Raw genomic sequence first — 72,089 nt, forward strand, 5'->3', positions numbered from 1 at the left:
ATGAACATGGTACCTTCAGGCATTTGGAAATTGCTCCCAAGGATGAACCAGACTTGTGGAGGTCTACAATTTTTTTTCTGAGGTCTTTTCTGATTTCTTTTGGTTTTCCCATGATGTCAAGCAAAGAGGCACTGAGTTTGAAGGTAGGCCTTGAAATACATCCACAGGTACACCTCCAATTTACTCAAATGATGTCAATTAGCCTATGAGCAGTTTCTAAAGCCATGACATAATTTTCTGGAATTTTCCAAGCTGTTAAAAGGCACAGTCAACTTCGTGTATGTAAACTTCTGACCCACTGGAATTGTGATACAGTGAAATAATCTGTAAACAATTGTTGGAAAAATGTATTGTGTCATGCACAAAGTAGATGTCCTAACAGACTTGCCAAAACTATAGTTTGTTAACAAGAAATGTGTGGAGTGGTTGAAAAACAAGTTTTAATGACTCCAACCTAAGTGTATGTAAACTTCCGACTTCACCAGTAGCTGTGGATGAGAGCTAACCACAAGAAACGTTAGCTAGCTAGAATACTACCAAAGATGTTTTAAATAGCCAAACCCTTTTTTTATACTTAAGTTAAAACACAGTTTTCTCTACAATTTGTGATACTGTCAAGTCTCATGTATTGGCTATATTACTAGCTAGTTGGTTATTAGTTACGAAAAGGCCAGCAATGCCCATAACTGTGTGTAACGTTAACATTGCTCAACTGAGTGCACACTGCTATGCCCAGAACTGTCCTCTTGGGTTTCAGGGGCCACAGGCTCCAATCTATTTCTAATTCAATTACATCATTTATTCCACTGCACTGCAGGAGTTTGATAAGGTGCCCATGTTCATGAAGACAGCCTCTGAGGAGATCGACCCCATGAAACACCCGGAGCTGGCTGCTATTCAGTCCATTATACACGACGATGACAGACCACTAGAAGGTATGACAGCCATTACTGTACTTTCTACCCAGTGCTGATGTAGGACCAGCAGTCCAGATCTTAGAATCAAGGGGAATGTTGTTTTTCCTCAGAGCAAGCCGGGAGCTTGAAAGATGAGGGGAACGACTACTACAATGAGAAGAACTACAAGAAGGCTATCGTGTCCTATACGGCTGGGCTGAAGAAGAGCTGCAGTGACTATAATGTTAATGCCATCCTGCACCCTAATCGGGCAGCGGCACTTCCACCTGGGTACTCTTCTTAGAATCTTTCCATCGTTAGATCTCATGATATTTGTCCAGTACAGTGGTTCCCAACCTTTTTCAGTTACTGTACCACCAACTGAGTTTTGCTCTGCCCAGAGTACATGTGCATTTTACCAGTAGGCATATGGTCTCGTGACTCTTCTCAAGTACCCCTTGTGGATAGGACAAGTACCTCCAGGGGTCCTAGTACCCCTTGTTGGGAACCACTGGTCTTATAGTCTGTCTGTGAGTCTTCCAAAGCTTGTTCTGGGATGTTTGTTGCAATCCTGCACTCGCATACTCTTGCCTTGCAGGTAACATGCGTTCTGCACTGAATGATGCTGTCGCTGCAAAGAAGTTTAAACCAGACCACCTCAAAGCATTAATCAGAGGTTTGTCTATAGGATAAACATCACATTTTACTTTTCTACTGGAAGACACATGTAGACACAACACATTTTACTATGAGGCGAGTGTGTGTCAGGGTTGGGGTCAATTACATTTAAATTCCAGTCAATTCAGGAAGTACAGTGAAATTCCAATTCTCTCCAATGCTTTTCAATAAGGACAAATTGGAATTTGGTTTAGTTTCTGAATTGAAATGGGGATTGTCCCCAACCCTGAATTGTATTTAAATATAGTTAGCAGTTCTGCCTTTACTCCTCCTCCTTTCATCCTCCATGTCCTGTCTTGACTGTTCCCAGGTGCCACGTGTTGCACGGAGCTGAAAAAATACAGACGCCCTGCAGTGGTGTGAAGAGACACTCAAGCTGCAGCCGACAGACAAGAAGCTGCTGGAGCTGAGAGCTACAGCAGACATAAGGCATGACAGAAGCTATGATCCAGTGCTCTTTATGACCTTCATTTTTACTCTTCTTTTGTCACCACAGTCTTAAAGGATTATAAGTGGACAAAGCAGTTTGGTGGATCTTTGTAAATGGAGTTCATATTTTATATAAACCTATGCTGAAATTGTTGTATTTGTGGTTTAAGAGAGATGCAAGGAAGGCAAAGGTCAAAGAGAAGGAGGAGCACAGTGAGAGAGAGGCCCTACTGGCTGCCATCAAGGTGAGTAGGATGGTAGAAGGTAAAGGTCAAAGAGAAGAAGGGGCACAGTGAGAGAGAGGCCCTACTGGCTGCCATCAAGGTGAGTAGGATGGTAGAAGGTAAAGGTCAAAGAGAAGAAGGGTCACAGTGAGAGAGAGGCCCTACTGGCTGCCATCAAGGTGAGTAGGATGGTAGAAAGTGAAAATCACAAGACTTGCATCTTATCTCATCATTCCTGTATAAGTTGATGAGGAAACGGCTGCTCATCATTTAACTTGCCTTGTATTTGCTTTACAGGAGCGTGGCATCCAGTTGCTAATGCCTCATCAGCGTCCCAGGCGCAGGTCTGACAGTGAGGATGATGGAGGCTCCTGTAGAGCCATGGCAGGGCTGGACCTGGATGGTCTGTGTTCTACGGAGGCCACAGGTGTGAAGGTGTTCCTGGATGAACCGGGAATCATGCACTGGCCAGTTCTCTTCCTGTACCCCGAATACCAACAAACAGACTTCATCTCAGCCTTCAGCGAGTCCTCCAGGTATGATCCCGCTCTCGCTCTCGCTCTCTCGAAGGTGGGGTTGGAAAGATCTACTTTGATTTATTGGTTTCATTCAACAGTTTTTGGGTTATACTGTCTCTGAAATTGCTTTCCTCAGTTAGTTCCAACTATTTTGCCATTCTGAAACCTCTATTCCTTAGCTGTTCTTTGAAGACCATGAGAAAGAGTCATTACATCAAGTCAACCCCGAGAAGCCTCTCATTACAATTCTTCAGCATAAAAGGTACAAAATGTATTTTCTTCTCACCAAGTTGTTTTAATTCACTTTTATATTGTGACTTGCTGATTGTTTTCTCACGGCTCTTCCCTGCTTATTTGACAGGTGTTTTACGAAGGCAGGAACTCTCAGCTTCGTCATCCTGGTAAAGGGGTCATCGTTCTGCGAGAAGTTCTTATCAGAAAAGGAAAACGCAGCTTTTAACACTTCTCTTCATCAGTCAACCTAGACCTGTCAATCAAAAAGAACAATGAACTCTCTCTTTCACCAGTGAACACACAAATTGAGTTAAATTACATAGAAGAAGAGACCGTGTTGCAAGCAGCATCCCCACGCTCAGGGATTGAGAATGTTGCGGTGCTCACGAGCTGTGCATACTCCACCTAGAGATCAAATAGTATTTTAGAGTGGGCGTAACCTGTCATACAATCTGTTGTAATATTGTCACTATAACTAAAAGGCCTTAATGGAATGTACACATATTCTGGTTGTCATTTTCTTCTCACTGTCACAACAACATGTAGTTGCACGTGCGCTTGTCAAACTTCAGTAGCGGTACGACCCAATAAAGTGAAGATACTGTTGTTGTTTTTTCCCCTTTACGTGATTACACAGAGGGGGGGTAATAATCGAGTTTAATTGTCATGGGAATATTTATTTCTAGGTCTGTAAAAACCCTTGGGACAGATTAAATCAATAAATGATTGAATTGCCCAGCATTATCGTTGAGTCAAAATTAGCTGTGTGATTATCACCATTGTCGGGAAGGTACGGTTCATCACTAAAGTATTAAGTGTGTCCTCGTTGCTTACTGAATGAATCAGATGTAAATGAGTAGTTTGTGTCTTATAACTCCTTGAACGACTGAGGCGTATTCAGTTTGTGGGTTGATTCAAGTAAGACAAAATAGATAGAAACAGGGGTTCCTGAAGAATATGAACATGGCATGTTTAGTGCCAAGTCTTTTGACACAAGCCAAAATCTTCATTGGAACAAGGAAACGGTAAAATGTCTCTCTTTTTGCAAGACTGGGAACACTTTAGAAAAGGAACCTGTCAGTTGGAGCCCATGTCGATGGTTCTCCATCGACATGGGCTCCCACTTCCCAGGGACAGAGGCTAGACTTAGCCAGAGGTCTCTTCCTAGCTGTCCGGTTAGACTGCACTGTCACCTCCGGTGTAGGCCCTGCACAGGCTCTTCGTTCTCTGGGTACCTCTCCTGGACCCTCTGTACCCACACCTCTGACTGATGGCTGGTCCAGGGTTGGGGCCGCTCTGGGTGAACAGTCCCAGCAGGGACTTCAGAAGGCACCGTCAAACCGCGGTGTCCCTGCTCCCAGGCCGCTCCAGCTCTCATGCCCTCTTTAAGCAGTCAGCTGCATTCTGCTCATCGTCCTTCAGAACGAGACAGCACCCCCTGGTGGAGGTTTGGGAGAATGTCCCCCAGGTCACACTACAGGGCCTTGACAGAGACACCAGGGCTCTGTTCAACGCCTCATCCACCATTCGGCTCTCCTGGAGGACATCCACACCCATGTAGTAATACACCTGGTAAGATACACACAGATTTGTTATACTTGTGTGGTGATGCACCTGTAGCAACACCTGCATTCCTGTTTGCCTGTCACAAACAGAAACACAGTGAGACATTGTTTCACTAGACATTCTGTTTTTCCACCCACACACACACCGTATGTCTACACACCCGATCTGACAGCTGTCGTAGTGTTTGCAGTGTGTCGTCAAACGGCAGAACAATCCCCACTCACCTGTCCCATCTCCAGGTGTGTGTGTGTGTGTGGTGGACAGGTGAAAACTAAGCACCTTCTCCAAGTCCGCCTTGGACTCAGTCAGGTTATGTCTGTCGGTGAGCCCTCCCTGACCCTGTTTGGCCCTCTCCAGGTCCCTCACATAGGCCATCATGTTGATCGGAGTATACACATGTCCTTTTATGTACGTACATTTTGTGTGTATCCTGTGATTGTCATGCATCTCTCCCTGAGAGTGTCATGTTCTCTTGGCTTAGATGAACTATTTGGTTTAGTGACATTGACATTAGTGAATAACAATAGTGTCAAGTGTGTTTAAACTAAGTTGAACATTGTGCTTAGACGTGTCAGGGCTACTGCGGTAGGCCTACTGTACCTTGGTGCGGGTTCAGTAGACCTGCCGGTTGAGTTCAGGGTCAGGCAGCAAGTTGGGAGCCATGTTACAGATCCCTGTGGACGTCTTGTGTTTCCTCAGCAGATGGAGAACCTTGGCCAGCCTGTTCAGGATGAACACATTGACCGTGGCTAGTTTTATGCCCTGCAGTCAAGCAGTCAATATTACGTTCTCTTTTACATTAACGTCAATAATGACCGGGGATGCTCTCTTGTAAAACCTGGCAGGTGCATAAAAACCTACGAGACGCCACTAGAGGTTATGAAAAGTTTTCAACCCCACACAAGGGTGACTAGAATATAACCCCTCTCAGGAGCTGGCGCCAAGTCTATAGCCCTTTATATTTGTTCAGGAAGCAGGCAGATAAATGAGCTCTTATTTCAGCTAAGCATTATACAAATGTGTCATAAGGCTTTACTGCTGTGGCTTTACTGCTTGTTCTAGTGCTCGGTAATCACTCACGGCTAGGGCTGTGGGGGAAAGGGGGGGCAGGTAGGAAGATACTGAATGATGAATCCATACACTTAGACACATCACTCATCTTGTGGGTTCATATAAAGAATGAACGAGAAAGCAATAATCATTTATAAATGTTTTCCTTTCCTATACTGAACAAAAAAATATAAACTCAACATGCAACAATTTCAACATTTTTATTGATTTACAATTACATATGAGGAAATCAGGCAATTTAATTTAATTCATTATGCCCTAAATCTATGGATTTCACATGGCTGGGAATAAAGATATGCATCTGTTGGTCACAGATACCTTAAAAAAATAAAATAAAAAGGTCTGCACTGCACAATGGGCCTCAGGATCTCGTCACGGTTTCTGTGCATTCAAATTTCCATTGATAAAATGCAATTGTTTGTTGTCCATCGCTTATTCCTGCCCATACCATAACCCCACCGCCACCATGGGGCACTCTGTTCACATCAGCAAACCACTCGCCCACATGACGCCATACAAGTGGTCTGCTTTTGTGAGGCCAGTTGGACATACTGCCAAATTCTCTAAAACTACATTGGAGGTGGCTTATGGTAGAGAAATTAACATTAAATTCGCTGGCACCTGCTCTGGTGGACATTCCTGCAGTCAGCATGCCAATTGCACACTCCCTTAAAACTTGTGGCATTGTGTTGTGTGACAAAACTACGCATTTTAGAGTGTCCTTTTATTGTCCTCCGCACAAGGTGCACCTGTGAAATTATCTTTTTTAGTCAGCTTCTTGATATGCCACATCTGTCAGGTGGATGGATTATCTTGGCAAATGAGAAATGCTCACTAACAGGGATGTAAACAAATTTGTGCACACCATTTATATGGAAAATGTCTGGGATCTTTTATTTCAGCTCATGTAACATGGGACCAACACCATGACATTTTATATTCCTGTTCAGTGTACAGTATATGCATACCTTTCTGACATGTTTTCTCTGACTTCAGGGTCTCTGTGAGCAGCTTCAGTCCTTTATTGTAGTGAGACTGTCTGGAGTCCTGGTCCTTTTTCAATATCTAGTCTACAAGGAAAGATTGATTTGCTTTACAGTATTCTTACACATTAACTTGGTGATATTATCGACTTTGAAGCATTCAGGACTCAAGACACAATTTCCCTTATAGATTGTTGCTATTTTGAAATATCATCTTCTTTTCTTCTGTGATATATGAATATCATATTATAGGGATGGGCATAGATAGGCCTGCCCTACCAGGCATCAGCCTGGACTCCGCCTGAGTCGCCTCACCATAAGCTGGGACACCTTCTCTACGCACTCCCCTGCATCCAGCTTTCTCTGGTGCTCATGAAGGCCTCCTTGGCCTATTCCAGGTGGTTCAAACGGACACAATAATGGAGGTACCTGTGATGTCGTGTATTAATCATCGTACCAACTGAGGTACTTTATCATTCCAGTTCCACGTTTACTCCAGCACTACTTGAGCTACCGAACAACAACATGTGCGTACGCCTATGTTTTTAGAGAAGTTCAATGAACAATATCAGACATCCCAACCTCCATTCTTAACCATAAGATCTATGTATGTTACAGTACCCAGACTCTGCGCCCAGGGAGTCCACCTTCAACTGGGTATCCCTCCTCCACAGCTCCCCCAGCCCACTGGGCTCACAGTTCAGGTTAAGGTCCAGGTGGATGTGGCCTGGGATGTACTCCCTGCACTCGGTGAGGGACTTGATGTCCTCCTGTGTGTTGGCTTCCTTCATGGCTTCCTCCTAATGATTTATTTCCTATTTAACCAGGTATTTCATTGAGAATGCATCATTTTTATAGTAACGGCCTGAGATTTCTGTCCCCTTTACACTACTTCAAACTGGCAGAGTCAACTGACTGACTGACTGGCTGTTGTCTTCTTCCCCCAGGGACAGACATGTAATACAGATTGGGTTAGGGACTAGGGGAGGGGAAGGAATAAGGAATGGCATGCAGTTCTGTACTGTCTATCTCATTGGAAATAGGACATATTTCAGATGCTTATATATATACACTGCTCAAAAAAATAAAGGGAGCACTAAAATAACACATCCTAGATCTGAATGAATGAAATATTCTTATTAAATACTTTTTTCTTTACATAGTTGAATGTGCGGACAACAAAATCACACAAATTATCAATGGAAATCAAATTTATCAACCCATGGAGGTCTGGATTTGGAGTGACACTCAAAATTAAAGTGGAAAACCACACTACAGGCTGATCCAACTTTGATGTAATGTCCTTAAAACAAGTCAAAATGAGGCTCAGTAGTGTGTGTGGCCTCCACGTGCCTGTATGACCTCCCTACAACGCCTGGGCATGCTCCTGATGAGGTGGCGGATGGTCTCCTGAGGGATCTCCTCCCAGACCTGGACTAAAGCATCCGACAACTCCTGGACAGTCTGTGGTGCAACGTGGCGTTGGTGGATGGAGCGAGACATGATGTAGCTGGCTAACATAATTGCAGAATGGTTTTCTAATGATCAATTAGCCTTTTAAAATGCTAATCTTTTAGATTAGCTAACACAACGTGCCATTGGAACATAGGAGTGATGGTTGCTGATAATGGGCCTCTGTACGCCTATGTAGATATTCCATTTAAAAAAAATTACATTAACAATGTCTTCACTGTATTTATGATCAATTTGATGTTATTTTAATGGACGAAAAATGTGCTTTTCTTTAAAAAAAACAAGGACATTTCTAAGTGACCCCAAACTCTTGAACGGCAGTGTATGTTTGTAAACTCACCGTTTAAAAGTACCATAGTGATTGAGTGTCCATATAGCTATACCATGATATTTGCATTGCTACTAAGTAAAACTCCAATTGGTCCCCACTATTCCACCTCCTCATCCCGAGTTGGGTTGTCATCCCAGTGACCGGCAGACTACCCCCGACTACCCCGGAACCCATGGCCCCCGAGAGCACGGGACCCATTTGAAAAGAGCACACAGCTAGTGCCACCCACAGAATAGAAGCGGATCAGCCGCCAAAAGCATTTCCATCGCCCTCATTTAACAATTAATATGTGTAATAACGTAGGTAGTTTATGCAAAGGATTGTTACCACTTATCAGTATTGCCATTCCAAAAAATTACATTTTGACAAGCAATTATTATTTTAGCAAAAAATTGTTGTGATTCATCCTATACTGTTCTAAACGTCTTTACTCCCTAGCAACAGTTATGGGATGCACACACACACATACATACATACATACATACATACATACATACATACATACATACATACATACATACATACATACATACATACATACATACACACACACACACACACACACACACACACACACACACACACACACACACACACACACACACACACACACACACACACACACACACACACACACATACACACATACATACACACATACATACATACATACATACATACATACATACATACATACATACATACATACACAAACACTCATACACACTCAACCCCTTTCCTCCACAAACAACCATACACTTCAGATGCTCAACAGTTGTTCCATCCCAGAGCCCAACTCAAGAAAGGCCTAGATTTACAACTGCATATACAGTTGCAGCTGTATGAGAAGGCATGAGATTCTTTGCAAAGAAACCCTTTGACTTGGCATGTACACTGAGATGAAGAACAGTGTGCAGATCCTCCAACTGTCAATAGACATGATAATCTCTCAACACTGATAATATTTTTCTTGTATTACGATCTGTCCAGTATAAATTAGGAGTTTTTTCTTCTTCTTATGATATACCACCAGTTGTTTTCTCAACCATTTATGTGAGATTCCTCTTCTCACCACCAGAGGGTGAACATGCATTAACATACTGTGTGACAAACTCAGATTGACTGTGTTCTGTGTTAACACAACACTGTTGACGTGAAACTGAAACATCTGACTATAGCGATGAATTCATGTTAAAAGTGATAAAATAGTTTAGATTATATTTAGGAAGTTCTCTTTTATCCTTTAATTTCTTCAAGAGCAGGAATTGTGATCTTTGCGAACCCTTTGAGACAATAGTACAATTTGTAATAGTACCATTTCTAAGAGGCCAAGGTTGTAAAGTGTGTTAACAGACATCACATCGGAGCCCTTTCTCTCCTGGTCAGACATGTTATCTTTAGTCAGACTCCACCTCTACCGCCAAATGGTTGTGCTCACCTCAGCTGGAAAATCTGAGTCTATTGTGTTTTTTTTCCCATCTTATTCTTGCCTTCCCTTTTCTGTTCTTTTTCCCTCCATAAATGACTTTAACAGGAGGGAATCCACCATTGTGATGCTGCTTGGTGACATCATCAGCCCAGAACAAGGACCATAAATGACTTTAACAGGAGGGAATCCACCATTCTACAGCTGCTTGGTGACGTCATCAGCCCAGAACAAGGACCATAAATGACTTTAACAGGAGGGAATCCACCATTCTACAGCTGCTTGGTGACGTCATCAGCCCAGAACAAGGACCATAAATGACTTTAACAGGAGGGAATCCACCATTCTACAGCTGCTTGGTGACGTCATCAGCCCAGAACAAGGACCATAAATGACTTTAACAGGAGGGAATCCACCATTCTACAGCTGCTTGGTGACGTCATCAGCCCAGAACAAGGACCATAAATGACTTTAACAGGAGGGAATCCACCATTCTACAGCTACTTGGTGACGTCATCAGCCCAGAACAAGGACCATAAATGACTTTAACAGGAGGGAATCCACCATTCTACAGCTGCTTGGTGACGTCATCAGCCCAGAACAAGGACCATAAATGACTTTAACAGGAGGGAATCCACCATTCTACAGCTGCTTGGTGACGTCATCAGCCCAGAACAAGGACCATAAATGACTTTAACAGGAGGGAATCCACCATTGTGATGCTGCTTGGTGACGTCATCAGCCCAGAACAAGGACCATAAATGACTTTAACAGGAGGGAATCCACCATTGTGATGCTGCTTGGTGACGTCATCAGCCCAGAACAAGGACCATAAATGACTTTAACAGGAGGGAAACCACCATTGTGATGCTGCTTGGTGACATCATCAGCCCAGAACAAGGACCATAAATGACTTTAACAGGAGGGAATCCACCATTGTGATGCTGCTTGGTGACGTCATCAGCCCAGAACAAGGACCATAAATGACTTTAACAGGAGGGAATCCACCATTGTGATGCTGCTTGGTGACGTCATCAGCCCAGAACAAGGACCATAAATGACTTTAACAGGAGGGAAACCACCATTGTGATGCTGCTTGGTGACGTCATCAGCCCAGAACAAGGATCATAAATGACTTTAACAGGAGGGAATCCACCATTGTGATGCTGCTTGGTGACGTCATCAGCCCAGAACAAGGATCATAAATGACTTTAACAGGAGGGAATCCACCATTGTGATGCTGCTTGGTGACTTTAACAGGAGGGAATCCACCATTGTGATGCTGCTTGGTGACATCATCAGCCCAGAACAAGGACCATAAATGACTTTAACAGGAGGGAATCCACCATTGTGATGCTGCTTGGTGACGTCATCAGCCCAGAACAAGGACCATAAATGACTTTAACAGGAGGGAATCCACCATTGTGATGCTGCTTGGTGACATCATCAGCCCAGAACAAGGACCAGGGAGAACACCAAGGTGAGTGTTGACAGAGAGAGAGAATCTCGATCGCATGCTCATGTCCTCTCTCTCCTCGGCCTCCATCTCAATACCCTTTGGATGAGAAAGTCAAAGTCCCCTCCGATGGTTTTGACAAGGAGGCGAGGAGAGAGGACGCAAGGAGTTTCAGAGAGGATGAGCGGAAGGAGGAAGAGGAAGGAAGAGGGATAGAAGGGATGGGGAAGGATGGGAACCCACGTCCCACTGGGCACAGAAGTCAATTCAACGTCTATTCCACATTGCTTCAATGTCATTTCTTTGAAATGACGTGGGAAAAACGTTGATTCAACCAGTGTTTGCCCAGAGACATGTGTGCATGAAGTCATTCTGAAGTCAGTTTGATCCTTAGTCTGTCATGTAACTGGATCATTTGTGTACTGTAGCGATCTGCTGTAATTTACCTGTTATTAGTCTGTTGAACAGATGTGCATGAAGTCATTTCTGTTCCTTACTTAGTTGTGTAATCTGACAGAGACAGCGTTTTCCTGGGTTTCTAAATGTATGTCTGTGTTGTACAGTTGTAAAACCTCAAAGGTACAGCTTTTTTGGTGGGCAGATTTGTGACGGTGTGGGGTTGAATTGTACACTTTTACATGTTCTAATTTCTTTGTACTTTCCATCGTATTCACCCGTCCTCGAGTGCCAGTGCAATTGCTAAAATTGCACATTATAGTTTTTGAGTCATCAGTACAGTTTTAACATTAGATTATATACTTCATCAGCCCCAAAGTGGCCTCCTACAAACCGAGACAAATGGGAAGGGCAGAGGATAGGAGAGATGGTAACCCAGAATTGTCCAAACTCGGTCCTCGGTATCCCAAGGGTTGTAAAGTTTTGGTTTTTGCCCTACACAGCTGGTTGAAATGATCAAAGCTTGATGATTTTGATTATTTCAATCAGCTGCGTATTGGAGGATTATGACGTGTGTCCAACATACTGTAAATGTTAATGACCGATGTTGGGAAACTAAGCCCCAGTTATCAATCATATTAATAACTAGGTCTGTCCTGACTACACACACACACACACACACACACACACACACACACACACACACACAGCTCTCCAGAGGCACTGGCAGATTAGAGATATAAAGGTCTCTCTAGTGCCAACTGGCTCGCTGCCTGTTCGTGGACTGGACCTTTAAGTTTTAGTACCTAAACGTGTCCATTAAGAAAGACTCGTTATCACTTTCCATTGCAAAACATTTTGCCATGGTGTGCTCTAATGAATACCACCATGTTGAGGAATAGGCACTGAACTGCCTAAACACCTCACCCACAAAATGTTGGGCAGTGGGTGTTGTAGGAAGATATGTAGCTATAGCTAGTGGCATGAAGTCATCTGGCCAGCAGCTGTGTGTGCTTTGTGTGCGCACAAATACTGCACATTTGTGGGTGTAGCCCATTTGTGTGAGTGCACACATTCTTGTGATTGAGAGATGTGATTTGATGGTCCGATTTAGTGTGGCATTTATGGTCCGATTTTAGTATGGCATATCAGAGGGTGAAGAGAAAGATCCAGATGAATGACTGAGTCAGTCTTAAATTACATTGAAATACTGTATGTCCCACTAGATTACACCCAGTTCACCCTCTCTCCCACACCGTATCAAATTGCTGTACATTTTCAGCAAAACAATTACAGTAAAGCTACTGTAATTTGCTTGTTAACATATTTTGAAGTGTGCCTTGTAAATGGCTAGCCACATTTTTTTGCATCCCGTTAGTGAGAATGCTATACCAATTGAACTAATATGTGATAGTAGTGCCTTAACGGGTTCATTTGTATAGGGGACAGATCACTGTGGCAGCAAGTCTTAAATCTTTACTGGTTGACTATTTTGCCATTTGGTGTGTTTTGCCAGTTTGGAAGCATTTGTTTAGGCCTGTAGCAGTACAATTGATATAAATATGCTGTAATATACACATACCTAGCAGCCAACCTGCTTGCACCAATCCCATGTATTAAAGTAAAATATCAATATTAGGATTACAGTAGCATTTACTTTCTTACAGTATAGTAGGCCAATTTTGCGGTATTGTACTGTATCTTTGCTCTGGTATTACAGTAACAGAAAGCTGGTGGTAAGTTACTGTGAATAGTGCAGTAACATACTTTGCACTAGCCAGAGATGCAACAAAAGGTATCTTGTTACAAACACAAAATGCCTTGAAGACCAATGTTGTCCTTGTCGACGACAACATTCTCTGTTGTTATGTTGCAGATGAAACATAAAAGTCATTTTTCAACTAGTTTGTGACCAGAATAAGAAGTCATGCTGATGTCTTTTCAACCAGGTTTTGCCCACTGGGATGTATTTTGTCATTTGCATTTCATTGGCCTGAAGTTGAATTAATGTATTTTGTAATACTACAATAAAATTGCAAGTAAGCCTGTTTAACTACAACAAAACTCTGTCACTGTTACAGAAATGTTCTAGTTGCTTTGACTGTGATATTTTTCTTTTTTGATCAACCTTAGTTTAATGCACTGACACATACTGGAAACATAAAAAGAGAAGAAAATAAATGATACATTTGCATAATGTGGGCATGCAGGACACGACAGAACAGTAACATATATTTGACGGTCAGAATCTACTTAAAATTTCTCGTTGTCATTGTCTATGTCTCAACTGCTCAGATTTCCTTACCAACTACAACGGAGCACACGAGTGATAGCAAAGGCATGTTCGCGCCTCTGTCCCTTATATTACAGAGGGACATTAACTAATTGGTCATCAATCTCAAACATTTTAAGAGGATATCGAAATTAGACAGTAGTTGGATAATGACATTTTTTTATTTATTCATCTCTAAACGGTAAAGTTTTGCTTAATCCTAATAAATGTGGTAATATTCAAACAACATTTTTATAATCAGCACCGTCCATAATCCTGAGGAGATTGATGCGGACAGAGGTTTTTTTCTTAAAAGAAAAGTAACAGCAATGTAGTATGTGTAAAGAGGCAATAAATAGACAATAAAATTATATATTTTTAAAAGTTGTCTTGTCTTATCATTCCTTCAACAAACATTGTTAGAAAACTGTGTTTTTGTCAAATCTCTTCCTCTTCTTTGCAACTGCACACGTGTTTGAGTGAGGGACATGGAGAATGAGCAAGAGAGAAATGGGAGAAACGTTGCATTGTTCACCAAGGGAGGGAGGTGTCTGTTGAATGGGTTTGAACCTGAAAAGAAAGGAGAGTTAAAAAAGGATTTAATTTGCTGTACAAACGTATATTATTTAAAGTGCTGCTGTTTCAATTGGACATAGTTACACTACACTTAGAAGAAATGGTTCTTCGGCTGTCCCCATAGTTCTACCCGGAACCAAAAGGGTTCTACATGGAACCAAAAAAGGTTCTCCTTTTTAGGTTCTAGATAGCAAGAAAGGGGCTAAGAGTGTAAGATCAGGCAATCATGGGCAGCTGAATATCATGTATCTTGAGGAATCCAGTCTCAGTGAGACCTGATGCAGAGAAAAAACATGAATGATCATCAGCATAGCTGTACAAACCTAGCTCTTACAAAGCTGGTTAGAAGGATTCAATACACATTGAAGATAAGAGGATCAAACGGAGAAAAAAAAACACACTAAACTTTTGCACACTAAACTTAGTCAATGACTATGGATTTAAGGAGGAGTGGTTCTGCTCTCTCCTTTCACTGCGATGCGGAGGAATAGGTCACTGGTAACTTGGCCAAGTACTTGCTATAGAGGTCATTGACATGTTTCAAGAACTGTAAGGAAGGAAACAAATCATGATTAACCATTATCTAAGGTCTTCACTAAGTCAGACTTAGCATAGCAAGGACATTGACTATGTTGTCCCTCAGCAATCTGGCAGTCAGGCTGACATTCGGAGAGATATAGACAGCAAAATACAGACTATTTACATTTCTTAGTCAGCAGGCTGGATAACTACTGTACTCCCGTTTGTTCCCTCCTCCAATCTTCCATCAAAGCTAGAAGATCCCTGAAAAAAAAAGAGAATTGAAATTGAAAAAAGCAGTTGAGAGTTGTAATGTTAGAATTAATGTTGAATGAATGTTGGTGGGGAGCAGACAGGCAAAATGTATTGGATTGCCAAATACAAAATACACAAATATATAAGGATCCAACCACCTCTCTCTCTCGCTTGCTCATTTACGCACAAAACTAATACATCAAAATCAATTAATCAATGTTTTTCTCTCTCTCCATGAAAACGTACTATGTCCATGGAGAATTAGCCAGTGAGCTAACGTTAGCTAGCTAAAATTAGCCCCCCCCAAAATTCCTTAACGTTCTTCTCCCCAACAAAACATCACATTACTTACAAAAGTAAAACATGAATGAAGGTGAACAGGGACTACCACTTAGCAGTAAAATCTTGTCGAAGTTTAGAGTAATTGTCATTTGTTTTCCAGCACTGTTGTTGTGTAGCCTACAGGGCGATCTCTGTCCAAACTGTTGTATGGTATTTTGACCAGTTCACTTGAACAAGCAGGCTGCCTGCACACAGATCTTATTGCTCCATGTGAAGAACAGATTCCAAACCAAGTTTTAGCTGGAACTGATATGCCTACCTCTTTATTTAGCTACTGAAATAAAAATACAATTACGACACACATTATGTTAGTTGCTTAAAAGCTTTAAGGAAAAATATACTGGTAATATTTCCACTGTAAAATTCAGGTGTAATAATTTTTAAATTATTGATGGAAATACATGTAATGAAAAATGGGGTTTTGTAAAAACCTGGTGGACTGTAATAGACTATAATACATTACATACTGAAGGCCTACGTGGTATTTGTCAAATTCTCAAAACAAATTGAGTTCGTCATAATAGAACATCAAACAAGCATTCAGTAGAACAGAAGAAAATGTGCCGCACAATAAACGGTGCAATTTACTAACACAGACGAAGGATTACCATTAGAAGCAAACACACACAGCAAGCTACCAGACACCATTAACTAAACAACCATTATGTCATTGTACTGCAGTTTTATTGTGGATAATATTCTTACATTCTGGTAGCCTAGAACAAATGTTATGGAAGTGAATGTGCACTTTGCAATGGGGTGGACCGCAACAAAGAAAAACACTGCCATAGCCTGTAGTAAAAGCAAAAGCATTTATAGCATCGGAGACTCTCTAAATTAGGGACCATCTCTGATCTCTATAGGACCTCAGAGACTGTCACAGATTTGAGCTTTTATTGACCTAGCAAATTCGATGACTTGGAGGTGAAATATATCAAATGCATTTATTTTTTGAAATTAGTATTTCAACACCTGCCGAATAAAAACCTCAAATGGCCCTACTCCTGAAAAAGTTAAACAGCCAGACAGGGCCGCTACTAGCCTTTAGGGGGCCCTAAGTGAGATTTGGTTGGGGGGGCCATGCCAAATAGTGTCCCCCGGCCAAATAGTGTCCCCCTCTAAGTCACAATGGGATTCAATGAGTTCTAGCTTCTGTTGCTAGAACTTGCAACATTCTGACCGGATTACGTAATGAACCAAACTGTCCGTTGCTATGCTGGTTGCTTGGCTCTATTTTACCACATAGCGGTTGCGAAGGAAGGAGAATGCGGGCAGTTTTAGTTCTATTTCACCCCATAAACGCTTGCTCAGTCCACACAAAATTATTACCTCAGAATTGCTCTCCAGGGACGGTGTTTTTGACAGTGACAACCTGCCTACTACCTGCTGCTTCAGAGGGCCGAAACCACTGAAAAGATAACACTTTCTTTACCATATATTTGTCTTTTATATAAGTCCATATTGTTGAATAGGAATAAATAATTGAACCTCTATGGGATCAGTGACCCCCCAAGGGACGTTTGAGCTAACGTGCGCTAATGTGATTAGCATGATACTGTACTTAACAAGAACATTTCCCAAGACATAGACATATCTGATATGGGCAGAAAGCTTAAATTCTTGTTAATCTCACTGCGCTGTCCAATTTACAGTAGCTATTACAGTGAAAGAATACCATGCTATTGTTTAAGGAGAGTGCACAGTTATGAACTTGAAAATGTATTAATAAACCAATTTGGCACATTTGGGCAGACTTGATACATTTTGAACAGAAATACAATGGTTCATTGGATCAGTCGGAAACTTTGCACATACAATGCTGCCATCTAGTGGCCAAAATATAAATTGTGCCTAAACTGGAATAATACATTGTGGCTTTTCTCTTGCATTTCAAAAGTTGAGTTTGAGAGGGTGAAGACTGGCTGAAGCCCATCAACGTTGTTTCACCATGGCACATGATCGGTAAGTGTCCACATTAAAATGTTGTAATGGTTTCTTTATTTGACCACAGCAGAGTTCAATATTATAGAATGTGTGTGTCAGTATCCTTACACATATGAAAATCTGCATACTGTATGACACAGATACAAGGTTATTCTGTTATTCTGTCACCAATGGTTTGTTTTATTTACATTTACATTTAAGTCATTTAGCAGACGCTCTTATCCAGAGCGACTTATTTTTTACATTTTTTTTTCTCCATGGTACATAATCAGATATATTTCAATATCTTACATTGTTATTGCTTTTCTACCTCCTCCTCCAGATTTGGTGAATGGACCAACAAGGACCCTCAAGACTGCCAATGGCAAGTCCCTTGATTGGTTCCAAGAAGGGTGGGAGAACAACCTGAAGGTAATTATTTTTGCACACAGCAGTAGAATCCATGCCGAGTACGGACGGGAGCCGCAGCTGTTGACTGACGCAAAAAAATGTGATAGTATATACAAGTATTGCATATACTGTAGTCTTTCAAATTTGAGATTGACTTAATGTTGTTGTTTGTCTATTGCCATTTTTGTATAACGTACTTTCAGATCAATGAAACCCCACCTGATGTGATGGAAGTTGTCGAACCAGATCAGAACACGTTCGAGTACTACCTTCAGGCACGGACTGAGGAGGAGGTTTTTGACCAGGTAAAAATGATTGCCCGCTGTTCATTTATTTTCTTGCCCTCCAAGAGAAATGTAAGAAATGTATTTGTAACATGAAATATAATTGCATGTATTCCTGTCATCAATCAAGGTGAGACTGAACATGGACAAGGCGCAGGAGAAACAGAAGGAGAGTTACTGGAGCAGAATCAATAAGGGGACCAAGTGCTACGACATCCGAGCGAATTCATGGTTTGGAAGAAGGACGAAAGGAAGGCCAGACCTGGGAAATCTTGCTGCTTTTTCTCTCCTAGCTGAGGTCCCCATCTGTTAACGTGAATGTAAAAAATCTTGATAATAACTATATGCATTTGCACACAAAATAACCCGAAGCTAGTTTTAGTTTCCCTAACACTGATATTTTTCTCTTTGTCTTCCTAGGGTTACCTCGGTGGAAGCCAACAATCTTCTACAGTTGGACGGTCGACCACTGGAAGCACTGCCGCCCTACACGTCGGTGAAGCCCAATAGACAAAGTATGTTAAGCTTTGGTTGACATTTGAGAAAGCAAGAAATGGTAGTTAAGCTTATAAAAATATACCTCTTCAATTTACTTCTCCAAATGACTTTAGGATCATTGACTGTCCGAGCCCACCAGGAGGTAACCCATCCACCAGAACCAGTGAGTTTGGATCAGTCTGATTTGAAAAAAAAAGAAAAAAAGTCTGATTCTCTGTGATCTGAGTCCGAGGGGGACCAGCTTGAGGTAGGCTATACCTTCCAAATGTGTTGAAAAGTACATATCTCCCATTTATAACACGGCACTAATCCTTACAATTTTCTCGCAGTAAAGTGTAACCTGTGTGCTTGCTTGTTTATGTCTCTGTCTCCTACCCTGTTCCCTTTAACTCTGCTCCTGTTCTCCGGGACCTAGGGGTTCTGCCCAACATCCAGACGTGGATCCACCTGATGTCCTCCGTTACCAACCACCCTCCAACTTTTCATTACATCATGTACAGCTACTGTTGTTGTCATTATCTGCTAAGAAAGAGCAAGAAAACTATCATACTGGGCACATAAAATTTGAGAAACACAGATTATCTAAAAACACTAGCACTGCAAACACTCGGAACAAAGAGAGCAGCCGTGCCTGGACTGTGCAGTCTCCCTCTTTAAGTCCCCCATTCTGAGACTGACTGCCTGCTGAGAACAAGTGACAGGCAGAACCTCCCACCCACACAGCAACCACTGCTATATTCCACACAGCAGAATTCAGTATTTTACTCTATGATTGCCATGTGAGTGCACAACAAATCTGTGAAAAAATATTAATGACACAACTGCACCAAAAACGATCAAAGTTTATGTAATAAAAATCTGAAATATTGTCGGGTTGGTTTCTCAGCTATTTCATAAGGTGTTCATTATTGTAAGTTGTATGGTATCCTTTGATGGTATTTATTTGTTCCACATTATTCATTGTTGTATCCCAGGACCTACAATAGATACATATATATTCAACCACAAGGTTTATACTAATGAGATATGCCAGACAGAAAAAAATGATCATAATAGAGGATGACTGAATTTATATTATTTCAGTGTAGAAAAGGGAAGGACAGGTTAAAATATTAACATGACAGCCAGACAAGCCAATGAATCAAACGGATTTGCATATGAATGGGGCGGAAATTAGCTGACTTCCTGATCTGTAAGGTAAGTACCTTTAATGTGTCAAAAAGATTACCCTTTTTTTTTCGCCATTCCCGAAATGTAGCAATGGTTAAGACATGGATTTCATGCTGTAAGATTAACAAGGTACCCAAAAGTTGTTCGAATTAATGTTTCCATTTTATTAGCTTAACAAAACTTGTTAAACAGCGAAATTGTCGCAGAAATCAGCCTTGTTTGCACAGCGACGATGAAAAGAACGTAATTTAGACTAATGATCTCCAACACTCTAATCATTAGGTCATCCCACAGTTGATATAGCAACGGACGCTAACAGTTTATCGAATCCCATTGTGACGTGGAGGGGGGCATTATTTGGCCGGGGGACATTATTTGGCATGACAGGCCCCCCACATCGCTACAAAACATTTTACTGGCCCCCCTCTTGACAGTGGAGAGAGAATGTTTTAAAATACATTCCCAGCAATTCTCCACATTTTGCCATGGGGCGTAGAGAGTGTTGCAGTTTTAAAGGTCCAGTGCAGTCAAAAACTTGATTTTCTTGCGTTTAAAATTTATTTCCACATTATGAGGTTAGAATAATACTGCGCCACTCAGGAGGCCCCATCTGTAGTACTGCGGTGTGGTGCAGTGTCTTAGACCTCTGCGCCACTCAGGAGGCCCCATCTGTAGTATTGCGGTGTGGTGCAGTGTCTTAGACCTCTGCGCCACTCAGGAGGCCCCATCTGTAGTACTGCGGTGTGGTGCAGTGTCTTAGACCTCTGCGCCACTCAGGAGGCTCCATCCACACAGTTTTTAATGCTTATAAATTGCCTTGCACAAAGTATCAAAATACTAAAATACTACTTAAACAGGACTCTTAAACAATTATTATTATTTTTTTTTTTTTATCACAGAAACAATGAGGAAAATATGGAAAAATAAATAAATAATGAAATGTTAATTATATAAAGCAGCCCTTTTAATCATCTGCCAGAGAGTAGCCACAATCGTCCCGAGCCCCGAGTAATACATCTGGGCCAGATAACTCACACCGGAATCGTCCCGAGCCCCTAGTAATACATCTGGGCCAGATAACTTACACCGGAATCGTCCCGAGCCCCTAGTAATACATCTGGGCCAGATAACTCACACCGGAATCGTCCCGAGCCCCTAGTAATACATCTGGGCCAGATAACTCACACCGGAATCGTCCCGAGCCCCTAGTAATACATCTGGGCCAGATAACTCACACCGGAATCGTCCCGAGCCCCTAGTAATACATCTGGGCCAGATAACTTACACCAGAATCGTCCCGAGCCCCTAGTAATACATCTGGGCCAGATAACTTACACCAGAATCGTCCCGAGCCCCTAGTAATACATCTGGGCCAGATAACTTACACCAGAATCGTCCCGAGCCCCTAGTAATACATCTGGGCCAGATAACTCTCACACCGGAATCGTCCCGAGCCCCTAGTAATACATCTGGGCCAGATAACTTACACCAGAATCGTTCCGAGCTCATTCCCCGCATCCTAGCCGTAAGTAATACTGCCGAGGGTGGACAAGACTCGGGCCACATGCCGTCGGCCGAGTCTGACTCTCAGCCGGAATCGGCCCAGATCCACTGTGCTAGCTGGGTCGACGGAGAGACCTAAGGTTTAGCTAGTTCGCTACAAAGTCCAGATGGTAATTCTAGTAATTCAATGTATTTAAGGTAGCTAGCTAGGTAATTTGAAAAATTCTAAACAAGAATGCACATAAGAAATACAGGATATCAAACTAAAAAAGGCTATAATATCTACTTGACAGGTTACTGCATGGTGAAATATGCTTCGAGGGATGACGCCAAAGCTTGCGACAGGATGTGTAGTTCTGTATGATAGCCACAATAGTGGCTAATTAGTGTTTCATTTTTGTGGGACAATTACAGACAAATATATTGATATAAGTTATCTTGTCCGAGAGAGATTTGCACGGTTATCAATACGTCACTCCAGGGTAAGCCTACACGAAACACAGACCTTATATGAAGTAGTTAAAAATCTCAAACGCAAAAAAAATGAATGGTGAAAAAACGATTGGAACTACTTTCGAGTTTCACCGCTAGGTTTTATGGGTATTATGACTCATACTGTGGTACTCAATAAAGATGTTTTACAGTAGGCTACTTATGGCAGCTAAGTTGTGCGCTCCCTTCTCTCTGCGGCTGTCAATGTCATCAGGCAGGTAGAATCTGGACTCCTGGATTCAGCTCTCTGTTGCATATTTCAAGAATAGCATAACTAATTACTAGCCTTACCCAGAAAGGACTATTCCATGGTGAGAACTGAAGCAAAACCAATCGTCTGGACTACAGATAAGTGCTATTATTTCATAGGTTTAAGCGACTCTTTTTTTCTTAGAAAGCTTCACATTATTATAGATATACCTCCACCGAGAAGCAATGTACTTTTGACCAATTCCAGTGAGAATTTAACATAATACAGCCCAGTGAAAGTGTATTTATTTCAGCTGATGGGCACATCAATTCAACCCACTAAGCAATTGACTTTAGGCAACATCTTTTGGACATATTTTTGGGTGCGATTAGAACCGGCCTTGATTTAGGCCAAATATAGACATCTATGTTTCGCAAGTTTGGACAGTACAGTACAGTAGAGAACAGCAGATTACAGTAAAGTAAAGTTTGGACAGTACAGTACAGTAGAGAACAGCAGATTACAGAAAAGTAAAGTTTGGACAGCACAGTACAGTACAGTAGAGAACAGCAGATTACAGTAAAGTAAAGTTTGGACAGCACGGTACACAGTAAAAATGACGATATTTTGGAGATTTCATTTTCAAATAACCGAAAGTGAGCGATTGTAATCTGAATAATGGCCAAAATAATATTTATAAAGGCCAAAATATTTATTTCCGTTTTTAGAGGGAGAGAAACCAAAAGCCCACCGTGCCTATTTTTTGGAAAAGGACATCCCGTCCGGCCAAACCCTCCCCTAACCCGGACAATTGTGCACTGCCCTATGGGACTCCCAAACATGGGACTCCCAAACACTACAGTGCCTGGATTCAAACCAGGCACTGTAGTGACGCCTCTTGCACGAAGATGCAGTGCCTTAGACCACTGTGCCAATCAGGAGCCATGACTAATATGACCAATATATATTGTCCTACTAACATCACCTCCTAGAAACGTGTTTCTTTCAGAATTCACAGGGTTAATAAGAATACTTTTGCCCTTCCACTTGTTAAAGGTTCACATTTATATATTTTTTAATCAACTTGTATATTTGAGTTTAACCACAATATTTGTTTATTATTTGTTCTGTCTTTTCTAGTGGATTAAACTGAAATTGCAACCAAGTTTCTATGGTTTGTTTAAAAAAAGAACGATATTTTGGAGATGATTTGGTTTTCAAATAACCGAATGTGAGCGAGAAAAAGGTCATTCTTAAACATGAGGTGAGACATTCTTACTAATAGTGTAAATACAGTCAGTTTGTTATTTAGAATGATTTCTGTTTTTAGAGGGAGAGAAACCAAAAGCCCACCATCGCTTCATAAACCTTTTTTGTAAGAACATAGTATGTGGGATTGATTTGAAGAAATGTAGCTTAATTAATTTGATTAATATTATGTTTATATTCCAAGAACAACTAAGAACTAAACCCTCAGATTTCTGTTCGGAAAATATAACGCTGTACAACATGACCTTTAGGCAAGTCAGTTAAGAACAAATTCTTATTTACAATGACGGACTACACTGGCCAAACCTGGACAACGCTAGGCCAATTGTGTGCCGCCCTAAGGGACTCCCAATCATGCCCGGTTGTGATACAGCCAACCTAACTAAGACATACATTTTATGATACAATTCTCCCCATACCCCCCTTCTTGGCAAGAGTCCATTGTCCTGCTAATAGCCCATAATGGCGCTGTACAACGTGACCGGTCGGGAGTAGGCTACAGTACTACAGTAAGACCAAAATAATCATAACATTTCCACACCCTAATTGTAGTCTAACCTATACCCAAACGGAGATTCAGTGAAAATAAAAAAATCTGGTTCATTTATCAAGACCAGTCCCCATGCTCGTCTCAGAACAGCGCTATCTTGACCTCTGAATGCCGTCTTTTCCCCCTTCCACTTGTCTCTTCCAATAATTTTGAAAGAGTATTTTCTAGTAAGCAACAATTTGTTTACCTTCATTAGCCTACTTTGTTCCAATATTTCTGTCATTCAGTGATATTTATTCCCATAGTAATTCGTTATGGATCCATATGGAATATGCGCAAGAGACGGTGGTAATAACCAAAACATTTCCAAAACATTTCTTTATTAAAGAATATCAGAAAGAATCTTTATCCTTATTGATTTTGATCCAAAGCAATGAATGAGTGAGTCACTCAGCTTTATGTAAGTGCCAAGGCACCATCAACTATAAGAATATCATGGAATATAATTGAACATTTTAGTTTCTCTGGGTATAAAAACCTTAGTGTTACTGACGAGTAGAAACAAAAAAACGGTGTATTTTTCCTGGGGTGTGCGTGCAGGACAGAGGAATAGCAATTCTTAAACTATTGTTCTAAATTCAATCACCTTATTCATCCTCATCATTCAGTTCATTGAAATTATTATTTTTATTTTATTTTAATTTTTACCCCTTTTTTCTCCCCAATTTCGTGGTATCCAATTGTTTTAGTTGCTACTATCTTGTCTCTTCGCTACAACTCCCGTACGGGCTCGGGAGAGACTAAGGTTGAAAGTCCTTCGTCCTCCGATACACAACCCAACCAGATCGCTGGCGCTGCATTACAGAGCCCTTAACCACTGCGCCACCCGGGAGGCAAAATTACATTTTGAAGTTGTGCACAATTATCAGTTTCTATTTGGTTTATGTCGCGCATTAATAATAATAATAATATATGCCATTTAGCAGATGCTTTTATCCAAAGCGACTTACAGTCATTCATTGTCAGTTGGTGACATATTAGCGCCTTGGGACCCAGAAGCATAATCAGTGCTCTAACTCCCCCTTGCGCTGGTCTAGAGCAATGAAGCAGTGACGCAGGGTACCGTACTAAACCACAAATTTCCTCTGAATCCCGCAGCATAATCTCAAAACGTTTAGTTGAGCAACCACTGTACCGTATTGTACTGTACACTGTCTTCTGTGTTCTACTATGCTCTACTGTACTAAACTGTGCTGTACTGTACAGTGATGTTCCAACTTGTGAATCATACCCGAGGTCTATGATTAGTTCAAATTTGGATCTGGCCCGCAACAGCCAAATTTGTACTTATTTGGGGGCGGGATACATTAGAATAATACCCAGCATGCTTTGCAAGTAAAACAAATACATGTTCATTTTTGTAATTCAGTAGATGGTCTAATCCAGAGTGCCTTACAGTCAGTGCATTCAACTAAGCTAAATAAACAACAACATATCAGTCATAGCAATAAACCACATCTGTAACCGTTACTCAGAATGTTATTCTATTTGAAATGGTCTGTTGGTTTGGTCTGTTGTATAGACTATTCTGAAAATAATTGCTGCACGTTTCAAAGGTTTTGAAAAAGCTAACATAAGTGCAAATAGATGGAAGCATTCTTCAATTGGGTTCTCTTTGATATTAAGTATAAAAGTGATTTTTGTTATACTTGAGAATGTATAGTAGTTCAAATTTGGACATATGATCAATTATGGAAAAATATTTTTTTCAATATCCTGTAGATTACATAGTTTCAACGTTTGGAAAATAGGTCTTGTAAACCTTTAATTCAGCATCTGAAATGCACTTGATGTCAAAGTTCTGGAACGTCATTTTGCATACTGGGAATAGGCTATAACAGCGCACTAACTTCACCATATCGACGTGTTTCCAATGGTAATAGGTTATGTTCTACATCCATGAGCTCAGCAGCAGTATAGTCTATTAATGTTTCCCAGTGTTCGGCATATTTAAAAAAAACTATAAAAGGACCTGGTGCATTATTTATCCGATTATCTCTCTGGCGCATTGATTGTGGAGGAGTTGTGTAGGTCATAGGATGCCAGACATTACACTTAGAGATTTCTGTTATTGCAGTTTAACAGACAAGGATATCCAAGAAACACAGCTGAGGACGTAGTGTACTTTTGATTTAACAAAGAACGGAAGATTATGGATGAAGGCACAGTTTCCAACGACTCTGTTCCAGATTTAAAAGATTTGGAGGTGAAAATCGGACGGAAGACACCGGAGGGTTTGCTAAAGTGGATGCGGGAAGAGGCGTCAACGCAACGCGGAGATGTCAAGTTGAACTCGCCGGAGACCAAAGACGGAGACATCACAGAGAGGAAGAGCCTAGATGAGAAGATTCGAAAACTAAAAGTCGATATGGTAAGGATTTGTATGGGGGCTATGCCTTTTGTAGGCCTATCTATATAGTTATATACCTGTTGTTTTATTTTGCTGCTTAGAAAGATTATGAGCAGGCTCCAACAGTTGCTCTGCTTTTGGCATGTAATATTAAATATCCCCTAATAACTCAGAAGTATATTGTTCGTGGTCAGTAGGCCTACGGTGAACAGTATATTTATTACTGTTCATCTTAGTCCTAAATCCTCTTCCTGAAAATAAGGCATCCATCCAATCAATAATTCAGCTAGTCTTTAACCTAACGTCACCTGCGTGGAGACCCCAAATACGTTTTCAGGGTAAACGGAAGTTAGGTTGTAAATACTGTATCCCTGAAACCTGGAAACAATCCGTTTTATTACGACTGAGGAGAGTGGCGCTTCACCATGCAAACAGCGGCAGTTGGCTGAAGTTGCAAGGAAATAAAACATAACTTGGCCCTTGGGCTACAGACCTACATACCGCTATGAACCATGAAGTTGTGGTTCTATTCATTCTTGCTGACAGGTCATGATTGTTTGAGACCTGACCTGTTAATAGGTCCAAGGATGGAGTTTTATTCCTGGTGAATTACTATTCTATTAGATAATGGCAAACATCTGTCATTCTATTTAAATTACAATCGAACTGTCGATTACTTAGCCTATTTCTCCCAAGCCTATTTACAGGCCTGGCCAGCCATCTTTCATTGATAGGATACATTTCTGGTTTACCACAACAGATGCCATCACAGCTCTCCCCCCGGTGCAATTACAGGACTCCAGCGGAGAATTTTGGGCTTGCTGTTGTTTTCCCCTGTCTTGCATTCCTATGGTAAGGGGCCAGGGTTCCGGTCCTATAGTTTTGCTTCGGTACTGCAGTTTATCTGACGCCCGGTCCAAAAATACCATTTCCATACAAGGCCACATGGAGAAGGCAGATTTGGAAATTCCTAATAAGACATTTTGGTCATCACTTTTGTGCGTAAAATATCAATTGAACTATTCAAATAATTGTCTCCGAGGCCGATTTGTTTTTCTTCATCACTCACAGCTGAAGATATTTTAAATTCATCCAATGTCTGCCATGTTTTTGGATGACGTCGTCGTTGCTCGCGCTTCTCCCTGTGCGCACTGAGTGCAAGTGCGCATGTGATGTTGGCCTGTATAAACCGGATGCCAGTGGACCAATGATATATAAACCCTGATTGTTGATGCTATGTATTGGCCAATGACAGGCTTTTAAGCTACTGGTCGGCCATATTGGCACTCCTCTGAAAATCAGTCCTCCATAGGAATGAATGGATTTCTACAGTATTTCAATTGAATGTTTCAAAGACAAAATTACATGTAACATTAGTCCTTAGTACTTTCAAAAAAATATATACTTTCATGATTTTTTTATACATGTATATATATATATTTAAAAAAATAAAAATATTTTATCTGTATTTTTTTATTTGTATGTTTAGCTCCCATAATGTAACGTAAAAGTATTCAGTATCTAGATTAAACATGGCAAAAACAAATTTAGAAATTATACTGAACAAAAATATAAACGCTGCATGCAACAATTTCAACATTTTTTCAGTTCATTTCAGGAAATCAGTCAATTTAAATAAATTCAAAAGGCCCTGATCTATGGATTTCACATGTCTAGATAGGGCGCAGCCGTGGGGAGCAAGGCACAACCAATCAGGATGAGTTTTTCACCACAAAGGGGCTTTATTACAGACAGAAATGCTCCTCAGTTTCATCAGCTGTCCGGGTGACTGCCAGGTGAAGAAGCCAGATGTGGAGGTCCTGGTCTGTCTTGGTTACATGTGGTTTGTGGTGGTGAGGCCGGTTGGAAGTACCTCCAAATGATCTAAAATGATGTTGGAGGCTTATGGTAGAGAAATTAAGAGTAAATTCATTGGCAACGGCTCTGGTGGACATTCCTGCAGTCAGCATGCCAATTGCACACTCCCTCAAAACTTGAGACATCTGTGGCATGGTGTTGTGTAACAAAACTACATATTTTAGAGTGGTCTTTTATTGTCCCCAGCACAAGGTGCACTAGCTTCTTGATATGCCAAACCTGTCAGGTAGATGGATTATCTTGGTGAATGAGAAATGCTCACAAACAGGGATTATAAGAACATTTGTGCACAACATTTGAGAGAAAGAATTATTTTGTGCATATGGAACATTTCTGTGATATTTTATTTCAGCTCATGAAACATGGGACCAACACATTACATGTTGCGTTTAGATTTTTGTTGAGTGTGTATTTACAGTACCAGTCAAAAGTTTGGACACACCTACTCATTCAATGGTTTTTATTTATTTTACATTGTAGAGTAATAGTGAAGACATCAAAACTATGAAATAACACATATGGAATCACATAGTAACCAAAAAAGTGTTAAACAAATCAAAATATATTTTATAATTCAGACTCTTCAAAGTAGCCTTGATGACAACTTTGCACACTCTTGGCATTCACTCAACCAGCTTCATGAGGAATGCGTAGTCACTTTAACTCTACCTACATGTACATATTACCTCAATTACCGACTAATTGGTGGCCCCGCACATTGACTCTGTACCGGTACACCCTGTATATAGCCTCCACATTGACTCTGTACCGGTACCCCCTGTATATAGTCTCCACATTGACTCTGTACCGGTACCCTCTGTATATAGTCTTCACATTGACTCTGTACCGGTACCCCCTGTATATAGCCTCCACATTGACTCTGTACTGGTACCCCCTGTATATAGTCTCCACATTGACTCTGTACCGGTACCCTCTGTATATAGTCTCCACATTGACTCTGTACTGGTACCCCCTGTATATAGCCTCCACATTGACTCTGTACTGGTACCCCTGTATATAGCCTCCACATTGACTCTGTACCGGTACCCCCTGTATATAGTCTTCACATTGACTCTGTACCGGTACCCCCTGTATATAGCCTCCACATTGACTCTGTACTGGTACCCCCTGTATATAGCCTCCACATTGACTCTGTACTGGTACCCCCTGTATATAGCCTCCACATTGACTCTGTACTGGTACCCCCTGTATATAGCCTCCACATTGACTCTGTACTGGTACCCCTGTATATAGCCTCCACATTGACTCTGTACCGGTACCCTCTGTATATAGTCTTCACATTGACTCTGTACTGGTACCCCTGTATATAGCCTCCACATTGACTCTGTACTGGTACCCCCTGTATATAGCCTCCACATTGACTCTGTACCGGTACCCCCTGTATATAGCCTCCACATTGACTCTGTACCGGTACCCCCTGTGTATAGCCTCCACATTGACTCTGTACCGGTACCCTCTGTATATAGTCTTCACATTGACTCTGTACCGGTTCCCCCTGTATATAGCCTCCACATTGACTCTGTACTGTGTTCCCCCCTGTATATAGTCTTCACATTGACTCTGTACCGGTACCCCCTGTATATAGCCTCCACATTGACTCTGTACCGGTTCCCCCTGTATATAGCCTCCACATTGACTCTGTACTGTGTTCCCCCCTGTATATAGTCTTCACATTGACTCTGTACCGGTACCCCCTGTATATAGCCTCCACATTGACTCTGTACCAGTACCCCCTGTATATAGCCTCCACATTGACTCTGTACCGGTACCCCCTGTATATAGTCTCCACATTGACTCTGTACCGGTACCCCCTGTATATAGCCTCCACATTGACTCTGTACTGGTACCCCCTGTATATAGCCTCCACATTGACTCTGTACTGGTAGTCTTCCCCTGTATATAGCCTCCACATTGACTCTGTACTGGTACCCTCTGTATATAGCCTCCACATTGACTCTGTACCGGTACCCCCTGTATATAGCCTCCACATTGACTCTGTACTGGTACCCCCTGTATATAGCCTCCACATTGACTCTGTACCGGTACCCCCTGTATATAGCCTCCACATTGACTCTGTACTGGTCCCCCCTGTATATAGTCTTCACATTGACTCTGTACCGGTACCCCCTGTATATAGCCTCCACATTGACTCTGTACCGGTACCCCCTGTATATAGCCTCCACATTGACTCTGTACCGGTACCCCCTGTATATAGTCTTCACATTGACTCTGTACCGGTACCCCCTGTATATAGCCTCCACATTGACTCTGTACCGGTACCCCCTGTATATAGCCTCCACATTGACTCTGTACTGGTACCCCCTGTATATAGCCTCCACATTGACTCTGTACCGGTACCCTCTGTATATAGCCTCCACATTGACTGTACCGGTACCCCCTGTATATAGCCTCCACATTGACTGAACCGGTACACCCTGTATATAGCCTCCACATTGACTGTACCGGTACCCTCTGTATATAGTCTTCACATTGACTGTACCGGTACCCTCTGTATATAGCCTCCACATTGACTCTGTACCGGTACCCCCTGTATATAGCCTCCACATTGACTGTACCGGTACCCTCTGTATATAGCCTCCACATTGACTCTGAACCGGTACCCCCTGTATATAGCCTCCACATTGACTGAACCGGTACACCCTGTATATAGCCTCCACATTGACTGTACCGGTACCCTCTGTATATAGCCTCCACATTGACTCTGTACCGGTACCCCCTGTATATAGCCTCCACATTGACTGAACCGGTACCCCCTGTATATAGCCTCCACATTGACTGAACCGGTACTCCCTGTATATAGCCTCCACATTGACTGAACCGGTACCCCCTGTATATAGCCTCCACATTGACTGTACCGGTACCCTCTGTATATAGCCTCGCTATTGTTATTTTGTTATTTTGTTATTACTGCTGCTCTTTAATTATGTTACTTTTATTTTTTTACTTCACACTTCTTTTCTTAAAACTGCATTGTTGGTTAAAAGGGCTTGTAAGGACAAAGAAATTGATAGCCGTGCCATATAGATTGCAAAATAGTTGGAAAGACATTTTTGACTTACCGATTCCATGGCACATGGTTTATGAACCGATATGCAAAACGACACCTGATTCAAAACTTAGGATTTTTACATTTAAATTATTCTACACAATTTTTGCAACCAACAGAATGTTATCTATATGGGGGATACTATTATGACACAAGGCAAGACCCAGATGCATCCACAGGAGGCAGTTGGTTGGAGTCTTATAATAGTTATTAATCCAATTGGGTAAGGCAAGATAATGATCATGGACAGGCAAAAGGGTCAACACCAGTTCAGAGTCCAACAGGTACCGAAGGGCAGGCAGAATCAAGGTCAGGGCAGGCAGAATCAAGGTCAGGGCAGGCAGAATCAAGGTCAGGGCAGGCAGAATCAAGGTCAGGGCAGACAGAATCAAGGTCAGGGCAGACAGAATCAAGGTCAGGGCAGGCAGAATCAAGGTCAGGGCAGGCAGAATCAAGGTCAGGGCAGGCAGAATCAAGGTCAGGGCAGGCAGAATCAAGGTCAGGGCAGGCAGAATCAAGGTCAGGGCAGGCAGAATCAAGGTCAGGGCAGGCAGAATCAAGGTCAGGGCAGGCAGAATCAAGGTCAGCGCAGGCAGAATCAAGGTCAGCACAGGCAGAATCAAGGTCAGCGCAGGCAGAATCAAGGTCAGCGCAGGCAGAATCAAGGTCAGGGCAGGCAGAATCAAGGTCAGGGCAGGCAGAATCAAGGTCAGGCAGGCAGAATCAAGGTCAGCGCAGGCAGAATCAAGGTCAGGGCAGGCAGAATCAAGGTCAGCGCAGGCAGAATCAAGGTCAGGGCAGGCAGGATGATAAAGCTGTTGGGAAAGTAGCCCAGAGTCAGGCAGGGGTCAAAACTGGGAAGATTATCAAAAAGAGAAGAGCAAAAGGAGTACAGGAAAAACACACTGGTTGACTTGACAAACATACAAGACGAACTGGCACTGAGAGACATGAAACACAGGGATAAAAACACTGGGGAGAATAAGCGACACCTGGAAGGGGGTGGAGACAATCACAGGAACAGGTGAAACAGATCAGGGTGTGACAGATACAACCTTCCCAGCTCTGCAGATTTTGCTGCAAAGAGGCAGAATCATTAGATCAGTACTGTCCATACAGCTGTGACAAGTCCAGGAAAAATTGCAATATTTTCCTGAAGCTAACCCTGCAGATAGCATTATTGGGCGATCTGAAAAGTCATAGTCAATCGATCAATAACATAATATTTTTAGCAAAAATGAGACTCGATCTGCTCTAACAGGTACAGATAGCGCTAAAGCTAAAATCAAATTGTAATTAACTTGTAAATAAATTATCATAATAGTCATGGGAGCCTGGGAGCTGATAAACGTGACATCTACATCCAACAAGAGTTGGACAAAGCGATACAATAGCTAGAACCTTCTCATCGTGGATCTGGTAGGACAAAAAAAGCACGACATTGACTGGCCAATTTGATCATTTCCCTCAGGTTCCACTGTAGGTTACAGGACGACATGTTGTGTGGACTAAAACAACATAAAACCATGTGTATCATAAAGCACGATCAAATTAATTAGCCAGCTACAGTAATTTTGAAAAACATTGAGAAATAGTTTGGTAGATTTTTTGTCAAATTAGCCAGTTATCTACCTTTGATAAGTAGATAGCTAAAACAAAAATCGACATGCACTACAGAGGGCTGCATTGGTCCACTAATAGAGGACTAGTTAAGGCTCAATGTTTAAAAAATATATATTTTTTAATGGTGCTGCAGCCCCCTCAGTACCCCTACCTCCCATGGCTGTGCTCTTTCTTGACCCTGCTGCTCCTTCTGAATAGTATCATCTAATCTGTTTTAAACAGCCAGTGAAATGGGTGAATTTAAGATCTTGTTCAAATGCACAGATTGCTTTATATGTAAAAAAAACTACTGGTAGTTCGAAAATGTGGTGTCATATTTCTGTCATGCTGCTTTGTTGACAACTTCAACCACCCTGCGCCCCGGGTATTCAACCAATTAGTGGCCACCACTGGTTCTGACAGCACATCAATGTGGCATTGGAAAGCTTTTACACAAAAGGCCCCGATGGATGTGTCCTTCTATAAACCGAAACAAGACACATTTGGCGCCTTGGTTTGAATTGAAAACACACAAAGCAGTTTACATATACAAAGGATCTTAATTTGATCAATCTTTCGTTGCAGAGAGTTTTCCTGCACCACAGGAAAAGCAAATTTGCAGTTATGCAAGGCTATATTAACAGTATTGCACTTTTCATGTGGCCAGATTTTTGGCAGCTAATAGCCTAATCAAAGATCAAGCAACATTATAAACATTATAAAACTAAACCTTCAAATCCTGTTGCTGCAGGATTTTTTTGCTTCAACAATACTGGTCAAATTAACATCATAAAATGCCATATGTTGTAGGAAATGTACCCATAACAATCCAGTCTATAATGTTAATCCCAACTTTCTTGCTTTGCCAGCAATATAGTCAATAGGCCTACTTAAAGGGAATAGACAGGCATTGTATGATTTGAGTGCTGATGGTACTTTACACAGTGCTGACATGGTGGACCAATAGTGAGTGGTTTGATCAAACTAAATAGGGAGGGTTTGGAGGTTAGAGGGCATGAAGAGGGTCATAAATCTATGGGTGGCCAGCATCACATAACAACCCCTTGATTTCATCAGCTCTACTGAGCCAGAGGATGCAGACAGAGGATGCAGACAGAGGATGCAGACAGAGGATGCAGACAGAGGATGCAGACAGAGGATGTGTCCTAAATGACATCCTTTCCCTACATAGTGTACTATTTCTAACCAGAGCTCCGGTCAAAAGTAGTGCACTATATAGTGAAAGGATGCCATTTGGGATGCACTATATAGGGAAAGGATGCCATTTGGGATGCAGCCAGAGGCTCGAGTGATTAAGAGCTAGCGTACCTCTTAGCCAGTACAGGGCTGGGCTGCTCTGTGTTGGACCTGTATTTCATCTCTCTAAGCGGGGCTGGGTAGCAGGAGAACAGAGGGGTACCGGACATTGCACTCTCATCAGAATTCTGCGTACACAGAATAGGCTACACACATGTCTGCTTGCACATGCTCTGTCACACTCTCACCTTCTCACTGGCGACGGTGTCCTTTGTCGCCATTTTTCACCTATGCTCCTGCCCGCTGAGTGTCTTTTCACACAAACACGCACACGCACACGCACACTCCCACTCATAGGGGGGTAGCGCTGTCCTATGTTGCATTTTCTCACCTTCTCTAACTGCCCTCTGATTATATGCCCGGATTTAACGCAGGGAGCCGGCTGTCACTGAATCTCACCTGTCTCACTGCATGTGTGCGTGCCTGCTCGGGCATGTGCGTGGACAGAACACATGGATGGATGGACAATCATTGAGGACTCACCAGATACTACCATCAGAGCAGAGTGAGAACTGCTAACACTTTAACACGGGGCTCTGTTATGAGCAGACAGCTAGGGACTCTTTCCTTAATAAAGACTATTCTTTTATTTAGCCCAAGTATCAGAGAGACTCCTAAAAGTCTCTCCATGATGGATTTCAGTTAAACACTCTGAAATGGCCTGTTTCCACGGTAGGATTATAAATGCGGTGTGTGTCTGTCTGTCCGTCCGTCCGTCCGTGTAACCCTCTCCCACAGAGATGAAGCGTCTGTCTGTTTCGTTTGGAGGTCACAGGGAGGCTAGCTAGGACAGTAAGAGAATACCACTCCATAAATATTTACATTCCTACGTGCGAACTTTCTGTTATGTCTCAATAATTTAGACACAACACGAGCGATCTATTACCATGTGAGTCTTTTTTCCCACTTCAGTCCAATAGTTATTTTGAACGTACGTCATCAATATATAATAATATAATAATATAATAATATATGCCATTTTTTGTTGTTGATTCTATCCAATGTGTCAGTTGATTGTTATTGTTCAGACACAAATGTCAAACAAGTTGAGACAGACTGGAAGGTGAAGACAGACCGAGACGCAGATCATTCTCAGAGTCTGGTCTGAGACTGTTATGTCCTCAGTGTCAGGCTGTCGGATTACTGTCGGAACTACTTTCCCTCCAGACGGTCCACAGCTGCTGCCGAATCTCAGCTGTCTTTCTGAACAGCTTTATTGAGTTAAAGTTAACGGACGCTCCGTCCTCAATGACGGGCAGCCAGCTCCCTGTCATAGGGACTAAGACATATAGACGAGCCTCTTGTCTATATATCAGACAGCTACGTAGCTGCCTGTTTGGCTTCGACTGTATTTTCAGTCTGGAGCTCAACTGTAATCAAATAAACAATACTTATTTCGACGTTTATGTCCACGTATAGGCTACTGTCTGCCGACTGTACCTGTGTGTGTCCTATTAAAATGACCTGTGAATGTGAATGCTACAAAGCGTTGTCGTAGCCCAGTGGATGACTCACTCCCTGCCTCTCCCTCTCACTGTCTGCTGCTGTGCAGATGGAAGTCACAGGGGAGAGACGGTCTGCAGGCAGATTAAACAGATTAAACAGCCATATCCCTAATAGATACGGGAGTTTATCAAGACGGAGTTTGTTTTCACTTTTTTTTTTGTGGATCTGTGTATTCTAAGGGAAATGTGTGTCTCTAATATGGTTGTACATTTGACAGGAGGTTAGAAAGTGCAGGTCGTTTCCCACTTCATTTTGTGGGCAGTGGGCACATAGGCAGACCTGGCTCTTAAGAGAAGACAGGCTCTGGCGGCCGCTCTCCATAACAAGGCCATGCTCACTGAGTCTGTATATAGTCAAAGCTTTCCTTCATTTTGGGTCAGTCACAGTGGTCAGGTATTCTGCTACTGAGTATTCTCTGTTTAGGGACAAATGACATTCCAGTTTGCTCTTTTTTGTTGTTGATTCTATCCAATGTGTCAAGTAATTATCTTTTTGTTTTCTCATCATTTGGTTGGGTCTAATTGTGTTGCTGTGCTGGGGCTCTGTGGGGTCTGTTTGTGTCTGTGAACAGAGTCCCAGTACCAGTTGGCTGAGGGGACTATTCTCCAGGTTCAAATCAAATCAAATCCAATTTTATTTGTCACATACACATGGTTAGCAGATGTTAATGCGAGTGTAGCGAAATGCTTGTGCTTCTAGTTCCGACAATGCAGTGATAACCAACAAGTAATCTAACTAACAATTCCAAAACTACTGTCTTATACACAGTGTAAGGGGATAAGGAATATGTACATAAGAATATATGAATGAGTGATGGTACAGAGCAGCATACAGTAGATGGTATCGAGTACAGTATATACATATGAGATGAGTGTGTAGACAAAGTAAACAAAGTGGCATAGTTAAAGTGGCTGGTGATACATGTATTACATAAGGATGCAGTCGATGATGTAGAGTACAGTATATACATATGCATATGAGATGAATAATGTAGGGTAAGTAACATTATATAAGGTAGCATTGTTTAAAGTGGCTAGTGTTATATTTACATCATTTCCCATCAATTCCCATTATTAAAATGGCTGGAGTTGGGTCAGTGTCAATGACAGTGTGTTGGCAGCAGCCACTCAATGCTAGTGGTGGCTGTTTAACAGTCTGATGGCCTTGAGATAGAAGCTGTTTTTCAGTCTCTCGGTCCCAGCTTTGATGCACCTGTACTGACCTCGCCTTCTGGATGATAGCGGGGTGAACAGGCAGTGGTTCGGGTGGTTGATGTCCTTGATGATCTTTATGGCCTTCCTGTAACATCGGGTGGTGTAGGTGTCCTGGAGGGCAGGTAGTTTGCCCCCGGTGATGCGTTGTGCAGTCCTCACTACCCTCTGGAGAGCCTTACGGTTGAGGGCGGAGCAGTTGCCGTACCAGGCGGTGATACAGCCCGCCAGGATGCTCTCGATTGTGTATCTGTAGAAGTTTGTGAGTGCTTTTGGTGACAAGCTGAATTTCTTCAGCCTCCTGAGGTTGAAGAGGCGCTGCTGCGCCTTCTTCACGACGCTGTCAGTGTGAGTGGACCAATTCAGTTTGTTTGTGATGTGTATGCCGAGGAACTTAAAATTAGCTACCCTCTCCACTACTGTTCCATCGATGTGGATAGGGGGGTGTTCCCTCTGCTGTTTCCTGAAGTCCACAATCACCTCCTTAGTTTTGTTGACGTTGAGTGTGAGGTTATTTTCCTGACACCACACTCCGAGGGCCCTCACCTCCTCCCTGTAGGCCGTTTCGTCGTTGTTGGTAATCAAGCCTACCACTGTTGTGTCGTCCGCAAACTTGATGATTGAGTTGGAGGCGTGCGTGGCCACGCAGTCGTGGGTGAACAGGGAGTACAGGGGAGGGCTCAGAACGCACCCTTGTGGGGCCCCCGTGTTGAGGATCAGCGGGGAGGAGATGTTGTTGCCTACCCTCACCACCTGGGGGCGGCTCGTCAGGAAGTCCAGTATCCAGTTGCACAGGGCGGGGTCGAGACCCAGGGTCTCAAGCTTGATGACGAGCTTGGAGGGTACTATGGTGTTGAATGCCGAGCTGTAGCCGATGAACAGCATTCTCACATAGGTATTCCTCTTGTCCAGGTGGGTTAGGGCAGTGTGCAGTGTGGTTGAGATTGCATCGTCTGTGGACCTATTTGGGCGGTAAGCAAATTGGAGTGGGTCTAGGGTGTCAGGTAGGGTGGAGGTGATATGGTCCTTGACTAGTCTCTCAAAGCACTTCATGATGACGGAAGTGAGTGCTACGGGGCGGTAGTCGTTTAGCTCAGTTACCTTAGCTTTCTTGGGAACAGGAACAATGGTGGCCCTCTTGAAGCATGTGGGAACAGCAGACTGGTATAGGGATTGATTGAATATGTCCGTAAACACACCGGCCAGCTGGTCTGCGCATGCTCTGAGGGCGCGGCTGGGGATGCCGTCTGGGCCTGCAGCCTTGCGAGGGTTAACACGTTTAAATGTCTTACTCACCTCGGCTGCAGTGAAGGAGAGACCGCATGTTTTCGTTGCAGGCCGTGTCAGTGGCACTGTATTGTCCTCAAAGCGGGCAAAAAAGTCTGCCTGGGAGCAAGACATCCTGGTCCGTGACTGGGCTGGGTTTCTTCTTGTAGTCCGTGATTGACTGTAGACCCTGCCACATGCCTCTTGTGTCTGAGCCATTGAATTGAGATTCCACTTTGTCTCTGTACTGACGCTTAGCTTGTTTAATAGCCTTGCGGAGGGAATAGCTGCATTGTTTATATTCGGACATGTTACCAGACACCTTGCCCTGATTAAAAGCAGTGGTTCGCGCTTTCAGTTTCACGCGAATGCTGCCATCAATCCACGGTTTCTGGTTTGGGAATGTTTTTATCGTTGCTATGGGAACGACATCTTCAACGCACGTTCTAATGAACTCGCACACCGAATCAGCGTATTCGTCAATATTTCCATCTGACGCAATACGAAACATGTCCCAGTCCACGTGATGGAAGCAGTCTTGGAGTCTAGAGTCAGCTTGGTCTGACCAGCGTTGGACAGACCTCAGCGTGGGAGCCTCTTGTTTTAGTTTCTGCCTGTAGGCAGGGATCAGCAAAATGGAGTCGTGGTCAGCTTTCCCGAAAGGGGGGCGGGGCAGGGCCTTATATGCGTCGCGGAAGTTAGAGTAACAATGATCCAAGGTTTTACCACCCCTGGTTGCGCAATCGATATGCTGATAAAATTTAGGGAGTCTTGTTTTCAGATTAGCTTTGTTAAAATCCCCAGCTACAATGAATGCAGCCTCCGGATAAATGGTTTCCAGTTTGCAAAGAGTTAAATAAAGTTCGTTCAGAGCCATCGATGTGTCTGCTTGGGGGGGATATATACGGCTGTGATTATAATCGAAGAGAATTCTCTTGGAAGATAATGCGGTCTACATTTGATTGTGAGGAATTCTAAATCAGGTGAACAGAAGGATTTGAGTTCCTGTATGTTTCCTTCATCACACCATGTCCTGTTAGTCATGAGGCATACGCCCCCGCCACTCTTCTTACCAGAGAGATGTATGTTTCTGTCGGTGCGATGCGTGGAGAGACCAGTTGGCTGCACCGCCCTGGATAGCATCTTCCCAGTAAGCCATGTTTCCGTGAAGCAGAGAACGTTGCAGTCTCTGATGTCCTTCTGGAATGCCACCCTTGCTCGGATTTCGTCAACCTTGTTGTCGAGAGACTGGACATTGGCAAGAAGAATGCTGGGAAGTGGTGCGCGATGTGCCCTTTTTCGGAGTCTGACCAGAACACCGCCGCGTTTCCCTCTTTTTCGGAGTCGTTTCCTTGGGTCGCTGCATGCGATCCATTCCGTTGTCCTGTTTGTAAGGCAGAACACAGGATCCGCGTCGCGGAAAACATATTCTTGGTCGTACTGATGGTGAGTTGACGCTGATCTTAGATTCAGTAGTTCTTCTCGACTGTATGTAATGAAACCTAAGATGACCTGGGGTACTAATGTAAGAAATAACACGTAAAAAACACAAACTGCATAGTTTCCTAGGAACGCGAAGCGAGGCGGCCATCTCTGTTGGTGGGGGCTTTGTTATGGAAGATTTGAGAATCACTTCCTTTTTAGGTGGCTGAAAGAATCTAATTGCTCTTCTATATTTTGATCATTAGTGGGAATCTTCCTAATTCTGCTCTGCATGCATTATTTTGTGTTTTAAGTTGTACACGTAGGATGTTTTAGCAGAATTCTGCATGCAAAGTCTCAATTTGGTGTCTGTTCTATTTTGTGAACTCTTGGTTGGTGACTGGACCCTAGACCCCACAACCATAGGGGGAGATGGGTTCTAGAACTGATTCAAATATTTTTAGCCAGATCCTAATTGGGATGTCCAATTTGATGTTGCTTTTGATGGTGTAGAAGGCCCTTCTTGCCTTGTCTCTCAGATCGTTCACAGCTTTGTGGATGTTACCTGTGGTGCTGATGTTTAGGCCGAGGTAGGTATACTGTAGTTTTTCTCTTCCCTTTGTCTGTCTGAGAGAGCGAGAGAGAGATGGAAAGATAGGGTGACATTGTGCAGACCAGAAGGTTGGCTGTGGCGAGAGGCCTGTTCAGTCTCTAAGAGCCACTGGTTTTCACAGAGACGGAGCAAAAGAATGCGAGAGAGAGAGTGATGGCAGGACAGACCGACTCACAGGAAGCCAGAGTGTTTAGAAGGGAGAGAGTCGATGTATATCGAGGGGTGCAAGTCTGTGGAGACTGACATGTACTTTTCCATGTCAGAGAGAAAGTGGGAGGTATCGATAGAGGGAGAGAAAGAAACAGAGCGGAAGGGAGTATGCAAACAGATGGAACAGCGGGAGGGCTGGGTTGAGAGGTCACCCTTCTGCTGTATCTGAACGTGCTCTTCTTAGAAAGACATAGAGGGAGAGAGGTGGATGGAGTTAGATAGAGATAGTATCCCCCTGCTCAAGGATGTCCACTTCACTCTGTTTGCAGGACAATAGAGAAAGAGAGAGCGAGAGGATGTTTTTGCAGAATTCTGCATGCAGAGTCTCAATTTGGTGTTTGTTCCATTTTGTGAACACCCACCATATATATATATATATATATATATATATACACTGCTCAAATAAATAAAGGGCACACTAAAATAACACATCCTAGATCTGAATCAATGAAATATTCTTATTAAATACTTTTTTCTTTACATAGTTGAATGTGCTGACAACAAAATCACAAGAATTATCAATGGAAATCAAATGTATCAACCCATGGAGGTCTGGATTTGGAGTCACACTCAAAATTAAAGTGGAAAACCACACTACAGGCTGATCCAACTTTGATGTAATGTCCTTAAAACAAGTCCAAATGAGGCTCAGTAGTGTGTGTGGCCTCCACGTGCCTGTATGACCTCCCTACAATGCCTGGGCATGCTCCTGATGAGGTGGCGGATGGTTTCCTGAGGGATCTCCTCCCAGACCTGGACTAAAGCATCCGACAACTCCTGGACAGTCTATGGTGCAACGTGGTGTTTGTGGATGGAGCGAGACATGATGTCCCAGATGTGCTCAATTGGATTCAGGTCTGGGGAACGGGTGGGCCAGTCCATAGCATCAATGCCTTCCTCTTGCAGGTACTGCTGACACACTCCAGCCACATGAGGTCTAGCATTGTCTTGCATTAGGAGGAACCCAGGGCCAACCGCACCAGCATATGGTCTCACAAGGGGTCTGAGGATCTCATCTCGGTACCTAATGGCAGTCAGGCTACCTCTGGCGAGCACATGGAGGACTGTGCGGCCCCCCAAAGAAATGCCACCCCACACCATGACTGACCCTCCGCCAAACCGGTCATGCTGGAGGATGTTGCAGGCAGCAGAACGTTCTCCACGGCGTCTCCAGACTGTCACGTCTGTCACATGTGCACAGTGTGAACCTGCTTTCATCTGTGAAGAGCACAGGCCGCCAGTGACGAATTTGCCAATCTTGGTGTTCTCTGGCAAATGCCAAACGTCCTGCACGGTGTTGGGCTGTAAGCACAACCCCCACCTGTGGACGTCGGGCCCTCATACCACCCTCATGGAGTCTGTTTCTGACCGTTTGAGCAGACACATGCACATTTGTGGCCTGCTGGAGGTCATTTTGCAGGCCTCTGGCAGTGCTCCTCCTGCTCCTCCTTGCACAAAGGCGGAGGTAGCGGTCCTGCTGCTGGGTTGTTGCCCTCATACGGCCTCATCCACATCTCCTGATGTACTGGCCTGTCTCCTGGTAGCGCCCTCCATGCTCTGGACACTACATTGACAGACACAGCAAACCTTCTTGCCACAGCTCGCATTGATGTACCATCAGCAGCACCTATTCAACCTCAGGAGGCTGAAGAAATTCGGCTTGTCACCAAAAGCACTCACAAACTTCTACAGATGCACAATCAAGAGCATCCTGGCGGGCTGTATCACCGCCTGGTACGGCAACTGCTCCGCCCTCAACCGTAAGGCTCTCCAGAGGGTAGTGAGGACTGCACAACGCATCACCGGGGGCAAACTACCTGCCCTCCAGGACACCTACACCACCCGTTGTTACAGGAAGGCCATAAAGATCATCAAGGACATCAACCACCCGAACCACTGCCTGTTCACCCCGCTATCATCCAGAAGGCGAGGTCAGTACAGGTGCATCAAAGCTGGGACCGAGAGACTGAAAAACAGCTTCTATCTCAAGGCCATCAGACTGTTAAACAGCCACCACTAACATTGAGTGGCTGCTGCCAACACACTGTCATTGACACTGACCCAACTCCAGCCATTTTAATAATGGGAATTGATGGGAAATGATGTAAATATATCACTAGCCACTTTAAACAATGCTACCTTATATAATGTTACTTACCCTACATTATTCATCTCATATGCCTATGTATATACTGTACTCTACATCACCGACTGCATCCTTATGTAACACATGTATCACTAGCCACTTTAACTATGCCACTTTGTTTACTTTGTCTACACACTCATCTCATATGTATATACTGTACTCGATACCATCTACTGTATGCTGCTCTGTACCATCACTCATTCATATATCCTTATGTACATGTTCCTTATCCCCTTACACTGTGTATAAGACAGTAGTTTTGGAATTGTTAGTTAGATTACTTGTTGGTTATCACTGCATTGTCGGAACTAGAAGCACAAGCATTTCGCTACACTCGCATTAACATCTGCTAACCATGTGTATGTGACAAATAAAATTTGATTTGATTTGATTTGGATGAGCCGCACTACCTGAGCCACTTGTGTGGGTTGTAGACTCCGCCTCATGCTACCACTAGAGTGAAAGCACCGCCAGCATTCAAAAGTGACCAAAACATCAGCCAGGAAGCATAGGAACTGAGAAGTGGTCTGTGGTCATCAACTGTAGAACCACTCCTTTATTGGGGGTGTCTTGTTAATTGCCTATAATTTCCACCTGTTGTCTATTCCATTTGCACAACAGCATGTAAAATGTATTGTCAATCAGTGTTGCTTCCTAAGTGGACAGTTTGATTTCACAGAAGTGTGATTGACTTGGAGTTACATTGTGTTGTTTAAGTGTTGCCTTTATTTTTTGGAGCAGTGTATATATAAACGAATTGGCGACAGATATAGTGAAAGAGCCCATCCTCTTCAACATATATATCCATGAATGGGCGAGGGTACTAGAACAGTCTGCAGCACCCGGCCTTACTAGAATCTGAAGTCAAATGTTTACTGTTTGCTGATGATCTGGTGCTTCTGTCCCCAACCAAGGAGGGTCTACAGCAGCACCTAGATCTTCTGCACAGATTCTGTCAGACTTCGACCCCGAATCTCAGTAAGACAAAAATAATGGTGTTCCAAAAAAAGTCCACTTGCCAGGACCGTAATTACAAATTCCACATTGACCATAATTATGTTTACATGCACAGTAATAATTTGATATTAAACTGATTATGGCAGCAGGCAGATGATGCAATAGTCATGTAAACACCTTACTCTGCTTAATATTATTTGGCGTAAGGTCAAAATCGAAGTAAGCATAGGCCAATTAAAACACCTAATTATCTGAGCAATCTTTCTAATTATGAGGACATGTAAACACCTGAATCGGTGCACACGTGCTAGCACCAACCGAGCAAGCTTCCTCTTTAGCTTGAGCGAAGTGAGTTCAGAACATCTAAATGTATACGTCTTAGAAGTGGTTTTCATATACAAACTTTGTATGTCTGAACTCAGAATCAAATATGCTTCCCAAAAATAACAGGGTCGCTGTAGTAGAACGTTTATTTTGATTGGCCATTCTCTGCATTTATCAGAGTGCCTTATTTCAGATGTGTCCATGTAAACAGGATTATTAGGGAAGACATTCTTCTTGCAACGCATGTAAACGTTTCAATCAAACTATTATATTCATCTGATTATCCACAATAATCACATGGTTGTGTGCATTTAATCATACTCACTGTTGTGTAGAGCACAATAAGCTGTACCTACCTCGGCCTAAACATCAGCACTTCCACAAAGCTGTACATTTTTATTTTCATAGGCAAGTCAATTAAGAACAAATTCTTATTATACATGATGGCCTAGCAACAGGGTGTTAACTGTCTTCTTCAGGGGTAGATGACAGATTTTTACCTTGTCAGCTCGGGGATTTGATCTTGCAACCTGGTTACTGGCCCAATGCTCTAACCACGAGGCTACCTGTCGCTACAAGAGAAGGCAAGAAGGGCCTATGTCATCAAAAGGAACATACAATTTGAAACCCCAATTAGTATCTGGCTAAAAATACTTGAGTAGGTTATATATAACCCATTGCCCTCTATGGTTGTGATTTCTGGGGTCCGCTCACCAAACACGAACTCACAAAATGGGACAAACGCCAAATTGAGACTGCATGCAGAATTCTGCAAAAACATCCTCCGTATACAACGTAGAACACCATATAATACATGCAGAGCAGAATTAGGATGATTCCCATTAAGGATCAAAATCCGTTCAGTCAGCTGGTATTGGGACTCTGTTCACAAAAACACACAGACCCCACAGACCCCACAGAGCCCACAGACCCCACAGAGCCCCACAGAGCCCACAGAGCCCACAGAGCCCACAGAGCCCCACAGAGTCCCACAGAGCCCCACAGAGCCCACAGAGCCCACAGAGCCCCACAGAGCCCCACAGAGCCCCACAGAGCCCCACAGAGCCCCAGGACAGCAATACAATTAGACCCAACAAAAGAAAAAGAGAATCACGTGTAACACTGGAAAGAATCAACAACAAAAGAACAGCGCAAAGTGGAATGTTATTTGTCCTAAACAGAGAATACACAGTAGCAGAATACCTGAGCATTGTGACTGACACAAAATGAAGGAAAGCCTTGACGATGTGCAAACTCAGTGAGCATAGCCTTGCTATTGAGAGAGGCCGTCATTGGCACTCCTGTTTCTTAAGAGAAGACCCACTGCCCACAAAATGAGGAGGAAACTGAGCTGCACTTCCTAACCTCCTGCCAAATGTAGAACCACATATGAGACACATATTTCCCTCAGATTACACAGACCCACAAAGAACATGACTGTAAGTCGCTTTGGATAAAAGCGTCTGCTAAATGGCATATATTATTATTATTATTAATTTGAAAACAAATCAAATCTTGATGAAGTCCATATCTACTGGGTGAAATACCACAGTGTGCCACCACAGCGGCAAGATTTGTGACCTTTTGCCACAACAAAAGGGCAACCAATTGAGCACAAAAGCCATTGTAAATACAACCTATATTTATCTGTTTAGTTATTTTCCCTATCTAACATTATTACACTGTACATAGCCAATAATATAACATTTGGAATGTCTATATTCTTTTAAAACCTTTTTTAGTTCAATGTTTACTGCTCATTTCTGATTGTTTATTTCCGTTTTTGTTTATTGACATTTCACTTGCTTTGGCAATGTAAACATATTTTTCCCATGCCAATAAAGCCTGAGAGATTGAGTTTGTTGTTTTATTCCCCTGCAGGGCTACGGCAGTGCGCCACGGCGCCTGTTTGCAGTGTGACGTTGCCAGACTGGTCTCAGCATTGGAGCGTGTCTATGGCTCATTGGTCTGTAGGGTCAGCTGTGTGTGCATTCAAGCTAAATCATAACACTGTGTGTGTGCGTGTGAGGGGCGTGCTCGTCTAGATTTCTGCTTGTTGAAATGGCACATCAAGCCTGGAAATCGGATTTTCCCCTAGAGTAAGAGGTTCTATCCCTGGCCCTGTCGATAAAGTTACATCTCAAGAAGCATCGAGTGCTAGCTTGTCATTTTGGGATGAAGGCTGAGGATACTAGAGTGCTAAAAGTGCTGCGCGCGTACACACACACACACACACACACACACACACACACACACACACACACACACACACACACACACACACACACACACACACACACACACACACACACACACACACACACACACACACACACACACACACACACACACACACACACACACACACACACACACAGAGTGCTGTTTATTCGGTGTGAGTTCAGCTGAGCGCGGCATGGTGCATGAAATTCAAGCCGAATGCCGGTGAAAGAATTTCCAGAATCCTGTGGATTAGCCGGGAGCTGTCTGGCCCAGCAACTCCTTCGGAAAACTGGAGTCTTTTTGGCTGTGAAAACAGCTCTACAATCCTCAGGGCCGATGAGGGCTAAACTCCAAAGGCAATAAACTCCCTTCTCCCCATCCTACTGCAGACTGTCCGTAAGACAGCCCTATAGGAAGGTTGGCACTGATACTGGCACACAGGCGGGCATTGCGAGAGCATACAGAGCCTCTTCAGCGACATGGCGTGGTGTGTCTGCCACCGCAAATCAAATCAAAAGTTTATTCCAGATTTGTAGATGTTATTGTAGGTGCAGCGAAATGCTTGTGTTTCCAGCTTCAACACTAAAACCAATATAAATAGATAGAATAGAATAGAAATAGAAAACAATACACCCATAATACAAAAAAGGTAAAAGGAAAGAAATGAAGAAATGTCGGAAGGAATATCAGTAATATACACTGTATGTATGTGAATAGAAAAGGTGTGTATAGCGGTAGTTATATAGGATGAGTCAAGACTAAAATAATCTATGTAGAAATAGTGGGGGAAAAAGTATGTACTCATTATTAAAGTGACCAGTGTTCTATGACTCTATGTTCATAGAGCAGTGGTCTCGAAGGTGGCCTGGAGACAGAAGCTATTCATCAGCCTCTCGGTCCCAGCTTTGATGCACCTGTACAGTCTCCGCCTTCTAGATGGTAGCGGGGTGACTAAAGCGGGGGACACACAGGCCGTGGCTCAGGTCTTTGATGATCTTCTTGGTCTTCCTGTGGCACCAGGTCCTGTAGATGTCCTGGAGGGCCTCAGTGCCCGAGCCATGGGAATAATATTTACAGCTATGCTCAGCAGTTTATCACTCAGCTTCTAGAGAAACCGCCAGCTAAAACCCCAAACCTCAACAACCTCAATCCTGAACAAAACCCAGCCCTGCTGTCTACACTTACAAAAAAGTGAACCTGAGCTGGCAGGAGTGCATACATTTTCTATTGGAAAGTATAGGGCCAAAGAAGTTGAGTCTAAGGCAATGTTATCCCACTTTTTCCCTGGATGGAGAATAGTTCACTGAAAGGGCACTCAGTCAGTCACTCAGTGGAAGGCTGATTGATGAAACAATATCCATTGTGTTTTATATTATCGCCAGAGACGAATGTGGCAGGTGACACATTCTGACCTTTATTTCCTTTGTTTTGTCTTTATTTAGTATGGTCAGGGTGTGAGTTGGGGTGGGCAGTCTGTTTGTTTTCCCATGTTGGTTTTTGTGTTCAGCCTAGTATGGTTCTCAATCAGAGGCAGGTGTCGTTTGTTGTCTCTGTTGGAGAATCATACTTAGGTAGCCTGGGTTTCACTGTTGGTTGGTGGATGGTTGTGTTTGTCGCCACACAGTACTGTTTCGGTTTTCGTTTATTGTTTATTGTTTTGTATTTCAGTGTTCAGTTAGTTTTTAATAAATCGTCATGAACACTAACCACGCTGCATCTTGGTCCGATCCTTACTCCTCTTCGGACGAAGGGGAAATCTGCCGTTACAGCAGGGTCTACAGACAATCACAGATTGCAAAAGGAAAACCAGCCCCGTCGCGGACATCGATGTCTTGCTCCCAGACAAATTAAACAACTTCTTTGCGCGCTTTGAGGGTAATAGAGTGCCACCGACACGGCCCGCTACCAAAGACAGTGGGCTCTCCTTCTCCGGGGCCGACGTGAGTAAAACGTTTAAACGTGTTAACCTTCGCTAGGTATCCCTAGCCGTGTCCTCAGAGCATGGGCAGACCAGCTGGCTGGGGAGTTTACGAACGTATTCAATCTCTCCCTATCCCAGTCTGCTGTCTCCACATGCTTCAAGATGGCCACCATTGTTCCTGTTCCCAAGAAAGCTAAGGTAACTGAACTATATGACTATCGCCCCGTAGCACTCACTTCTGTCATCATGAAGTGCTTTGAGAGACTAGTCGAGGATCATATCACCTCCACCCTACCTGACACCCTAGACCTACTTCATTTTGCTTACCGCCCCAATAGATCCACAGACGATGCAATCGCCATCACACTGCCTGCTCTATCCCATATGGACAAGAGGAATACCAGCTCAGCATTCAACACCATAGTACCCCCCCAAACTCCTCATTAAGCTTAAGGCCCTGGGTCTCGACCCCGCCCTGTGCAACTGGGTCCTGGACTTCCTGACAGGCCGCCCCCAGGTGGTGAAGGTAGGAAACAACATCTCCACTTTGCTGATCCTCAACACGGGGGCACCACAAGGATGCGTTCTCAGCCCTCTCCTGTACTCCCTGTTCACCCACAACTGCGTGGCCATGCACGCATCAATAATCAAGTTTGCAGACGACACTACAGTGGTAGGCTTGATTACCAACAACAACGAGACAGGTAAGAGTTGAGGGCCCTGAGAATGTGGTGTCAGGAAAACAACCTCTCACTCAATGTCAGAAAAACAAGAGATGATCGTGGACTTCAGGAAACAGCAAAGGGAGAAGGCCCCTATCCACATCGATGGGACAGCAATGGAGAAGGTGGAAAGTTTTAAGTTCCTCGGTGTACAATCACAGACAAACTGAAATGGTCCACTCACACAGACAGTGTGGTGAAGAAGGCGCAATAGTGCCTCATCAACCTCAGGAGGCTGAAAAAATGTAGCTTGTCACTGAAAACCCTCACTAACTATTACAGGTGCAAACAAAAAACAGCTCTCGGCCATCAGATTGTTAAACAGCCACCGCTAGTACAGAGAGGTGGCTGCCTACCTACAGACTTGATATCATTGGCCACTTTAATAAATGGAACACCAGTCACTTTAATAATGCCACTTTAAGAATGTTTACATATCTCGCATTACTCATCTCATATGTATATACTGTATACTGTGTCCTTCACTATCTATTGCATCTTAGCCGTTCTGGCACTGCTCATCCATATATTTTATACTTGTATATTCTCATCCCATTCCTTTACTAGATTGTGTGTATTAGGTTTTGTTGTGGAATTTTTAGATATTATCTATTAGATAATGCTGCACTGTCAGATCTAGAAGCATAAGCATTTCGCCACACTCGCAATAACATCCCTGTGTAGGTGACCAAAGAAATTGGATTTGATTTGATATAAACAACATTGTCCTCTATTACGTCTGTGCTTCCCATATTACTCATATTATCACATTTCTCTTATTTCCAAATGAGTGTTTTGTGGTTGTAGTTATGATGATGCAGCCTGACCGAGATGAATGGCGGATCTATATCCACATGATTGCTGTCTTGCTCTGTCTAAGGGATGCAGAGACCTGAAGGTACAGCCGTTAATACTATGTAGTGACCATGTTTTAAGGCTCTAGAAAACCATCAATAGGCTTTTTCATTGACTTGACCTGCAGGGTCATGGTGGGGGGGGGTACACAAAGACTGCAAAAGATCAGAGATCTTGTGTGCTTTATGTGTGCATGCTTAATCCACTGTCCTGGAACTGTAGACTTTAGGCTATGAGACTCACAGTTGCATTCTAAGAGTGTGATGTATTCAGTTGGCAGGTTCAGTTGGCTGGTTCTGCTATCCCTGGGGCCAGTCCAGAAAGCGTAGTATACTTTGGAGGGTCTGCAGAGACAGGGAGGCACTCATTACTACAGCAAAGTCAGTGTGACTTTGCCATCAGCAGAACAACTCTTATACATGTAACTTATAGAGAGAGAGAGAGAGGCCCTAGCTCCGGACTGGACTGGAGCACATCTCTGCTATTGTGTTCTGTTGGATTTCCCATCTTGCACTGCTTTTTCTCTTCTCTCTCCCTTTAGCTTATTCAACATCCCTCCTACACGCATTAAAAAAAGCAGTGGTGCCTCCTTATTTCCATTAGTGGACTAAAATATAAAAATATAAAATAAACCCTTTAAAAAAAGAATAATTTACTGCTGTTGGCAACTTCTTTTGTCTGTGAGGAATGAAACTTACCCCTAATTATATTTTCTCTTCTTGCTCCCATCACCCTGCTACAACATTCATCTTCCACCCTTCACCTTATACCTTTTTTCTCTCGTTCACATTATTTTTTATTAAGAAAAAGTATATCTCCCCCAGAGGAGGCTGGTGAGCTATAGGAGGAAGGGCTCATTATAAAGTCTGGAATCGAACGGTGTCAAACAGAAGTGTTTTCAAAGTTGAGAGAAGAAGGGAGGAGGAACAGATGAAGCCAGGAGGGCAGATCAGATGAGGCTGGTGGGAGGAGCATCTTTGACTCCTTTCCATTGATTCCATTCCAGGTATTACAATGGGCCCGTACTCATATAGCTCCTCCCTTCAGCCTTTTTCACGTCTTTCCATAGATTTTCAAGCCGATTTTAAGTCAAATCTGTAACTAGGCCACTCAGGAACATTCAATGTCTTCTTGGTAAGCAATTCAAGTGGATACATGGCCTTGTGCTTTAGGTTATTGTCCTGCTGAAAGGTGAATTTTTCTCCCAGTGTCTATTAGAAACCAGACTGAACCAGGTTTTCACTATGATTTTGCCTGTGCTTTGTTCTATTCCATTTTTTAAAATTCTAAACTCCCTAGTCCTTGCTGATGACAAGCATACCCATAACATGATGCAGCCATTGCCATGCTTATAAAAATGAACAGTGGTACTCAGTGATGTGTTGCATTTCCCCAAACATAACTCTTTGTATTCAGGACACAAAGTTAATTCCTTTGCCAAATTCTTTGCTGTTTTTCTTTTGTGCCTTATTGTAAACAGAATGCGTGTTTTGGAATATTTGCATTCTGTACATGCTTCCTTCTCTTCACTCTGTTTTGGCCTCATGGTGAAATCCCTGAGTGGTTACATTCCACTCTGGCAACAGAGTTGAGGAGGAGGGACGCCTGTATCTTTGTGGCTGGGTGTATTGATAGACCATCCAAAGTGTAATTATTAACCATGCTCAAAGGGATATTCAATGTCTGCTTTTTAAAAATTATTTTCTTTGTGAGGCATTGGAAAACCTCCCTGGTATTTGAGGTTGAATCGGTGTTTGGAATTCCCTGCTTGACTGAAGGAATTTACCGATCATTGTATATGTGGGGTAAAGAGATGAGGTAGTCATTAAAAAATCATGTTAGACACTATTGCAGAGTTCATTCAACGTATTATGTGACTTGATAAGCACATTTCTACTCCTGACCTTATTTAGGCTTGCCATAACAAAGTGGCTTAATATTTATTTTCAAGACATTTCAATGTTTCATGTCTTATTAATTTGTAAAAATGTTGAAAAACCGAATTTTTGGTATTGTGTGTAGGCTAGTGACAATCTCAATATAATACTTTTTAAAATCAGGCTATAACACAATAAAATTTGGATAAAGCCAAAGGGTGTGAATACGTTCTGAAGGCATTGTATATATCCGGACACTTTCATTTCTACTCTCTTCATCCTCTTCTCCCTCCGTTATTCTCTCACCTCTCTCTTCCCTCTCCCTCCATCCTAACCCATACCTACCTCTTCTATCTCTCCCCTAACTCTCTCACCTCTCTCTTCCCTCTCCCTCCATCCTAACCCATACCTACCTCTTCTATCTCTCCCCTAACTCTCTCCCACCTCCCTTCCCTCTCCCTCCATCCTAACCAATACCTACCTCTTCTATCTCTCCCCTAACTCTCTCACACCTCCCTCACTCAAAACATTAGGGGTTCAACAACGGTTCTTCTAAAATCCTCAAACTTCCTTTGTTTTTGGCACTGAAAAATGCCCCCCAAAAGTCCTTCCAAGAACCCCATAGGAGGTGGGGATTCTTGCTGGAACCTAACCGCCCAACTGAAGGACAGCAGGTGCAGGCACTTAACAGAAACATTTTAAGATCTCCTCAATTTCAGGTAAGGTTCCTCCCTTTACGATCTACATTTACATCGTTTTATGATGATACCACCTATCGTTTTTTTATTTGTGCAGATGGTTGTGTTATTTGAGACTTTCTCCCTTTAAAACAAATATTTCTAAACCAGAAAAGGAACACAATTCAATGGATATGACTCAACAAAGAGGTAGGAATATGTTGAAGGCACAGATGACTGAATTGCTCACTTATTTGTGTGTGTCTGTTTGCAGGTATACTGACGAGGAGGCACACAAAGGTATGAACAATTGGTATTGGTTTGTCTGATAATGTTATGCACATGTATCATCTACAATTAATTTGAATGAATGGTTTCTCTAAAACCTTATAGGACTCAGTCACAGCAGCCATCTTCCTCCTCCGTTACCTTTTCAATGAAGATCCCAGAGGCCTTCACATTATGGACAAGGTATGTGTATGAAAACCTTTGTCAAAAGTGACATTTTTTAAAATTCGCATCATTTTTAACTACAAAAGCCAAGATATTACTACTGTCATGTGCACATTTTGTTAATCATCTGTGTAATTGTATATATATTTTTGTATTCACAGACTTCACCCTGCCTACACCTTTGATGAATATAACATGAAACCTGTTCGATCACCATGCACTGCAAAATCATTCTGGCTATGGATATCAACATCAACACGCCAGAGGATATACCAATTGGACTTGGGGCTGGCAGTGTACCTCATTTTTAGATTCTGCTTTGCCACTAAAATCCTAATAAACACTGACAAGTAAAACATTGTGTTATTGTTGTTATTTTTGTGCTGATTGTTATGATTATTATTAATAATAATAACGGGGGAGGGAGAGGGTGGTTAAATATGGAACCCCAAAAAGGTTGTTTCTGGAACTGTTAATGGGGGTTCTTCAAAGAAATTATAGGGGTTCCGCCTAGTTTAAATTTGAAGAACCCATAAAGGATCCTCCAGGAACCTTTTCTTTTTAATGGTGCTCCTCTCTCCTGGGTCCATTGATTTCCTCCCACCCTCTCTCCTCTTTCCTCCCACCCTCACTTTCCTCCCACCCTCTCTCTTTTCTCCCACCCTCTCTCTTTTCTCCCACACTCTCTCTTTCCTCCCACCCTCTCTCCTCTCTGGTCCCGCCCTCTCTCTTTCCTCCCACCCTCTCTCCTCTCTGCTCCCACCCTCTCTCTTTCCTCCCACCCTCTCTCCTCTCTGCTCCCACCCTCTCTCTTTCCTCCCACCCTCTCTCCTCTCTGCTCCCACCCTCTCTCTTTTCTCCCACCCTCTCTCTTTTCTCCCACACTCTCTCTTTCCTCCCACCCTCTGTCCTCTCTGCTCCCACCCTCTCTCTTTCCTCCCACCCTCTCTCTTTCCTCCCACCCTCTCTCTTTCCTCCCACCCTCTCTCCTCTTTTCTCCCACCCCTCCTCTTTCCTCCCACCCCTCTCCTCTTTTCTCCCACCCCTCTCCTCTTTTCTCCCACCCCCTCCTCTTTTCTCCCATCCCCTCTCCTCTTTTCTCCCACCCTCTCTCCTCTTTTCTCCCACCCCCTCTCCTCTTTTCTCCCACCCTCTCTCCTCTTTTCTCCCACCCTCTCTCCTCTCTGCTGCCACACTCTCTCTTTCCTCCCACCCTCTCTCCTCTCTGCTCCCACCCTCTCTCTTTCCTCCCACCCTCTCTCCTCTCTGCTCCCACCCTCTCTCTTTCCTCCCACCCTCTCTCCTCTCTGCTCCCACCCTCTCTCTTTCCTCCCACCCTCTCTCCTCTCTGCTCCCACCCTCTCTCTTTTCTCCCACCCTCTCTCTTTTCTCCCACACTCTCTCTTTTCTCCCACACTCTCTCTTTCCTCCCACCCTCTCTCCTCTCTGCTCCCACCCTCTCTCTTTCCTCCCACCCTCTCTCTTTCCTCCCACCCTCTCTCCTCTTTTCTTCCACCCTCTCTCCTCTTTCCTCCCACCCTCTCTCCTCTTTTCTCCCACCCCCTCTCCTCTTTTCTCCCACCCCCTCTCCTCTTTTCTCCCAGCCTCTCTCCTCTCTGCTGGATCAATAAAGTGCAGTCATCTTCTTCTCCATAGGCCCACCTGCGCTCGGTGGATGTGAAGATCCTGCAGCAGCTGCTGGCGGTGCACGAGGGGATCGAGGCATGCAAGTGGCTCCTGGAGGAGCGCGGCACCCTGGCCAGCCGCTGCAGCAGCCTGACCAGCAGCCAGTACAGCCTGGGAGAGGGCCCTGGAGGAGACACCTCCTGGAGAGACAGCTGGAGCAGCCTGCAGGACCCCCTCAATGACAAGCTGGATAACATCTCTATAGGTAGCTACCTGGACACCCTGGCGGACGACATGGATGAGTACTGCCCCTCTAGTTCTGAGTATGCGCTGTGTTCTACTCCACTGGGGACTGAGATGCCCACACGGACTGGCGGTGGGACAGGTGCTGGGGTAGGGGCGGGGAGAGGTGCTGGAGTAGGGGCAGTGTCTGGGGCAGACGTTTTGGCTGGGACAGGAGGTGCAGGAGCTGAGTTAGGACTAGGCACAGGGGGCAAGGTAGTTGTTGGGCCTGGGGCTCCCCAAGTCAAGCCAGAGATCCCCAAGGAGGAGCCTCCCATTTGGACTAAGGCCAAAAAGGTTGTGAAAGGAACCACCATCACCAAGGACTCCAACCAAATGCAGCAGCCCAGTAAGAGCAACGGCGTCCTGGAGAAGGCAGTCAGGCAAGCAGGAGGACTTGCTGACTCGGCCCGGGCCTGCCTGGCTGAGAGGCTGGGGAAAAACCAGAGCCCCAAAATCAAACCCTATAAGAACGGCAAGATAGACCTGGATGGCTGCAAGATGAAGGGCACAATGCACCTGGAGTATGACGCCCATTGGCGATGGGTGCAGTCGCAGGATGATGTTACATTTCTGTGAGGCGGATGTATTACGCCACTAAAGACGCTTAGCCTGCTCCCATGTGATGACCAAACAGGTCAAGGGTTAAGAGAGAGTCTTGGACTGGTGTTGTGGTTGATTGCAGTTATTATACAAACTTCTACCATTGCCATTGTACAAGACATCAGGTGTGGATGAGTAGGAGAGCACAACACCGCTACATTATGTTCTATTCACTCTAAATGTGACTGCACTAAATTTCTAGAACATTGACAGTATTATATTTGGGATAAAGTTGATATTTTTTTTACCCTCTCTTCCTGTGTGCATTGTAACATACAGTACCATAGAAAATGAACAATTTCCAAAATAAAATATATTTGTTACACATACACGTCTATAGAACCTAGTTAATGACCAAAGTTTGCCCTTTACTGATCAATCCCATGTCAAAGTGATTGTAAAACACCCTATGAATTATAGATACCGGAATGCTTCTCATACATACTATACCATAGCATGCAAAGAGCATCTCGAATGTTCCTACTGTTTGCACACGTTTGCTATTGTGGATGTCCTAAAACTACCTAAAGTACTTATACCAGTCAATGCAATATGTATAATCAGTGAATCGCAATGCAATGAATCTGTGCTTCAGGTTCTTATGTGGGTGGATGTGTTAAAATGTGTTAAAGAGTATAAATATAGTTATTTTGTGGATTGTACAGTATTTTTCATTTGGAAAGCAGATGTTGTCATTGGTGTAATCCTAAACTATTATGCCTGTATCTCCCATTCCAAGATAACTGCACTGTGTTTCTGATAATCCCGATGGTTTAAATGACTGATTTGCCCTCTTTCAGTACTCTGCTGTCTTAATGAGTCCAACTGTCTCTGTTCTTTTACTCAGTGTTGAGTGGTGTGAAGTTATTTCAGTCATTTGGGTGGGTGAAAATTGCATGACATGTGCTGACTGGTTTATTGGTAAAAAAATCAGCATGAAAAATGTGTGAAAAGCTTAATACAATCATCAGGGAAGGAAAGCGATATTCCCTCGAAGCCTTTTTGTATTCAGTTATAAACAAGCCACTCTCACACAGAACCATCACCACTGAAAGCTAATCATATCTCAACACTCCACGGGAGGGGTTGCCAGGACAACAGAGAGAGGGTGAGAGAGAGAGAGTTCACGTGTGTATGTACATGTCTGCGTGTGTCCGTTTGAGTGCATGTGTGTGTGTGTGTGTGTGTGTGTGTGTGTGTGTGTGTGTGTGTGTGTGTGTGTGTGTGTGTGTGTGTGTGTGTGTGTGTGTGTGTGTGTGTGTGTGTGTGTGTGTGTGTGTGTGTGTGTGTGTGTGTGTGTGTGTGTGTGTGTGTGTGTGTGCACATATGTGTGTTTACAACTGGCTGCTGTGCACAGCTGCTCTGCTAGATTTAGATGAGGATGGAGGCGTCTCAAGGGGCTGTTCTTTACTAGGCTATTCCCCTTCTTTTTCATCATGGGAAAAGAACACACTTCACTGCACCTATCTGTTGTATGTAAGAATCAAACATGTCGCCATTAGTCATATAATGCACTGTATTTGTGAGATCATGGACACCAGATAAGGTTTGTGTATTGCATAGGCATTGTGAATGTTATCAGATCTATTCTGCATATCATGGAACGAGATTAGTGTAACAAATCAATTTAGGAAGGAGTGTTTTCAATTGAATTAAGTTAGGATTTCCCTTTGTGATGTTTTGAATTGTGTATACTCATGCCTTTACTTCCTTGTTAGCTGTCTTAGTTCTATGGTCCTAGGGTGTCTGTCTCTGTGTGATGTCTTTGCTTGCGTGGCTCCAGTTCTGTACCACTCAGCACTCCTATCAGAGAAACCTTATAATATGTTTCAGATGAGTTCTCACTTAAAGGCGTCAGCGAGACTCCGTGACGGGCAGGCAGGGTAGGCAGTGCTTACCCTGTGATAGTCTAATAAAAAATAAAAAGCTGTTGTGAAATAATTATACACGCTTAAAAGTCAAATAACTTCCTAAAACTGCATCAAAACCTCAGGAAAGGAACCAGGGTATCCCATGCCTTCCCATCCATCAAAGCCATTAAAATCCTTGCCGTGCACTGCCTTTCCCGATTCCATCCCAGTCACTGTTAATGGACAGGTTCAGCTTTGGCTAGTTTGAAGTAGCTTCATTGAAGACAGATGTCATATTTTTGTGCGTGCGTAGTGCCCCAATATGTTGTGTGGGTATTGCCCTGGGGTAAGCTGTGCATATTTGGCCATGTCCATGTGATGAGTGTTACATTTCATCTTATATAATTTTAAAAAAATCTGAAAAGTTCCCCTGTCTAATATTAGTCTCCATTCCATGTGTTGTTGTAAGTGTATTTTAAATGTCTCACACTTCCTTTTATTTCTGCATTCCCCCTCAACATCCCACCCTTTATCTCTTCCCTGTCTACTGTATCTACAGTTAAAGTCGGACGTTTACATACACTTACGTCATTCAAAAAAAACAAGTCATTAAAACTCGTTTTTCAACCACTCCTCAAATGTCTTGTTAACAAACTATAGTGTTACTAAGTCGGTTAGGACATCTACTTTGTGCATGACACAAGACATTTTTCCAACAATTGTTTACAGACAGATTCTTTCACTTACAATTCACTGTATCACAATTCCAGTTGGTGAAAAGTTTACATACGCTAAGTTGACATGCCTTTAAACAGTTTGGAAAATTCTAGAAAATTATGTTGTTGCTTTAGAAGCTTCTGATGGGCTATGTGGATGTATTTCAAGGCCTACCTTCAAACTCAGTGCCTCTTTGCTTGACATCATGGGAAAAAAAAAAATCAGCCCCCAAAAAATGTAGACCTCCACAAGTGGTTCATCCTTGGGGGCAATTCCCAAACGCCTGAAGGTTCCACGTTCATCTGTACAAACAACAGTACGCAAGTATAACCACCATGAGACCACGCAGCCATCATACCGCTCAGGAAGGAGATGTGTTCTGTCTCCTAGAGATGAACGTACTTTGGTGCGAAAAGTGCAAATCAATCCCAGAACAACAGCAATGGACCTTGTGAAGATCCTGGAGGAAACAGGTACAAAAGTATCTATATCCACAGTAAAACGAGTCCTATATCGACATAACCTGAAAGGCCGCTCAGCAAGAACGAAGCTTGCTCCAAAACCACCATAAAAAAGCCAGACTACGGTTTGCAACTGCACATGGGGACAAAGATTGTACTTTTTGGAGGAATGTCCTCTGGTCTGATGAAACAAAAATAGAACTGTTTGGCCATAATGACCATCGTTATGTTTGGAGGAAAAAGGGGGAGGCTTGCAACCCGAAGAACACCCTCCCAACCGTGAAGCACGGGGGTCGCAGCATCATGTTGTGGGGGTGCTTTGCTGCAGGAGGGACTGGTGCACTTCCCAAAATAGATGGCAACATGAGGAAGGAAAATTATGTGAATATGTTGAAGCAACATCAGTCAGGAAGTTAAAGCTTGGTCGTAAATGGGTCTTCCAAATGGACAATGACCCCAAGCATACTTCCAAAGTTGTGGCAAAATGGCTTAAGGACAACAAAGTCAAGGTATTGGAGTGGCCATCACAAAGCCCTGACCTCAATACCATAAAAAAAATTGTGGGCATAACTGAAAAAGCGTGTGCGAGCAAGGAGGCCTACAAACCTGACTCAGTTGCACCAACTCTGTCAGGAGGAATGGGACAAAATTCACCCAACTTATTGTGGCAAGCTTGTGCAAGGCTACCCGAAACGTTTGTCCCAAGTTAAACAATTTAAAGGCAATGCTACCAAATACTAATTGAGTGTATGTGAACTTCTGTCCCACTGGGAATGTGATGAAAGAAATAAAAGCTGAAATAAATCATTCTCTCCACTATTATTCTGACATTTCACATTCTTAAAATAAAGTGGTGATCCTAACTGACCTAAAACAGGGCAGTTTTACTGGGATTAAATGTCACGAAAAAACTGAGTTTAAATGTATTTGGCTAAGGTGTATGTAAACTTCTGACTTCAACTGTATGCGGAAGAGTTAGGTTACTGTAAAACTGTCCCATGGAAATCATTATCAATTGTATATGTTAAAACACTTAGAAATGTCCTTGTTATTGAAAGAAAAGCAAAAAAATGGTCCATTAAAATAACATCAAATTGATCAGAGATACTGTGTAGACATTGTTAATGTTGTAAATTACTATTGTAGCTGGAAATGGTTGATTTTGAATGGAAGATCTACACAGCCGTACAGAGGCCCATTTATCAGCAACCATCACTCCTGTGTTCCAATAGGACGTTGTGTTAGCTAATGATCATTAGAAAACCCTTTTGCCATTATGTTAGCACAGCTGAGTTGAAAAGAAAAATCCATATCTTAAACTGGCCAATAAAAAGAAAAGATTAAGTTGGGAAAACGAACACAGACACTGGACAGAACTCTGCCTAGAAGGGCAGCATCCCGGAGTGACCTCTTCAATGTTGACGTTGAAACTGGTGTTTTGCGGGTACTATTTAACGAAGCTGCCAGTTGAGGACTTGTGAGGCATCTGTTTCTCAAACTAGACACTCTAATGTACTTGTCCTCTTGCTCAGTTGTGCAGTTGGGCCTCCCACTCCTCTTTCTATTCTGGTTAGAGCCAGTGTTTCGCTGTTCTGTGAAGGGAGTAGTACGCAGTGTTGTACGAGATCTTCAGTTTCTCTGTACGCCTATGTAGATATTCCTTTAAAAATCCAATTACAAAGTCATTTACAACATTAACAATGTCTACACTGTATTTCTGATAAATTTGAAGTTATTTTAATGGACAATGTTTTTTGCTTTTCTTTCAATAACAAGGACATTTCTAAGCGACCCCAGACTTTTGAACGGTAGTGTACATAGTGCACTGTTGAATCATGAGAATAGACAACATCCATTTGAGTGCATTTGATTTATCAAGCTAGAGTTTTGTTTTGATGAGACACTTTTTAAATGTTTTGAACTCCATTTTTCAGTCATTTCGATTGTTGATATGGACATTTCGTTAGAACCCTGTTTATTTTATATATGTGTGTGTGTGTGTAATAATATTTCACATAATAATATTATTATGTGTGTGTGTGTTTTACGCACGGCGTGCATTGGAAGAATTGTAAATCCATTGTGAAAGACTATGGACTTTGTGTTGCAAATTATTCTGATGAAATGTGCCAATATTGGTATTTTAGTGCCACATTTCAGTTGTAACTGTGGATGCTACATCGGCCTATAGCTGAGCTGTGTTGAGCAGTGTGTCGTTTTATCGGATGTACTTTGAATATGCCGCCATCGTTGGCTACATTTGTATTTACATTTGGTGAAAATTGTTTTGTCAATTTTGGTTAATAACCAATGTCACTCTGGTTGTTGGAGCTATATGTTGCATGGTGAACTTGGGCTTCATCGAGGTTTATTTGTGAGTAAATCTGGCTTTGATAATAGCCAGTCCTTACCCAGCCGCTGACCTCACCACACGTCACTGGCCACACTTCCACCCACCCGTCCCTATTTCCACCCCCTTCACTTTAAAACGGTGTTTTTCTTTCTCCTCCTCCAGTGTTTTTTTTCCATCCTGCTTTCCACCACAATGACTTGCTGGAAATACATGTCCAGTGCCAACATTCACATTTCGTGCTCGTCTAGTCAAGGGCCATGGTACGATAAGGACTGGAAGGGGGATACAATGGCCATAACTCAATCCTGGGGATGAGGAGGGGGGACTATGCCAAAACTGGCCTCCAAATGTATGTTTTGCCTTACAGACCCGTGACTGCATCATTTAAATCCCTATCGTCTCCTTTGTCTCTCTCTCTCTCTCTGTCTGGGCCTATGGTAAGAAATAGAACGTGCATGCCTGTATGTAAATGAAGAGATTGTCCATGGTTGTCCAGTGTCCCGTTATGTATGACATTTAACAGATGGGTTGGCTGGTACTAAGTCATGGCATGCCAACGAGTCAGTGTTTCCCTCCTAGTTTGTGGATTTCTTCTCAGATTAGCCCATCCCAAATGGAGGAAACAGATTCTTAGTGTAGGAGCACAGCTATCTGGGTGAGACAACCCTGGGGTGGCAGGGTAGCCTAGTAGGTTAGAGCGTTGGACTAGTAACCGGAAGGTTGCAAGTTCAAAACCCCGAGCCGACAAGGTTCAAATCTGTCGTTCTGCCCCTGAACAGGCAGTTAACCCACTGTTCCTAGGCCGTCATTGAAAAAAAAATTTGTTCTTAACTGACTTGCCTGGTTAAATAAAGGTGGAGAGCGGGATAAGTTGTGCCAAAAGGCTAGTTGAGCCACCCCTTGTTTCTAGGAACCATACACAAAATGAATAATGTGACCAAAGTAAGTATCTCCCTCTGATTCCAAGTTGTTTTTGATATTTTTGATTTAAGCCTATCCCAAACCTTAATCCTACGGAGTTAATGCTTAACCTTAAAGACTTTGGAGTTAATGCTTGAACTTAACCCTAACCTTAAAAATGTACAGTTAATGCCTAAACGTAACCATAAACACTGAAAATTGACGTTTGGAACAACTTTGAAATTTGACATTTGAGAAATTCTGAGGGATACTGTGAGAGCTGGTAGCTTGAGAGAGCAGCCAAGGAAGTGAGAGAAGGGAAGAAGTCCATTTGAGCAGCCACAAAGGATGAAGAAATAGACTGAATGACACTGAAGATGTACAGTACTGGTCAACAGTTTGGAGACCTATTTTTTCCAGGGTTTGTCTTTATTTTTTAAAACTATTTTCTACTTCGTAGAATAATATAGAAGACATCAAAATGATGAAATAACACATATGTAATCATGTAGTAACCAAAAATGTGTTAAACATATATAAATATAATTTATATTTGATAAACGCAGGTCCAACGAGGAAAAACGTAGCTAGCTAGCTAGCGTTGATTTGTTTTTGCAGAGGACCAAATGTGATGAACATGAATTTCTCTTGTCCTTATTGTTACAGTCTTGTCACAACCGACGCTATGCTCTTAATTCTACCCATGTTTCTAGTTTGACCAGGTATATTTTTATTTGGTTGCCATATTGGCTGGTTTGCTAGCATCAAACTTGTTTAGCTCATTTTTAATGTTAGCCTAGCTGTCATGCCTGCTCCCACTCTCCCTCTCTGGTGCTTGAGGGCGCCAGACTGCCTATCATTACGCACACCTGTCCCCTTCGTTACGCGCACCTGCGCCCACCTGAACTCTGTCATTATTTGATTGCCTCCCCATTATCTGTCTGTCTCCTTTGCTTGTTCCCTTGTCTGCAATGATGTCATTACTTTGTACCCAGTCCAGACGCTGTTCCTGTCCCGTTTCATGTACGTAATTTATTAAATGTTCTCCCTGTACCTGCTTCCTGTCTCCAGCGTCGATCCTCACACTAGTGTTTCGATATGCAATGTGATCTCCTCGTAATGAACATTGTCCTGACGAGAAGGCAAACTTTTCTAGCTATGCCAAGCAAAATCAGGCATCATCAGCTCATTGTTATGGATGTATCCAAATGAATGTCAATAGTAAACAGCTTATACAAATGAAAATTACGCTACTTTGCTGTTATTCTGGTTGTGAGTGTGTCAGCCATAGCTAGTTGGATAGCTAGCAAGCAAGGGACAAGAACCTTGCGAGCAACAACTGGATCGCGTCCATAAATATCGAACTAATCGAACGGACGACTGGGTCACATCTCTAGCAACCAAAAGATGAGAAACTATCACCCCTACTCCTGCTCCTTGCTCCTTCTTTCCAGCACTCAACGTCACCGGTCTACTAACCACTGATCCTGGCAACCCACATTGCATACACCTGGCAACCCACATTGCACACACCTGGCAACCCACATTGCACACACCTGGCAACCCACATTGCATACACCTGGCAACCCACATTGCATACACCTGGCAACCCACATTGCATACACCTGGCAACCCACATTGCATACACCTGGCAACCCACATTGCACACACCTGGCAACCCACATTGCACACACCTGGCAACCCACATTGCACACACCTGGCAACCCACATTGCACACACCTGGCGACCCACATCGCACACACCTGGCAACCATCATTGAGCACATCTGCTCCCTATCGTTAAGTACACCTGGACTTCATCACCACCCTGATTAATCTCCCTTCATATAGCCCTCACCAACCTCAGTCATCAGGCAGTATTGGTTCTGTTTTCATGTCCAAATGCTGCTCTTGTTTTGTAACGCGCCGTGTTCATTATGATTAAACTCACCATCTGCACCTGCTTCCTGACTCAAGAAACAATGGAAGCAACAGATGATTATGCCCTCTTCCAGACGGTTGAGGAACAGAGTCATCTACTCTACCAACACTACGACCAGCTGGCTCTACTGGGTACGACCATGAAGGAGTTCCTCCTCGTTCTCCACTGCCTTGACACCACCAGCGAGGTTCTCCATGGCTCTGACAGAGGGCTTCCTACCAATGGTCGTCACAGTGAGCCAGTCCCCCGGCCTACCCAGCTGTCCACCCAAGTCAGCGATGCCCCAGTGTCCTTTCTGGAGAAGTATGACGGCACTCCATCGAAATGCGGTAGCTTTCTACATCAGTGCTCCCTCTATTTCGCTTATCAGAGATGGTAGGCCCCACCACCGAGAGGTCCAAAGTTGCCACGGTCATTTCCCTGCTGACCGGACAGGTGTTGGAGTGGGCTACGGCCATCTGGGAGAGGGGAGAGGAGGATCTGGGTTCCTATAAGATGTTCAGGGCTCTGTTCAGGGTGGTCTTCAACCATCCTCCAGAGGGCAGAGAGGGAGATGAGCAACTTTTCCAACTTCAGCAGGGTGCCCACACCGCTGCAGAGTACACCCTTACCTTTCGGACTGTGGCAGCCTCCAGCGGATGGAAGGACCCAGCGCTCCACACTCTATTCCGCAGTGGCCTGCGCGAAGAGGTCCAGACGGAGTTGGCATGTCGGAATGACAATATATCCTTGGACTCTCTCATCTCGATGGCCATCCGTTTGGATAACCTTCTTCAGGAGGGTCGGTGTCCACCTCGCCACTCACCTCCTTCCTTTGGCTGAGCCTGAACCCATGGAGGTAGGGGCCGAACACCTTTTTGTGGCAGAGCGGCGTCGCCAGAGACAGCTTTGGCTCAGTCCCTATTGCGGCCAGGTGATCTTTCAGTGGTGTTTGGTGCGTCCTTACCCAAGGTCCACTTGAGCAGAGGGGTGGCCCTGTGACCTTCCGTCTCCCAGGGTAGGCATTATCATCGTTTTCCACCAAACCCTTTCTGGTTCCCATGTCACTGGCAGGCTGTCTCTCAAGTGTTGTCTCTACAGCTATAGTGGAATCTGGTGCCACGGGGAACTTTATCGACCAGGCCCTCGCCTCCTCCCTGAACCTCATACCCGCTCTCCGCTCCTTTCCTGTCCAAGCCCTGGATATGCGACCATTGGGATCTGGCACAATTACTCACGTCACAGCACCACTCACCCTCACCGTGGAACCCAAGCACCAGGAAAGCCTTCCCTTCATCATCACCACACCCGCACACAAGGTCAAACTCACCCTCCTGTGGTCCAATTTCATAACCCCACCATTTTCTGGTCAAAGATGAGAATCCCTGCCTGGGGCCAAGATGCAGAGGACATGCTTTCAAGCACCCTATGGTTCCATGTCGGTGGAGGGCCCTGTGAGTGTCCTCCAGCCCATCAAGTGGTCCTCCCGTATTGTTGGCCTTGTGTTTTGGAATGTACATGTGGCCATCTACCTGGCTTTGGAGAGGGAACCCGCTCCTGCCACCTACCCTCCAGAGCGTATCTATGTCCCCATAGGGGTGAGAGATCGACTGTTGACCTGGGCACACACATCCTCCCTGCGGGACACCCAGGTATCCTCCGCACCATCCAATCCATACTGGTAGCCCACCTTGGTGCAGGATGTCGCCCACTATGTCAATTCATGTTCGGTATGTACTCAATCCTAATCTCCCCAACACGCTCCAGCAGGTAAACTACTTCCCCTTTCTGTGACTCAGTGGCCTTGGTCACATCTGTCTATAGACTTTATAATGGATCGTCCCCTTTCTGACAGTTTTACCACTATTCTAGTTGTTGATGACAGATTCTCCAAATCCTGCCCTTTTATCCCTCTCTCTGGTCTGCCTACCTAATTATTGGTTTCTGACGCAATATTCCAGCAGGTCATCTGGCACTATCACTTTCTGAAAGACATAGTTCCCGACCGTGGTCCCAATTCATGTTGCGGGTCTGCAAAGCCTTTATGGAGAAGCTGGGGGCCACGGTCAGCCTCACATCCGTGTACCAGCCTCAGTCTAACGGGCAGGTGGAGACGACCAACCAAGAGCTGGGGAGGTTCCTAAAGAGTCACTGCCAGGTCCAGCAGAGGGAGTGGGCCTGGTTCCTTCCTTGGGCGAAATGCGTCCAAACCGCTCTTCGTGACTCCTCCATCGGTCTGACTCCCTTCCACTCTGCCCACATGAGGCTCCAGAGCGTCATCTGCAGTCAGAAGGATCAGGTGGACCGCCATCGCAGTGAGGCTCCAGTGTTCTATCCTGGTGTTCACGTCTGGCTCTCCACCAGGAACCTCCCACTCTGCTTGCCCATCAGGAAGCTGAGCACCAGGTTTGTGGAGCCCTTCAAGGTTCTCCGGAGAGTCAATGAGGTAACCTTTAGAACATCTCACCCTCTTCATGTTTTCCTCCTCAGGACAGTGGTTCCTGGTCCCCCGGCTGATGCCGTTTCCCGCGATACCCCTCCGCCCCCCCGGACAACGAGGGGACCGCCGCCTATGCTGTTAGGTCCCTCCTGGACTCCCGACATCATGGGGTTGGCTCCAGTACCTGGTGGACTGGGACGGGTATGGTCTTGAGAAGTGCTCTGTCACGCCTAATCCTGCTCCCTCCCTCCGGTGCTCGATGTCGCCGGTCTACTAACCACCTGTCCTGGCAACACACATTGTGCACACCTGGCAACCATCATTGCACACACCTGGACTTCATCACCACCCTGATTACTCTCCCTTCATATAGCCCTCACCAACCTCAGTCATGATGCAGTATTGGTTCTGATTTATGTTTCTCTTGTTTTGTAAATCTCCATGTTTGTTAGTAGTAAGATCACCATCTGCACCTGCTTCCTGACCCCCTGCGTCGTCGATACAATATCAACACTATTTTTCCACTGGTAAATGTGTGCTTTAATATTGTGATATAAGCTGCATAAACACCGCCGATCGGCTCCGCCTTGTCCCGCTGCGTTGTCCATTATTCGCACGGTAATGTACAGAACGTTGGCATATATCCCTTACATATTGTAGCTCAACCCCTTAACAAGTTATCAAAAACATTTTAAAAAATCACTTAATCACTAAAATATTTACAGAGCTTTCTGCTTAGGCTTCTCTTTTTACGGTGCCATGGCAACCGTGACACTCAATGTCATACCTACATACTATAAGGGTTCATCATTACACTCCACCGAACTGAATTGACCTTCCACCTCAGAAAAGTGAATTGATAGAGCGATACTGCACTATAACCTTCCTCTAGCCCTACAGCACATATGAATTGAGGTTACAGTAATAGCGTCACTAGACTGTTTAATCTATTTGAGAGTAGCTTTTAGTGAACAGACTGTATCAGCTCTGATAAGCACCTCTGTGTATTGATCTTTGACTGTGTTTATAAATCACGTTTTCATCCAGATTATGCCTCGGGGGATGACAAGGGTGAACATGTGATCTGTGTATGTAAACGGGGATGAATGTACGCCACATGATAGAAAAACAGAGCATATGCAGCCAGTCACTGTCAGTCACTGATCAAATCCAAGTTCATTGGTCACGTACACAGATCAGCAGATGTTAAAGCAGGTGCTGCGAAGTGCTTGTGTTTCTAGCAGAGCACAATAGTAATACACAAAATAGAAGGAAGCAATTAAGATATATCCGAACAATATCAGAACCAGCAATGATAAATATGTGGCGAGCATAGACAGTATGGACACTTTTTAGGTAGGAAAAAGGTACGTACAGTTGTTATATAGGATGAGCTATGTTGAGAATACAGTATGTACATATAAAGTGAGTAATCAATTAGCTTAATTTCTCAGATCAAATGAAATGTCAGAATGTTTCAGAAATGCTAATCATATCTGTATCTAACTACAGAAACGATTTCAGAACAATCAACAGTATGGAAACATTATTAAAGTGGGATACCTTGTCAGTTGTACAACTGAATACATTCAACTAAAATGTGTCTTCCGCATTTAACCCAAGCCCTCTGAATCAGAGAGGTGCAGGGGGCTGCCATAATCGACATCCACGGCGCCCAGTGGGTTAACCACCATGCTCAGGGGCAGAATGACAGATGTTAACCTTGTTAGCTCAGAGATTCAATCCAGCAACCTTTAGGTAGGCCCAATGCCCTAACCACTAGGCTTCCAGTGTTCAATGAATCTATGTACCTAGGGCAGCAGTTTCTAAGGTTCAGGGTATAGCACCGGGTGGTAGCCAACCAGTGACAGTGTCTAAGGTGCAGGACAGGGTACTGGGCGGAGGTAGGCTAGTGATGGCTGTTTAACAGTCTGATGGTCGGGAGATAGGAGAAGTTTTTCATTCTCTCTGCCCCAGATTTGATGCACCTGTACTGTCTCCGCCTGCTAGCAGGGTGAACATGCCGTGGCTCGGGTCCATGATAATCTTGTTGGCCTTCCTGTGACATCGGGTGCTGTAGATGTCCTGGAGGGCAGGCAGTGTACCCCCGGTGATGCGTTGGGCAGACCGCACCACCCTCTGGAGAGCTCTGCAGTTGCAGCCAGTGCCGTTGCCGTTGCCGTACCAGGCGGTGATACAGCCGTGACGGGCCACTTTGATGCCTGACCCTGTCTGATTCTGGTGTAGTTTCAGGGCCTTTTATTTGAACTATCTGGAGACAGAGTGGTTGTGTCTGAATCTGATAATGTGTGGTATAACTACAGACTATAGAAAAGTTTGTGGTCATGCGCACATCCTTAAAAAACATAGGTGCTGGGCTAATAAAGAATGCTGGTACAGAACAAGAAGGCCCGCACACTGTGAAAGCTCCAGGCTAAACACATGTGGATAGTGTTGACGTCTGTGTGTCAGCAAGTGTTGGCCCTGGGAATCTAACCATCAGACTCCAACCACAGCGGTGGGTATTACCCATTGTACCCAGATTGTTGTGAGGCAGTAAAAGAGCATAGACACAGTGGGGAAAAGAGCTTCAGTACAGGGCTAGACAACATCAGGACGGGGGACGGGGGACGGGGGACGGACGGGGGACGGGGGGGGGGGTTTCATCACAGATGCTGACCAAAAAAAGCAGGGGATCCAACATTCATCTAAAATGAACACAAATCAACACCAGAGGGGCCTTTTGGTCTCCCTCTGCAAGAAATGTTTACAATGTTGACGTAGTGCTCCTCGGGGAGAGAGGACCACAATCCAGAATAGCTCAAAAGTTACAGACAGAGCTTTGTTTTGGATGTACTGTGTGTGTGGAAAGCCCGCGGTAGTGCTTCGTCTCTAAGGCCAAACCGTAACTCTGCCTGGCCTTCCTCCCAGACCCTCACACAACACACACACACACACACACACACACACACACACACACACACACACACACACACACACACACACACACACACACACACACACACACACACACACACACACACACACACACACACACACACACACACACACACACACATATTTGACTCTTAGACCACAGTGACAGAAGAAGAAAAGCTCTGCTCTATCTGGAGTCTGGCACACCCGTTGTTTCGCTCTGACTTGAAAATGTGTCACACACACACTCTTACAGCCACATGCTTGTAGTGTTTTCATATTCACATTTCCTGGGCTGTGCCCTCCACACCCTGTATTGCAGCTATGGTTATTCTATATTTGAGTTGCCAGTGTGATACTATGGGGAAGCCTGTCTCTATGGAACCTGATGGGGGGGATTAGGGGGGAAGTGAACTAAGGGGCAGAAATAGGCCACGGAGTTCGCACAAAGTGATGCAATCAGAAGCTAGGCGAGGTTAGAGGGTAGCCCGTGGGGCGTTGTTGTTCTATCTCCAATGGCTACCCAACCCCAACAGTTTGTGATGAACAATATCCCATAATATGGTCACAGAGGAAGCTGTTTTATGTTATTGAGGTGTGTGTACGCACTCCCTCACGTGTCTGTGGGGATTATTTCCCTACAGACCCTGGTTCGATTCCAGGCTGTATCACAACTGGCCATGATTTGGAGTCCCATACGACAGCGCATAATTGGCACAGTCTCTTCCAGGTTAGTGTTCGGCCGTGGTAGGCTGTCATTGTAAATAAGAATCCCTCCATGGTTGTACACATCACTCACACCATGTTGTTGTCCTTAAAAGGGATGTATCGATCTTGTCAACTTTACAGGATCAATCCATCCCATAAAATGCATTTGGTTCCAAGGTCTCAGTAGCCATTAGGTTATATTCATAAATGATTGGCACTTTTAGCTAGTTAGCTTTGTGGCACAACAGATTGCAAATATCCTGTTATCTACAAAAAAAACATTTTAGGCACAGTTTCTTTCTTTTGTCATTGATGTTCTGTGTCTACAACATTGCCATTTCTAGCATTGACCTTTGATTAAAAAGGGACACAGACCGTATGGATAACGACCATTAGCTACAGTCTAATATGCTAACTAGCTAACACCACCAGTCATTCTCTATGAGAATACTAACAAATTGCTACCGAGTGCTTTTCCTCAACATAGAATTAACATATTTCCAATTCTGTGCACTTTATTTAATAGTTTTGAGAAATGTAATTAATATTTAACAACATTTTGTTTGTTAAAGGACGGGAGCGAAATTTGTCGTTAGGCTCGTTTAAGTGGAAAGGCTAAAGCAACAGACAAACATCGAGGAGTGAATTCGTGGGAGGTGCATGACCCTGATTTGGGGTAGCAGGTAAGCCTAGCGGTTTAGACCGTTGGGCCAGTAACTGAAAGGTCTCTAGTTTGGTAAAACAAATCTGTCAATGGGCCTTTGAGCAAGGCACTTAACCCTAATTGCTCTGGATAAGTGTCTCTGCTAAATCAGGGTTTCCCAAACTTGGTCCTGGGCCATTTTAGTTAAGCCCAACTCTTTTCTTAACCTTAACCTCATTCACCTGCCACATTAATTATACTGATGTTAATTCTCTTAACTCGATACATTAGTTCTCTTATCCTGTTCTGTAAACATTAAGCTGACCCGCGGTGCATCTGGCTATGGCCGTTCTATGGAGCCCTAATGTTACACCCATTGCTGTTGATACACCCAACTTTAAAAATAAATAAAAAAGTGATGGAATGTTCGGCTCTTTACTGACTAAGATCTTTTCAACTGGTTGAGTGAAAATAACAAATCTTTTGACTCATTTCGTTAATTTGAGTTAGCAATGTACGGAGCACGCAGGACCTCTACTGGCGAACCTTGAACTGAAAACTTGAAAGAGTCATGATTCTACGAGCTTCTCATTCACATGTTGTTCATCATAAGGGGATTATTGGAGCTATTCATTTGTAAAAGAGTAGTTTAAACAATGTACATTTGGCTAGGCATACAAATAAGATTATTTCTTGATACATTTAAAATTAAATGTAGTTGTGGCCGCAACCGGACTAGATTGTGAACTTGTTGCTTGACTGCCCGTGAGGGTGATAAGCACAATATCGTTTTCGAACTCCAGCACACCTAACGATTAGTTCTCGAGTTTGTTGAGCAAAGGCTGTGCATATGTTTTGGTTCTACAAAGCTGTGTCCATTTTAATGAGGCTAATTGTACTCATTCTTGCAGCATGCAATCCATTATCATTTCTAAACATGTCATTTTCTTCTGTCTAATGCCTGCAGCATGATCTACAGTATTTTTCTGCACGCATGTATGATAGACAGCTGTTGGTCGGAGCACATCTCTGGAGCCGCTGAGCCAGAGGAGCGCATATTAGAACTAATTGCGACCAAACAAATGACTAAAATGAACAAATCACAAAACAAATCATAACTCTCAAGTCAGTAAAAGGAGTTGTTCAAAAAAGCATGACAGTGTCAGAAACTTTTTCTTTATAATGTTGAAATGAACTCCGACCTCTACATAACTTACAAAATGAAAATATAGGTGTGTACATTGTACAATCAATGTGTGAGAGAGCCTCTAATATCACACTCATTTGTACATATCCACTGTATACATGAATCACTGCAAAGGTGGTTTCCTATTCCAGTCACGTCTTTGGCCACGTTCACGTGGGTTTAACAAGAACACTCTTGTTGTTGGTTGAAAAAGGAGCTCCCCCACAATGCAAGCTGTTTCTGCAGGATGAAGTTGGAAGAGCAACTGTAAAAATGTTCAGTCGTCAGCAAGTCAAAACTTCATGAACTTCGATCATATGTTTTTTGTAGAGTTCAGGCAGTCGACATGTAGGCGCAAGCCAGACAATTGTTATACCCATAATGCAACACACTTTGAAAGGTGGTGCCCAACGATGGTCACTGACTTGACAGAATTGATCCGCTCAAACCCTCCCAGACAGGCTGAGTTGGTGGCGAGCTCGCCTTGACTGACGGCTCTTTAAAACACCTAGGTCGAGCAACTTGGTTGCCGTGTTGCAGTAAAATCATCTCACACTAATTTGGTGATTCACAAAGCAACACTGAAATTGCATCAATGGTATTATCTATTTTTATACTTCCCATTTGGCGTGTCTTCTGTGATGCGGTCTGTTCACAGCAGCACGGACGGATGTGTAGCCATGGCAACTGCATCAGAGTTTTGAATGACCCTCCCTCCTTTTGTTTCATGCTGGCTGAAAACATAGCTAGCCCGTAACTAGCTAACACCAGACACAGATGAAAGGGGAATGATACAGTAGAAGTATCTATGCCATAGATGAATAGGGTAAACTTTTAAAATGATATTTGCAGACACCCTACATTCAAATAGCACTATTAGAGTAGCTATGTAGATATAAACGCAACATGT

At 43.5% G+C, this 72,089-nt stretch overlaps 1 protein-coding gene, 1 long non-coding RNA gene and 1 pseudogene across 2 annotated transcripts; 2 read left to right on the top strand and 1 right to left on the bottom strand.

Moving 5' to 3' along the window:
- The window catches only part of LOC124037157, a 5,110-nt pseudogene extending 1,392 nt beyond the window's left edge, over positions 1-3,718 (top strand).
- A 10,398-nt stretch (positions 3,719-14,116) lies between these two features.
- Positions 14,117-27,424, bottom strand: LOC124038039. The gene is made up of 3 exons (XR_006839290.1): positions 27,038-27,424; positions 15,233-15,312; positions 14,117-14,523 (listed from the first exon to the last, which is right to left on the bottom strand). It is a non-coding gene; the product is annotated as an uncharacterized LOC124038039 (long non-coding RNA).
- On the top strand, positions 25,797-55,863 carry LOC124038038. Its single transcript, XM_046353415.1, has 2 exons — positions 25,797-26,306; positions 54,210-55,863. The coding sequence occupies exons 1-2, from the start codon at positions 26,088-26,090 to the stop codon at positions 55,038-55,040; spliced, it is 1,050 nt and encodes a 349-aa protein (XP_046209371.1). The 5' UTR covers positions 25,797-26,087; the 3' UTR covers positions 55,041-55,863.
- Positions 55,864-72,089: the final 16,226 nt, after the last annotated feature.

Source organism: Oncorhynchus gorbuscha, linkage group LG06, assembly GCF_021184085.1.
Source record: "Oncorhynchus gorbuscha isolate QuinsamMale2020 ecotype Even-year linkage group LG06, OgorEven_v1.0, whole genome shotgun sequence".
In the NCBI taxonomy this organism is placed as follows: Eukaryota; Metazoa; Chordata; class Actinopteri; order Salmoniformes; family Salmonidae; genus Oncorhynchus; species Oncorhynchus gorbuscha.

Excerpts from the sequence above, each read along its gene's own strand:
- LOC124038038 (XM_046353415.1), top strand. The coding sequence starts at position 26,088 with ATGGATGAAGGCACAGTTTCCAACGACTCTGTTCCAGATTTAAAAGAT. Across the intron at positions 26,307-54,209 it reads GAAAACTAAAAGTCGATATG|GCCCACCTGCGCTCGGTGGA; the intron begins GTAAGGATTTGT and ends TCTTCTCCATAG.